At 39.2% G+C, this 72,089-nt stretch overlaps 4 protein-coding genes and 1 long non-coding RNA gene across 6 annotated transcripts in view; 3 read left to right on the top strand and 2 right to left on the bottom strand.

The window, feature by feature from the left end:
* efhd1 (EF-hand domain family, member D1) overlaps positions 1-3,130 on the top strand; it is a 16,348-nt gene extending 13,218 nt beyond the window's left edge. Inside the window, exons 3-4 of the mRNA XM_057351669.1 lie at positions 415-549; positions 1,667-3,130. Coding sequence (XP_057207652.1) covers positions 415-549; positions 1,667-1,801 — 270 coding nt within the window. The 3' untranslated portion in view covers positions 1,802-3,130. The remainder of the gene's footprint in view (positions 1-414; positions 550-1,666) is intronic.
* A 123-nt stretch (positions 3,131-3,253) lies between these two features.
* On the bottom strand, positions 3,254-12,367 carry kcnj13 (potassium inwardly rectifying channel subfamily J member 13). The gene is made up of 4 exons (XM_057351667.1): positions 12,273-12,367; positions 10,529-10,641; positions 6,734-7,241; positions 3,254-4,300 (listed from the first exon to the last, which is right to left on the bottom strand). The coding sequence occupies exons 3-4, from the start codon at positions 7,239-7,241 to the stop codon at positions 3,744-3,746; spliced, it is 1,065 nt and encodes a 354-aa protein (XP_057207650.1). The 5' UTR covers positions 10,529-10,641; positions 12,273-12,367; the 3' UTR covers positions 3,254-3,743.
* Positions 12,368-26,474: 14,107 nt separating this feature from the next.
* gal3st2 (galactose-3-O-sulfotransferase 2) lies at positions 26,475-36,723 on the top strand. 2 transcript variants are annotated; one of them, XM_057351173.1, is made up of 5 exons: positions 26,475-26,602; positions 26,717-26,933; positions 31,172-31,282; positions 31,858-32,515; positions 32,990-36,723. In XM_057351173.1, exons 2-5 carry the CDS (start codon positions 26,860-26,862, stop codon positions 34,142-34,144), a joined length of 1,998 nt encoding a protein of 665 aa, XP_057207156.1. In that variant the 5' UTR covers positions 26,475-26,602; positions 26,717-26,859; the 3' UTR covers positions 34,145-36,723. The 2 variants fall into 2 exon arrangements, with proteins under 2 accessions (XP_057207156.1, XP_057207155.1); XM_057351172.1 differs by having other exon boundaries at positions 26,475-26,633.
* A 2,672-nt stretch (positions 36,724-39,395) lies between these two features.
* On the top strand, positions 39,396-47,820 carry LOC130565105 (uncharacterized). Its single transcript, XR_008964336.1, has 3 exons — positions 39,396-39,649; positions 40,878-40,989; positions 47,106-47,820. It is a non-coding gene; the product is annotated as an uncharacterized LOC130565105 (long non-coding RNA).
* Positions 47,821-69,696: 21,876 nt separating this feature from the next.
* Positions 69,697-70,733, bottom strand: LOC130564488 (psychosine receptor-like). The gene has a single exon (XM_057350568.1). It carries the CDS (start codon positions 70,564-70,566, stop codon positions 69,697-69,699), a length of 870 nt encoding a protein of 289 aa, XP_057206551.1. The 5' UTR covers positions 70,567-70,733.
* Positions 70,734-72,089: the final 1,356 nt, after the last annotated feature.

Below are 72,089 nucleotides of genomic sequence, written 5' to 3'. Positions count from 1 at the left end.
AGAGAGCTAAACTATTTGAAATTGTCAAACAAAAAAGAATAGATGTTATTTTTGTCCAAGAAACACATAGTGATGTGAAGATTGCGGTCGACTGGATGCAAGAATGGGATGGTGTTTCTATTCTTAGTCACAACACCTCACTTAGTGGAGGTGTGGCGATTCTATTTTCTAGAAGTTTCTGCCCTATTTCTTATAGTGTTGAAGAGATCATAGGTGGAAGACTTTTGAAAGTAAAAGCAGTTTTTGAAGACTTTGTTTTTGTTTTTATTTGTGTTTATGCTCCGACTTCAGCCATTGAAAGGATTCGTTTTTTAGAGATTCTTAATTCTACGCTGAAAAATTGTTGTACGGAAGATTATTTATTTCTCTCTCTCTCTCTCTCTCTCTCTCTCTCTCTCTCTCTCTCTCTCTCAGTTCCTGCTGATCTTCCGGAAGGCCGCAGCGGGTGAGCTGCAGGAGGAGAGCGGCCTCATGGCTCTTGCTCGGCTTTCAGAGATTGACGTCTCTATTGAAGGTGTTCTTGGAGCGAGGGACTTCTTCGAGGCTAAGGTTCGTGTGATTCTACATCTTTTTCATTCAAAAAGATGAAATGAAACTCCATCATGTCTGGCTCCCACTCTCTCGTACACCGTTCAGGCTCTGTACGCGCTTCAGCGTGTTAGAGCATATTTTTGGTTCGTTTGCGACCTCTTGTGGTCATGTACCGTAACTGCACAAAGCATGTCTACGTTCTTAAAGGGTCAAGAACATTATGAAAACCATTATACAATTTTAATAAAAAAAACAATACTATATGCAAATATTAAAATTTAAAGATCAAATTGTTTTTCCCATTATCTTTCCCATATCTATAACTTCCCATATCTTTTGCTGTTGACATTAATAGTTGTTTGTCAAATCAAATTGATCTGTCTCTACATTTTCATTTTATTTGGTAGAAGTTAGTCTCCAACCATGACCTTAGTCTCTAGAGGCCGTGAACACAGTTTTCCAGTAATGTTGAGTAACATTATGAACTTCATAACATATGTTTGGAATGCATGTTTGTCGTGCTTTATACTCTCAAAGCCTAGGCTAGGCTTAACCTAAACCAAGACTATGCCTTAGTTAATTTAGGCTATTTGAGTCGCTTTTATTAAAATGCTGTAGAAAAAAACATTACTGATGTGCATCTTGAAACCAAACAATGGCACTGACATATTTTAAGATATGTAAGGGCAAGTTTTTTTTTTTTAAGACTGGGATTAGTCTTAAGCCTTCTCTGTGAAACCCAGCACAATTTATTAGACAGATTTAGCTAAATAATTCACAGATTGCACTGAGAGTAAATCCCAGTAGGAATGCAATAGGACAGTCACTTTATGTGTGTGCCCTTAAGCAACAAAAATATATATTCCTATTAACTGCCAAGATATTCACTAATTCAATCTCTATTTGAAAATATATAGCATTATACATTGTATATATATATTAGAGTATTAAAATATATTGAAATTGACACTTTTCATATATTGGTAAATATAAGCACTTGGTTCCAATATATGGAAATGTTTTATTTAATATATTGCATTTTCCAGTGTATTCCCATGTATGTTTCTTTAGTAACAATGTTTCCATATGGTAAAATGACAAATGCTGAGGCAATTTACCCTTGTTTGTGTGACAGGTTCAGGCTCTGTCCGTGCACAGTAAGTTTGAGGCGGAGATACGAGAAGAGCAGGAGGAGAGGAAAAGGATGGAACTGGAAAGGAAACAACGCAGAGCCGCTTTCAAAGAGCTGCAGTCCACATTCTGCTCATAAATACACACATACACACAATCCGACCAGTTACCTTGGTCGGTAGGCCTACATCTACACCTCTCTATTTCATCCACAGAAACACACTGATTCCTGTGTATAGCCTACACAAGCGCACAAATGCACACATGAACGTGTCCCTGTGTACCTCTTGAAACCACAAGGGAACAAATAGCAAATAGTTTTATTAATCAAAGTTATCATGTAGAATGCAAGTGAAGTGTATTTCACTGGTGCAGAGCAGTTTGAGGGGGGGTGTAATGTAGGTCAAATATCTAAAGTAAAATATTTGAATATTTTTTAGAAACAAAAAGGTTTATTGTAAAGTTATTTAGTGGTAGATGTGATTTTACACACACATATAAAGTTGGTGTTGTGGAGCAAATAGTCATTTGGACCAACAGATCAGTAACAAAGGAAAAACGTGTTCAAAACATTTTTATTTTTTTAGATTTTAATTTCGCTTTGTATCATATATTATATGGACACATTTTTATAGTTGTGTTAGTCATGTTCAATTTTTGTTACTCGTGTTTTATATTGATGTGACGTTTGTTTGCTAACTATATCACATATAAGTACATTAAATCACGTGATTTTTTTTTTAGAAAAATGTTGTATTTTGCTTTAACGTCTCCTACTCTTCACTACTAAAACAGTTACAGGTGATTCTCAGGTAATTCTTGTGTATGTCAATAGGGGGCAGCACTGGAATGGGCCAACGACATACAAATATCATTATTTCTAGCTGACACACAAACTTCTGCAAGAAAACACATCATGTAGAATTATTCATTTATTTGAATAGTCGTTGTGCTTCAAATACCAAAATGAAGGCATTTATTTTCCATCCAATTGAATGAAATCATGATTAGTGCAGAAAACTACATTCCCACATAATTCTCTCTGAGTCTTCGACAATTTCTTTTTTAATCATATATCTTTATACATAATTCAATAAAGTGAAAGCAATCAGTTTTTATTTTTCTGATTGACAGTACATGTGCGATATAATCATCAAAAGAGTAAAAATCATACAGTGTTGTGCTACAAATAAAGTTGTGCTGATTCTTTCCTTCTGTTGCATAGATTGCATATTGCACTGATAATGTTGAGATTTCTTTCCCAGTGTATTATCAAATATACCGCATATACATAACCATTATATAATCTGTTTTGTCCCTGTTGAGTATGGGATCCCCTTGAAGTCAAGGTTTTGTCATATAGGCACATATTAGGAGTGTTTATAAAGGCACAGTTAACCCAAAACTGAAAATCCTGGCAAGTGAATAATGAGAAATAATGAGTATTGTGTTGTAAAGAAAAGAAAAGCTTTTCCCAAAATTTTTTTTTGTGTTCAGATGTCAAAAACCCATTAAATAATAACAAACAGATGTTGGCGTACTTTTTTCATTTTAATGGGAACTATCCTGTTAGCATTTGTTACCTGTGTTAGCAGAGCTATAATACTTATTAGGTCAAAAATTGACCAAATGTCTAAAAACACTGTCCCGGGGTCCTGGAACTAATGGTAGTGAACAAATATAGTGCAATACAGGGTTCAAACATCATGGATCGTCTCACGCCTATTCGGGGTGAAGATGGTTTGAAGCCTGAGGTTCTCATGATTTTGAGAATGCAAATCAATGACTGCTCCCATCAGTACCGGCAAACAAAAACAAAACATGTCAACTCTGCGTGTCTCTGTTTGTGTGTCTCTGTACTGAGCAGTAGATGCAAATGTGAATCATAGTGTCCATAGCAGCAAAGACGTTGGTCTGGTCTCGTAACAGACTGTACCTAACTGACGTTGCCATTTAGGATCAATAGTCAGAGATTAGAGGTTGTCGGTGTGAAATAAAATGCCCTTATTGTGAACGGACAAGATCTGTAGTCACGGCACACCCATTCATACAAACTCCAAAACTATACATCTCTACTCAACTTAGTTCTTGTCTATCTGCACCGCAACGTGATCTTGCGTCATTGGGAACGGCTGCGTGTCAAAATAATCTATTCTTGCATTTTTGTTCCGGTCTTTTCCGTGCTGAGGCGTGGACTTCACGAAGCACCTGCCGTGCTCGATCTCATCAGGTAGGTAGGATGTCCTCTTGTTGTAGTCGCAGCCTGTGCTTTCCTTAGAGGCGGAGAGGAACACCACTAACTCGAAGCGTGATTCGCTGGATGGTTCAATGACGTTATGTAGAGGACTGGATGAGGTCAAAGGGTGAAAATAGGTCAGAGGTGACACGAATAGGGGGCAAGGTCGTGACCCCAGGTTGTCCGTGGTGAAATCCACTGCGGTTTGGTGGAGCGTGTGATCGTCACGCTCTTCGTATAGAATACCGCTCACGGATACGTCCACCAGTGACACGGGAAGCAGGTTAGTCACACGGAACATCAAGCAACGTTGACTTTTGACCTCACACACTATGGCCTGCGGGCTGAACAGGATCCCGACGCAGCGCTTCTGAGGTCGGGAAAACTTCGCCACAAATGCACCTGAGAACGAGAGAGAGAATGAGAGGTTGGCATTGACTTGGAGATGCGAAATATCTAGTATGCAGTCTTTGCTTTTTGCACGTTCAGTTTCAAAGACAACTTACAGTAAGTCTATGAAAGCAAAGACCTTGATGATCAGACCCAGATGTGTTTGAGTTCTACGCAACTACACTGTTTAGGAAGGTGAACTTCCCGGAGTTGGATTGAATACCCTTGATTATACATTTTTATATTTTCTGGTTAACAGCAATCGCACAAGACCAAAGCTCTGCCCACTACAAAGCAAGAATTGTGACGACACCCCATTTATTAGCTCATGGTTCTGAGGCACAGTACTCGTGATGAGTTGTCTTTAACCTTTGCACCGCTGCACACATTTTACTGAAATGCTTACTACATAAAAAAACTGTTGTACTGCTGTACAACCCCGGACATGTTCTTAAATCCTATACAACAAATGCACAAATTATATATGTGAACGTGTGTCAAAGAGTCTTTTATTCTAGTTTCACTCTACCCTCGTGCTTTAAGCATGTGAGATGGAAACCCATGATTTTGTACGCAAACTTAAAACCCATGACTTATACATTAGCCGAACCTCTTTGAGGTAATTTAAGATATCTCATTTATCATTTTTTACTCATTAATAATTCCTTTAGATGTTATGCATGTTGCATAAAGAAGTGGCAGTCTGGCTGACTATGCAAACATTTGCAACTACACACAGGAAAACAAAATGTGGAATTTAATGTACATATGCTGGTCTGTAAGCATTTACTTTCTTGTATTTCTGCAGGTAGTCGTAATATAAACATAAACTCAATTTCAAATTTTCAGTTAAAATATTTGAGCCCAGTCTCATGAATTGCGTATAAATAACACGCGCGTTGCATTATCGTGAAATACGTACGCCAAAGTTCGATTTTGCGTGTATATGATACGCCAATTTAGCGCACGTGCATATTAACCGGCAATTTGTCTTATTAACCTGTCCCCTCTAATGTTAGCGTGCGTGCATATTATAACCTCTACCATAACCCAAACCCTAAACCTAACAGTATTATTTTAATTATTTCAGCGTTTCCTCTTCATGTACGTTTCAAAATGGCTGCTCTCCAGCGAGGTGTACGCGAACATTGGCGTATCATATGCACGCAAAATCTACGTATTACACGATAATGCAACAGCGTGTTATTTATATGCAATTCATGAGACCGGGTTGAATATTTGTACCCAACTCTTAACTTTTAGACCGTTTTGCTATTTACAGTTATCACATCGGACAAAAAAATTCATTTGAAAAAAACGTCTGGGACACCCTTTGACGTCGGAAATCCGACCTGTCGTGTCAACTCAGTCCGATTAACTCCTGACGTTCACGAAGCTGCCAGTGAGCTTAGCGTAGAGCTACATTAGATGAAATGTAAAACATCCATGTATAATGTATCTTCATATCACGAAATGATTTTGAATAAAGTAAGTGTTATTACGAAATGTAATAATAAACATCGTACGCTTTATAGGAAGCGGGACTTCGTTTTGAACGCGCGCGGTATTAAAATAGACAAAAGAAGCGTTTGTTATGCACGTTTTAATTTTTATCTTTTGACTTTTTCAAATCAGTCAATAAAACCACATCGAGACCGTGACGTTCTGTAGGAATACGCTGAAAACGTCATACAAATGTCATACAAATTTGGAATAACATAAGGGTGAGTAAATAATTTTCATTTTCCACAAGAACCATTTCTATAATATTATTGTGCGGATATTTACCATGTCTACCAACGTTTACTGCACGTTAAAGCGGTCATATGACAGGGCTAAAAAGTATATTATCATTTGTTTTAGATGTAATGCAATGTGTATACACGATTTAAGGTCAAAAAACGATATATTTTCCACATACCCTGCATTGTATGTCCTCTTTGCCCCGCCTCTCTGAAACGCATGGATTTTGAACAAAGCTCATCGCTCTGAAAAGCGAGGTGTGCTATGATTGGCCAGTTAACCAGTGCGTAGTGATTGGTCGAATACTGCAAGCATGTGATGGAAAGTAACGCCTCTTACCATATTTGGAGGTTCCTTAAAGCAATTGTACTGACAGGTACGCCCACCTTACTTGCGTATACATTTGGGCGGTCTTAGTCACATCATACCACAAACTGATGTAGATTTGTGGGGGTGTGGTTACACGAGGCGTTTCAGGCGGGTCTGGGTGAGCATTCACTTTTAGATAGAATGCATCTTTTGTTCCGACACTTACATTTTTGCAATTTTACGTGTCTAAGACAGTACATGCACGGGCAACTTATAACACACCAAAGACACAGAAAAACATGTATTCGCTCCATATGACCCCTTTAAACTACTGCAACTGCCTTTGAATCTGCAGACTTTGTTGTAGTATTTGCAGAAAACTAAGCTATGTACCAGTGATGAAGGTTTCCAACATGAGGCCCAGCAGCATCTGCAGTGCCAGTAGTGCTATGCCAATCTGGCAGTCGGCGTTGGGATACATGGTGCCATACCCAATGGTCAACTGGGTTTCGAGGGCAAAAGAAAAAGCTGCCGTGAATCCCGTCACGTGTTTGACGCACAGCACGTGGCCGGGTGGTGGGGCGTCATGGTCGAGCACGTCCAGGTCTCCGTTGACACGGGCCAGCAGGTACCACAGCACTGCGAACAGCAACCAGTGAAGCAGGAAGGAGCTGCAAAATGCCAGCACCACCCATCGCCACCTCAACCCCAGCCACGTCCCCCACATGTCCTGCAGGGCGGCCATCCACTTGTCTCTGTGTCCTGGGGCGTGGCCTCTAATGAGACTCCGCCCATCCTTGCTGATCAATCGCTGATAGGGCGTTTTGTTCATCAGGGGAGCGGAAGCGGCCTTTTGGTCTCCGGTGGTGGTTGTCATGGTGAATTGGTTAGCACTTGGCATCTGGAAAGGTGAGATCTTGATCAAATATATTGAGAACAATATTGTGGCAGCACACATTAGAAGTTACACGTAAAATAAATAAATCTTTAACGGTGTTCACATTTATAAAAAAAAAAGATGGAAGGGAAAAGAACATCCGTTTTTTAACGACAAGAAATTAGATACTGCAAAACGTCAGTCGTGTTTTCATGGGGTCTTTAACAAATGAACTAACAGTATTAAACACACGAGTCACCTGTAATGTTCTTTAGAAAGTGAGAAAGGAAAAGATGAAGTTGCTGTGTCGTGTGTGTAGCTCGTGTGTTTTCAAGGTGATTTAATTGGTGATGTTTCTCAGTGGGGTATGTGTGTGGAAGGGACAGCAGGAATGTCAGGTTAATCCTCCGATTATTTTCTCGCCCTATCTCTCTCTCTTTCTACCAAGTAAAAAAGACACTTAAAAGGGAAACACCAAAATATGGATAGCATAAAATCCTCCTGTTACAAAACGTTCTTTGAATGTGTCATGTTGCTTAATGATATTACATGATGGAGAGCCTGTTTTACATTTTGGTTTCGCTCGTGGGTGAACATGTTTGAGCAGAAAGGTGTTTGCATGCCAGTTGCAAGTGAAACTGTAAAGAGGCGTTTCATTTTTTTTTGAACAAATGTTTGCCCTCCGGGTATTCTCTGGATGAAGTGTCCCACTTCAGGATGTTTTCTGAAAGATGATTTGGTTTAAAAGGATAAAAAAGCTAGTGTGTTGACTAGTATCGGTATCAGACCGTGACCAGACCGTGACCGTGGCCTCTGCCTATAAAGTACTCTTTTGAATAAAACATGCTGGTTAGTTGATGATGAATGTTGTCTAGACATATGTTTTATTTGGCTATTTGCTATTTTGGATTACAGATAAAATAAAATTGAAAATATGTGAGTGATTGGCTTTCAGTGAATATTTACAGTGTGTTTGCAAATTTACGTCGAAAACATGTTACCTTATTTTTAATGATATATTTTTAATGTCTTAATTCATCCAAAGTATATTTTAAATGACAAATGCTATTTTTTCTTGCTGTAATGATTTTTTTACTGTTTTGACTCATTTGGCAAAACCCTTTGGTCATTTTCTTGTCTCTAACGTGAATCCAACAAGTTAAATATTTTAAATAATATAAATATGAAATGTATATATTTGTTTCCATATGGAAAGCTTCATGAGAGAATCCATCACGATTAATGATGAAACAAGGTTAAACTGGATCTTGTACATCACAGTGCATGTTACTCATGTGACCTGGTCTGGTCCCCGAGGCGTCAGAAACACATCTCTCTTTATGCGGTCTCTTTCACAAATGAACCTTTAGCTGGTAATGTTAGCTTAGCACATACTGTGAAGAACAGATGCTGCATGTGGTTCCATATGGAAAACTGTATGTTCTGCATTCCCACAAACCCATAGCACATGGAATCACTGCCCTCAAATGACCGGTCACTATTAGCAACTAAAAGCAATCATTAAAATGTATTCATAGACATTTGGCAGACGCGACTTACATTGCATTATCCTACATTTGTTTCTAAGTATGAGCAGTCCCCTGAGATTGAACCCACAACCTTGATGTTGCAAGTGCCATGCTCGAGCTACAAGAAAGCTAGCAAATTCTTATATAAAATGAATTACATTTGCTAGTGATTGGCTTGTCACTAGTTATAGGTGATGTTTGGAATGTTATTATCAAATAGTCTTCTGTTTTCACATGTTACCATGTGAAATAGTACACAGGATCGAGAAATATTTTAAACTTTGTATTCATGTGATCATGTTGCATGTTTTGTTCAGTGGCATGCAGGAAACAAAAATTGGTTTTATTATTGGTTTGGACTAATTATTGTTGGGTTTGATGGGTTTAACATAGAGGGCAAAAAATAATATATGAAGAGGTCATTTGCAAAAACAGATAACAGATAACGCTTTTAAAAATGTTTGAAAATCATGTTTTTTATTAAGATCAGTTTTATTAAGTAAGATCAATCAAACTGCAGTTGAGTTGTTCTGATTACGTTATAATAACAAGCTAACTAAAACATAATAAAAACTTGATAACATAATAAAATACATGATTTTTGAAAATGTTTTTGCAAATAAACTCTCTCTCTCGCTCTCTCTCGCTCTATATACTGTATATACTTATATATATACTGTATATATATATATATACAGTATATACACACATATATATATTTAGTAGTTATACTTAGTAGTTTCCTCTTCTCATCATAGCCACAGGTTATAATAAGCTTTCTTTCTTTCTTTCTTTCTTTCTTTCTTTCTTTCTTTCTTTCTTTCTTTCTTTCTTTCTTTCTTTCTTTCTTTCTACATTAGTCTGCAGTATATGACAGTAGATCATTTTCTGTTTGCTGTTGTATTAACAAACAGAAGGATACTTATTTTATATAAATAAATCAAATAAATATAAATATATATTACAGACGGAATTAAATTTATTTAAGGGCATCCTTTCATTAGTATATAGACTTTGTTTTTCTATCACTTCTTTGTTGTCTTTGATAGTTACTTCCTTTCATCAGGTATATCTTTAATTGACATCTAGCCAGTCTCTACAATTATTAATCCATCTCTTTGACACATTACCTTGTGAATGCCTAATTCGACACGTGAGAAACAACAGCAAAACAATGGCCAGCTGATTCCTGGATGTAAGATTAACCTGGACCTGTGTGATGGTTGTCTTTGTAAGCTGTTACTGTAAGCAGTGTATCAGCTAAAGTGTAGCATGAAGTGTAGTGCACGATTGACTCATCTGAACGTTGAGGTGAACTAGAATGGAAAAATGTGTGTTGTTCTGGCATGTTTAGTTATGAGTTTAACCAGTGCCGGCTTGTGATTGAAACTGAGTGACTCTCCACTGCACATAGTTCAATGTGTCAGAGTGCAAATGAGTCTGGTGATGGGTAAATGATTACGTTAGTGTGTGTGTGATTGAGAGACAAGCGTGAAGGAAAGGGGGTGTAGAAAAGAAAAAATATGTGTGCTTAAGACAGTTAAAATTGGAGATGATTTCACAATACTTGTAATAAGCAATGGTTAATGACAAGATACACACAACTGTGGTGCCCTGTGGTGATGTACATAACGAAAAGAAAGAAAAGAAAGCTTTTGTTATAGTTACAGTATATTCACCCGGTAAAAAAACTATATTTTCAGTTTGACTCATTGCAAAATATATTACTGATATCTCTGTTATAAATCGTAAAACTCATATTCAGACACATGTTTTTCTTACCTAATTGCAGATTCCTCAGTTTGCTTTAGACGCAGCGTGAAGCCCTCTGAAATGTTTAAGTGGAATGATACCTGTAGCTCCTCTGGCAGAGAGTAAAACCAATCCAGATCCTTCTGTATGAGACACCAAAAGAGTTTAAGATGCACAGATGAACTTATGAGAGGTCTAATACAAACACTGAAGAGAGCCAGTCTTGCAGCTCATTGGTCACATTACTCAGCATGTGGCCAATTAGGAGTGCTTGAGAGAGAGAGAGAGAGAGAGAGAGAGAGAGAGAGAGAGAGAGAGAGAGAGAGAAAGAGAACACTTGTGTTTGAGTGTGTCTTTGTGTGTGTGATGAAAGGAAGAAATCCTAGTCTATCTGACCCTGATTGTGGAAAAGCAGGTTTGACTGCTTACTGCTCTCAGCAATCTTTCTGTTTCAGTTAAAACAGATGTTTTTGATGTTACTTTTCTGTCACTGTGCGTTTCTGCACGAGTGGTTCTGTTGATGTTTACACAGCTTTCGTTTTCAGGAAATGGTCACCCTTTCTAGACACAACTTTTATGTTATCTTTTAAAAAAATTGTTTAGGAAATAACACTAGAAACAAATGAGATAGTGTGCATTAGTAGAACTGTAAAGTTTATGTAGATGAAACAGCTTGTTATATGTTTGCGATCATTTTGACGTATTTTCTTGTGCACTACATTATATATTGACATATATAAAATGTTGGAAGTGAGTGATTTCTTCTAAAACATTAGAGAACATTAGATTACCTTGGTCTTCTATGGCAAAAAAAAATTGCTTCCAGTTTAGTCAAGTAGTAATATGTAATGAAATCTCACTTGTGACTTTTTTCACTAAATGGTAATAGATTCAATTGCTGGCAGTGATTTGTAACTGCAGAAGAAAATAGTTTGTGGGTATATATTGCAATAAGAACATAAAACATAAAAGCGACCATTAAAACCCTTATTCTTCTCTAATTTAGTTGCATTTACATCACATTTAAATACAGAATGGTTGCATCACACAGCCTCAGTTCACTGCGGTGATAAGGAATATGGTGTAGATAATAGATAACAGTTGACAACTAGATGTTGTGTCGCTAGAAAGCAAATATGGTTATTCATTTACAATCACTTTTCGGGAAGGCAAACAAGAGACGTTATACGTGTAGATGTTATGTTTCTTTGTTTTTCTTCTATTTCATTTTCTATTCGTAATTAACAGAACAATTTACGCATGAAGGAATCTGTACAAACAGAATTGTTTAACATAGTCTTAGTCATATAAAAAGTAAAACAACATATACAATGACCTCAGAAATACTTTCAGTTAGAGTAAATGTAAAGCTGTTGAACGTAAAGGCAAGTTTCTGCTTCAACCACATTCCACAGACTCATAAGAATCCGAGGACACGTTCTCAAGATTGACATGACAAAAACAACATTTTTGTGACATTACCCTACACTAAAAAATTAGAACAAAGGTAAAATACTGTAAACTTTTCAGCTGTGTTATGTTTATTAATTTTTATTTCGTATTTCCCAGAAAAAGCTATTTGGACTAACACACATTTATGCCCAAAACAATAAAAGTGGAATTGGGTAGTACAGTTTTAAACAGCAGTTTTTATGATTGCTTACCACACCACATTTAAATATATTGAAAATGAAATTATCACACCAAAGGACAATTAAAAAATGTGTTTATGTAATGTTGTTATTTTAAATAAGCTGTTTCAATGTTTTCTTACCTTTCGGTTCTTAATCTGGTGTGTCGCTTCCTCAGTCTTAAATGACTGCTCACATGCTTTTGTGACAGTTGCACACGAGTCCCTCAATTGTCCTTAGGCAAAACTGGGCCTCAACGTTATTGAGCCGCTGTGAAGAGAACTCAAACGTGCAGTGCATGCAAGGCAACCAAAGACCTTATAGAACCTGCATGGAGGCTTTTGGTCAACGATAATGTAAGTTTTAGCCGTGTCATATGACCCCTTTAAAGAGCCATCTCTTTCTCACCTTTTTATAATCTGAAGAAGCTTTTTTCATCACAAAGAACCTTTTGTGAAACAGGAAGGTTCTTTGGATGTTGAAGGTTCTTTATGGAACCATTTAGACAAAAATAGGTTCTTTTAACCACCTTTATTTTTAAGGGTGTACATATATAATATACTTCTGCCACAGTCATTTTACATTCAATTTTTTAAATTACAGTAAGTTGTCACAGTGAAAAATTCGCCATAATTTCAAAAGCTTTGTTTGGTTCCAATACAAAAGAAACAGCAGATGGCGCACTGGAGCAAAGCAACGTGCTGGGATTACTTACCTGCAACATATACACACAAGCAGAGATTCTCATATATACACTCAAAAAAAGCACTAAAAGTGGTTCTTGGCTCGTAATCATAGGGAAACCACATTTAGTGCTATATAGAACCATATTTCAATGGTTCTTCGGTGGTTCTTTGGGATGACTGAGGTGCTGTATAGAACCGCTGAAGAACCATACAGGGGCTTAACAGGTTCTTTATGCGTAAACGGTGCTATATAGCACCTCGGTCACCTCAAAGAACCTCTGAAGAACCACTGAAGCACCAAGATAAGGCGTTCCCCTATATGATTACGAGCAAAGAACCAATTTTAGTGCTATATAGCACTATTTGTTTTAGAGTGTACGGTACACGTCAGGTGCAACACAAGCACCCATTTTCATAAAGTTGTAATAAGAAAATTCTTTAACTTTTCACATTGAGATTATGGCACTGCTTTGGAATTCAGGCCATGATAACAAATAAATAAGTTGCAACATTTTTTTATAATTTTGTTGATGATGTGCTATTTGGCAGCCAGAAAAACAGAGCGGTGCAAACCGGGGTCTACATCTTTTCAGTATTGAATCAGCATCCAAGAGTTCTGCAATCAGAGACGTGACCCTTATATGCTTGTGAAATTTGGTCCACTGTGCTAACATGTGTTTGCTACAAGATGCTTCTCATACAATTTCCTCCCTCATTTTCTCATCACATTCCACATAAAAAACATGCCTCTGTATTTGTGTGTACCCGTGCATCTTTATGTTTTGAAAAAGTCCTCACAAATAGACCGTATTGTTAACTTGGAAGACACTTGTAAGTGGTCTTTACTATGAAAGGCTTACAAATTGACTATCGGGAAACATGCAGGTATTTATAGATTTGAATGGTTTAAAGAGCATTTACCTGGATCCTGGGAAAAAAATGAACTAAGTGACCATTACAAGTTCCCGAAGACAGTGAAATCAAACACTGAGACCTTTCAGATGTTAAAACACAAACACATACACAGAGGCTGGTTTTGTTAAAGCCGAGTTCTAATGTTACTGTGAAACCAGGTCACAACACAGAAGGAACACTGTCCACAGAGAGAGAGAGAGAGAGTGAGAGAGAGAGAGAGAGAGAATGGAGAAGTAAGGAAAAATGGAAAAGTTGCAGATGCATGACTGGTAATCTGTGAGCTGGAAAGAGAGACCTGGGTAGAAAACAGGAATGGAAGCCAATAGACACTTAAGAAAGAAATCTAGATTTGGGTGCTTTCCTGTGTATGTGATGCTGGAGTGTTATGGTTAGTTGCCAGGGTGTTGCTATGTGGATGCATATGGATGTAAATCTTTTTTATTTTAGTACATTGCTACAGACTTTGACAGATGGATGTTAGAATGTCAAGACAACCCATAAGGTCAGGCCATTAAGAAAATATCCAATCTCACTTTACACTTTCAGATGTTTCTGTTTACGACCTGGACAGCATCCTGACAGGTGAAATGTTTAAAACGGTTGTCTTTAAGGTGTTGGCTTGAGCTTTGGGTTGACTCACAACATGATTAAGTGGCTCTGGGATTGCTTGAGTTTGGCCTGGTCCGCTTCCACACGAGTCCAAACTCTAAAGTAGGTTCTTAAAATAGGAATCCAGACGTTATATCATTCCCAAGAGGGTCGAAACGAGAACGCCGCCTCCTTAGTGACCACTGACACTTTTTCTGCCGATAATGACTCACCTGATGAAGAGCGAGAACGGATGTGAGATAAAAGAGAGGAGAGGATGGGTAATTATAACTCTGCTGGGGTCGCCAGGTTCATTATTTTGAAATGACTAATCCTAGTATACTGAATGTTGTGGATGGAAATTAAATCATTTCTGTGAAAACACACAAATCACGTAGACATGGAAAAGGACATTATTCTTGAAGTAACTCAGTATGACTTTGTGTGTGTTTGCTGAGGCAGACAGTGCTGGCATTGCGTCATCATCATCCAATAAAAGGAGTGAATCATCGTGAAAATGTAAGAGGACACGAAGCACACAAACACACTCAAATTATCTGAGTTGGTTTTTGTTCTGCTTCACTGGATCTGTCATCACTCACATTCAAAGGAACCTTGAGTATAGAGAGATGTGTGGCTTAATATATTAACAATGTCATTGACTTTATAAATGTGAAATAAAAAAACAGTTTAACTGTCACAGTATTCATAAACTTTGAAAAAATATTTTTACTCTGAGGCCGCCATTTTTTTGCGTCAAAATCCGTGACGTCAAATGGTTGCAACCTAACCCGTTCTCTTAACGCTACAGCGAAGCACACACGTTTTCTATATATACAAGTAAAATATGAGACGTCAAACATAAGATCAGATATATAAAAACACAGGGACAGTAGGTGGTGGAATGTCCTATTGACATAAGACAGCCTGCCTGGCTCCCATAAAAGAAGAACGCGTTCAGTAAGCATCTGTTCAAGGTAAACATGCATTAAATCATAGATTTAAACTACCGTCTTCAGACAGTTAAGACTATTTAAGACATCAGCATCCACCATAATCGTATACTTTATACATTATGAGAAACACAATAATAAGATGCTTGCGGTTTGGTAATTTATTCTGTATTAGAGCACACGTGAATATTAGCCCCTGTCAGCTAATGACAGAGAGAGAGAAGACAATAGGCTTCTGATGTAAACCTCAAAAAGTCAAAATCTGGATAAAATGCATTTTATAATGGCTAAAAACATTGTATATATATATATTTTTTTTAAATCTTAGCTTCGTATAAGGTCAGCTGGAGGGGTTTGATAGCCTTTGCAGGAAGATCAGCAAGGAGAGCATTGCAGTAGTCCAACCTTGAGATTACCAGGGCCTGGACAAGGAGTTGTGCCGCATGCTCAGTGAGATAGGGTCTAGCCTTTCTAATGTTGAATAAGGCATATCGGCATGACCGCGTTGTCTTTGCAATGTGATCATTGAAGGACAGCTGTTCATCAAATATGACTCCGAGGTTCCTGGCGGTTGTGGAAGGAGAGATAGTGGTATTGCACAAGTTGGATGGTGAAATCGTGTTGCACCGTGGGGTGTGCCGGAAATACAAGTAGTTCTGTGATGGCAGGGTTCAGCTGGAGGTGATGCTCTTTCATCCAAGGTGAGATGTCTTCTAGGCAGGCTGTAATGCGAGCTGCTACAGTGGTATCATCTGGGTGAAATGAGATGTAAATCTGGGTGTCGTCAGCATAAAAGTGATAGGAGAAGCTGTGTGCATGTATGATGGGTCCCGAAGATGTCAAGTCCAATCAAAAACCTTTATTGTCACTCAACCATATACACAAGTGCAACAGTAGGTGAAAAACTTGGGTGCACTTGGTTTTCTCCATCTACATGTAGTGTAGATGGAGAAAAGGAGTGGTCCAAGCACCGATCCCTGAGGGACCCCAGTGATCATATGGTGAGCAGTGGACAGCACGCCCCTCCATGACAGGGTTGCTAGCTGTATCTGGTGATTGACAGTTTCAAACTCTGCAGATTTTATTATATGTTGTATGTAGATTTTACTACATGCAACATACATCAATAATTGATTTTAGTCTTTCCCACTTTAGTGTTCTTATCCTACAGACCCAAATATATTTCAAGCAACATGACAATTTAAGATTCTACAGTATTTTAGTCAAATAATTTCAAATATTATCATGTTGCATGGTTTAACCTTGTCCCATATTTCCCCACATATTAAAAAATAAACATGCCATAAGCTTTTTGAAAACGTCTGTTGTATTGTGTTGCTAGTGGTATCAGAAAAAATATTTTCAGTTTGTTTAGGAATGTGAAGACAAAGAAACAGAGAGCAAGACATTCCTGGGCACGAGATGCAGCAATTCATCAAATAGGGATGAAGAGCATCTGGTTCTGATGGGGAGCAGATTGATACATTACTACACTTGGGGTTTATGGGTAATAGTTCCTACTGAGTTTTTTTTAAATTATTTTTAACTACAGGCCTGGCTGTGAGGTGAAAAATGAGTAAGATGCAAATGGAAGTCATTAAATAGTTTCCGAACTTGTTGAAATAGGAACAATGGCGATGTGCCAGCTCTGTTCTGCTCCTGTAGTGGAGAAAACTGATCATTCACCGTCTTATTGCTCTTTTTTCTTATGTGTTGCTTGTTTCAAAACTAAATGTTTTTGGGTCAGTAGCCATGCATGCTTTAGTGTGAGAGAGTAACAGAGCGAGCGAGAGAGAGAGAGAGTGTGTGTTGTGTAAATCCAGATCTGGTTTCCGAGAGTTCTCCCGTCTGTATGAAACTTTAAAGTGTTTGTTGCATTATTCACAACTTTAGCCACAGGACACATACACTGAACCCCTAAAAGCCACGCCCCTCTGCTTCTGCTTCTGCTTCGTGTGTGTGTTTGGGTTCGTTGAATGTTATAGGCGATGTTTGACTTTAATGTCTGCAGTGGGAAAATAAGTGGTGATTTAACAAGTCCTGTGGGAGTACTTGGCTGAGCTTGGTCAGTCTGCTGGATATCATTATAAACTTTTGGCAGGCTGTTAAATTGAATAGCATATGACAGTGAAAAATGGCCTTTAAAAATCTGTAAGAAAATTCACACGTTCACGGCATGTGCTCACATACTGGCACATGTGTGCGCACAGACAGTTTTAAGAAAACAAATTATTTTGGTGCAATTGTTCCATGGTGATAAATCTGAGTTGACTCAAACTTTGCTTTTCAGGTCCATGTGTGACATCATCAGAAAAATAAATGTTACCTTACCAAAGGGAATAGCAATAAATAAACATTAACCAAGAGAGGTAAAAGAGTCATTTAGAGAACAAGAGAGTGAGAGATGAGTAATGTCTGGCTACTATTTGAGCTTTAACATTATCCGTCCAGCTCTACTGCCACACTGTTGTGTTAAAACACTCACACTGGTAAAAGAGTTTTAAGAGTTTGCATATGTGGCTTTGGGCTATGAATGTTCTAATTTAATGAAACACTAGACTTATATTAGGCTAATGCGATGCTTCATTGTCTTCTTTTTTGGGTTTACCTATATAAGCATAAATTTACAGTATTTTTATTACTTAAAACAACCACTGCAGCTGGGTTTTATGTGTTTTGTGGGTATGTACAGAAGAACAAAGCATACTTGTAGACATGACCTTCTCTTTCTATCCCCCGCCTCTCTCTCTCTCATTTTTAATGTGGTTGAATAATTGAATTATTGAACGCCCCCATCTCATTCTCAACTATTTTTAGATAGATGCTCAAGGCAGAATACTGGATCCTGTCATGGCTCTGCTTCCTTAGTCATGTTTTTCTTGGTCCTGTAGCAGAGCCATGACAAAGTCTTTGGTTATGTGTGGAGAGAAACATATTATTGTCCATTTGACAGTAATATACGTTCTCTCCAGTGTCTTGTCATTGGCCCCATTCCTCTTGTTTCCTCGTTATCTTTCCCTAAGTGTTTGATTACCCACACCTGCCCCGTGTCGTTATCCCTCGTTTGTCTTCCCTTTAAATACCCTCTTGTTTCTTTGTCTTGTGCTCGTGGATTGTATCGTGTGGATTATGTTTGTGCTCTCACCTATGTTCCTGGTCCTTGCCCTGTTCGTGTTTCGTGAGTTTTGTGTTTTATGATTTAAGACGTTTGGTCGTGTCATTTAGTTTAGTTTTACTGTTCTTGTTTTGCCCCCTCGTGGGAAGTCTTTTATTTCAAGTTTGTTTCTTAGTTCAGTTCCTGTTTTTTACCCCCTCGTGGGTTTTGTTTTGTGTGTTTTGTGTCAATAAATATTTGTTAACCCCTTCACTGCCTGTCTGCGCTTGGGTTCTCTCTTCAGCCACGACATTCGTGACAGAATCCACGAGCCAGAACTGAACCCAGCAGGCAGCATGTCCACCCAACGATCCCGCCAGACTCACCTCCTCTGCAGCCACCGTCAGGGAGATGACAATATCATGAACTATGTCGACCGCTTCCTAAAGGCTGCAGAGGAGGCAGTTTATACAGAGCAGGTGGTTTTTGGGGAGGCGGAACTCGCGGTCCTGTTCAACGGTGGCCTCAGGGACCCTCTGTCGCGGGCGGAGATGAGGATGCTGAGACCACTGGACTTCGAGTGCACGGTGAGATATGCCATGAACCGCCCGGAGTCCAGGGTCTCAGCCCAACCCAATCCATCTCCCCTACCCGCGATCCCAGAGGATTGCGTCATGGAGATCGGGGTCATCGGCATGGCCGCACCGTCCGCCTCTCCCCCAGCAGCTCCTCTTCCACCCATCAGCATCCGAGGCCGGCGTAGACGAAGGGAGTCGTGGGACTCCCCGTCCGACTCCTCCGGTGCGGAGCTTATCGGCCTCCCTATCGCTTCGCTCCAGCCGGCCACACGTCCTGTGGGCCGGACGAAGAAGAAGAAGAAGAGGAGGGAGATGCTGAACCCTGCCCAGCCGGGGATCCTGCCGGCGTCCAGTCCGGTGCAGCCGGCCATCCAGATCCGGTGCAGCTGGCGCAGTCCATGTCCGTCGGTGCGCCGGCCGTCCTGTGTCCAGTCCGGTGCAGCCGGATCCATCCGGTGCGGAGCCGGTGCAGCAGCCGGCGTCCATTCTTGTGTCTCAGTCTTGTGTCTAGTCCGTGTCAGTCTTGTGTCTAGTCCGTGTCCAGTCCTTGTCTAGTCCGTGTCAGTCTTGTGTCAGTCCGTGTCCAGTCTGTGTCCAGTCTTGTGTCAGTCTTGTGTCCAGCCTGTGTCCAGTCTTGTGTCCAGTCTTGTGTCCAGTGTCCAGTCGTGATCCAGCGGCGTCCAGCGGTGATCCAGCCGGCGTCCAGTCCGGTGATCCAGCCGGCGTCCCAGTCCGGTGATCCAGCCGGCGTCCAGTCCGGTGATCCAGCCGGCGTCCAGTCGGTGATCCAGCCGGCGTCCAGTCCGGTGATCCAGCATGGCGTCCAGTCCGGTGATCCAGCCGGCGTCCAGTCCGGTGCGAGCCGGCGTCCAGCCGGTGATCCAGCCGGGATCCAGGCCGGTCGGTCCCAGCCGGCGATCAGCCGGCGATCCAGCCGGCGATCAGCCGGCGATCCAGCCGGCGTTCCAGTCCGGCGTCAGCCGGCGATCCAGCCGGCGTCCAGCCGGCGTCCAGCCGGCGATCCAGCCGGCGTCCCAGCCGGCGTCAGCCGGCGTCCCAGCCGGCGTCCAGCCGGGTCCAGCCGGCGATCCAGCCGGCGTCCAGTCCGGCGGATCCAGTCCGGCGTCCAGTCCGGCAGTCCGGCGTCCAGCCGGGATCCAGTCCGGCGTTCCAGCCGGCGATCCACCGGCGTCCGTCCGGGTATCCGCCGGGTCCAGCCGGCCTTCCAGCCGGCGTCAAGCCCTGTCCAGCCGGCCTTCCAGCCGGCGTCAAGCCCTGTCCAGCCGGCCTTCCAGCCGGCGTCAAGCCCTGTCCAGCCGGCCTTCCAGCCGGCGTCAAGCCCTGTCCAGCCGGCCTTCCAGCCGGCGTCAAGCCCTGTCCAGCCGGCCTTCCAGCCGGCGTCAAGCCCTGTCCAGCCGGCCTTCCAGCCGGCGTCAAGCCCTGTCCAGCCGGCCTTCCAGCCGGCGTCAAGCCCTGTCCAGCCGGCCTTCCAGCCGGCGTCAAGCCCTGTCCAGCCGGTCCCTGGGAGACTCCCAGGGCAAAGACTGTTCCCCCCGGACTCCTCCTAAGTCCCCCAGGACTCGCGCCCTGAGCGCAGCCGGGGACTGACTGTTCCCCCAACCCTTTTGGTGCCCCCTGAACTCTTGTTTTGCCCCACCCCCCCTCCCATGTTTGTTGTTCTTGTTATCACCCAGTCCTGTAGTCTTGTTGTCCTGTCTACCCCTTGTCATGTTCACCATGTTTGTCTGGTTTTTGTCTTTGTCTCGGTCTGCCTTGTCTTGTCCGTCTACCCCTTGGTGAGCACCTGGAGGTGCTCATTAAAGGGGGGGCTTCTGTCATGGCTCTGCTTCCTTAGTCATGTTTTTCTTGGTCCTGTAGCAGAGCCATGACAAAGTCTTTGGTTATGTGTGGAGAGAAACATATTATTGTCCATTTGACAGTAATATACGTTCTCTCCAGTGTCTTGTCATTGGCCCCATTCCTCTTGTTTCCTCGTTATCTTTCCCTAAGTGTTTGATTACCCACACCTGCCCCGTGTCGTTATCCCTCGTTTGTCTTCCCTTTAAATACCCTCTTGTTTCTTTGTCTTGTGCTCGTGGATTGTATCGTGTGGATTATGTTTGTGCTCTCACCTATGTTCCTGGTCCTTGCCCTGTTCGTGTTTCGTGAGTTTTGTGTTTTATGATTTAAGACGTTTGGTCGTGTCATTTAGTTTAGTTTTACTGTTCTTGTTTTGCCCCCTCGTGGGAAGTCTTTTATTTCAAGTTTGTTTCTTAGTTCAGTTCCTGTTTTTTACCCCCTCGTGGGTTTTGTTTTGTGTGTTTTGTGTCAATAAATATTTGTTAACCCCTTCACTGCCTGTCTGCGCTTGGGTTCTCTCTTCAGCCACGACATTCGTGACAGGATCCAACTACTGTACTAAATGTAAAAGTAAAATTTAATTGAGGTTACTTGAGGCCAGGATCAATATGCAGATAAAAGGTGTTTAATATGTCCAACATGAATGTTAACCCAGACACATGAAACAAAGCACAACATAACATGAAACATCAGGTAAAGACGAACAACAAAATGATCTGGACGAAGTCTACAAATGGAAGTGACATTGTAACAGGTTACAAACAACTCCATCTAATACAACTTGAAATATACAGCGTACAGAGTTATTTTATAAAGTTTTTGTGTTGTGTCCTTTTGAAGCTTGAGAAGAGGATCCCCACTAACTCCCACTGCAACCAGAAAACCCAAAACAACACTTTAAAAGAATTCACTGCTTTGGTTCCGATGATCGAAGAAAGCCATCGAGGGTTTAAGCAACACCAGAGTGGATGAACTATCACTTTAGGCCAGTGGTTCTCAAACTGGGGGCCGTGGCCCCCTGGGGGGCCCCAAGATGGATCCAGGGGGCCACAGATTTTGTGGCATTTTATGAAATATAGAAATTTATCATAGATTTTATGCAATCAAACATCAGAAAAATGACACCACCAACCAAACGAATTGAGGTTCCAGCATTGTATAACTGAATGTTTTTGGTTTAATTAAAATTCTAAGTTTAAGATTATACGTCTTTATATGGGGGGCCGCAAAGCGATGCACTTAACACAAAGGGGGACTTACAATGAAAAAGTTTGAGAACCACTGCTTTAGGCATACCAGCAATACAACAGATAATATTACATTTTTGTGGTTCAATATGGTATTGATTTCACATCTTTTTTTAAATTACCTCTGCGACACGCATTATGATGATGCACCACACATGGCAATCAGTTATTAAGGGGATAGTCGGCTTAAAAAACGATTTGATTATCTAACTAATCAAGTCAATGATATAACAGGCAAATGCTTTTTAAGTCCAAGATGAATTATGCTGTCACACTGTTTACAGTATACTTGGAAAGGTTTTATTGAACAGATGAAAAGTGCTAAGGAATTCTATGTGGGCGTCATATGGTTTGCCGGTTGCCATGCTTCCAGTTGGAGTCGTTGCTGTGGCAGCAGAGCTTTCCCAGGCAGTTTGGCAGGCATCTCTGAGCCCGACCGATCGATTGGTGGAAAAGTGTCAGCCTGCAGGCTCTTTACTCATGATGTCATCATTATTGATCTGTCCGTGGGCTGAAATACATGTGTTTATATAACAGAGAAAGTTTATTCAGTTTATTGCATGTGTGCCAGTCTGTGTGTGTCTAACCAAACTTGTCAATATATTTTATAGTGATTGACATTTATAGCAACATTTTTTATTATTTTGACATTTATGTTTATTTATTTATAATTATTTATATACTGACATATATGTTTAAGGCTATATTCTAAGACTACATTCTCAGAATGTAATTTAAAACACTTTCTTCATGGATTTCCAATTTTTGTATCTGTAACAATATTGGTTTAAAGCAAGGCACTTTATTGTAGTGGTTCTAAAATGGTACAAATAGTTCACGGGTCTATACTGAAAAGGTCATGGACATGAGGGAAAAACATGCTGCACACATAATAAAATGCTGTTAATCACGTAACGCTGCATTGTTCAGATAGCAAAATAAATAGGCTTATCAAGGTTTAATGGGGATAATGCTTTCCATATCTTTTGTTGCTCACGTCAAAGACTGCACCTGAAATCAGGCTCTTTTGTACAGTCTGATTGTGATGCATAAAGTCTGATTGGGGTGCTTAAAAAAACTCTATGAAGTGCACAACCAACTGGACCCCCGATAACAGCTACATTAACAGCAATTTTGCATGAATGTTCACAGATCATGCGGGAGCCAAGTAGCTTTTTTTCTTTCTGTTTTGATATGTGAAAGAGTCTAGGAAATAAACCAATGCCAAATCATAGCTGCCGATAAGACCTAAGTTTCAGGTTAGGGTATATGCAGCTGTAAAGTTTAAAGGGGTCATATGGCGCGAACACGTGTTCTTCTGTGTCTTTGGTGTGTCATAAGTTGCCCATGCATGTATTAAACACGTAAAATTGCAAAAATTAAAGTGTCGGAACAAAAGATGCATTCTATCTAAAAGCGAATGCTCACCCAGACCTGCCTGAAACGCCTCGTGTAGCCACACCCCCACAAATCTACGTCAGTTCGTGGTATGATTTGACTAAGACCGCCCAAATGTATACGCAAGTAAGGTGGGCGTACCTGTCAGTACAATTGAAGAGGAACCTGATGTTCCAAATATGGTAAGAGACGTTACATTTCCGTCACACGCTTGCAGTATTCGACCAATCACTACGTACTGGTTAACTGGCCAATCATAGCACACCTCGCTTTTGAGAGCGATGATCTTTGTTAAAAATCTGAGCGTTTCAGAGAGGCGGGGCAAAGAGGAGATACAAACATGCACGGTATGTGGAAAATACAGCGTTTTTGAATGCTAAATCGCCTATACACATTGCATTACATCTAAAACAAACTATAATATTCGTTTTAGCTGTGTCATATGACCCTTTTATGAATTGTAAACCCAAATGTTCAAAGTAATTAAATAGATAAAGTAGTGTAAACTTTATTTTATAACTTAAATATTTTAAGTTCCTGTAACTAATTCCTATTTTTGCGTTTTTTAACTAAATTTAAACAAGTTAATTCAACATGATTTGTTGAGAATGATTTTCAGTTCCCAGCATGCTTTGCGTGCGACTGCATTAGGAGAGTAAATTTTGAAATTACATGTTATTTTATGCGTTTTTAGAAAGGATATAACTACAGTTAATGATGAATGTTCATTTATCTTTGATATTTAGAAGAATTTGTATTTTTGAGTTTTGGAAGCGTGAGTGGTGAGTATCGTTCAGAAGAGTGGTGCTTAGATTGTGGCAGGTGCTTGTGCTTAGACAAAGCTACGTGTATCATGTTGGTATCAAAGAACTCATAACCATTTTTAAAGCTTTTAATCTAACGCAGAATATGAATGAACCCACCCACACCCGTGGGCACATTCTGAATGTCAGTAAGGGTCTAAACATGGTCAAGGACATAGCCTCATCTGATCACTTTTGTGTTTTCATTGATGTCATTCTCTCCACTGAAATTAGATTTTCAGAAACTGTAGACTATTTACAGTATAAAGGCTATTGGACATCAATAGACGCAGATGATATCCTCCTTAATTCTTTATTTTACATGTTGTACGTTCATGAAACCATTTTTGGGAGCGTACACCACTATTCGTCTTTATGCACATATAAGGAAAATATGTAACTAAAATGTATATGAGCATATTTATTTTCTGTGAATGTCTCAGTAAATTTTCTGAACATTTACTGAGACCACCAGTATGCCCACCAAAACTTCATGCCTTCTGTAAAATATGTTTTATTTAAACATATAAACATATAATTTAAACATTTAAAGTCATAAATCGGTAAATTTACCTCAGTCAACTTATACAGTACATTGGGTTAGATGATAATGTTATGTCCTAATTTAGTCTCGCAAGTCCAGATAAAACATTATTTCCTGACGATAAATTGTTTGATTTATCCAACCATTCTTTTTGTGTTAATTTGCTATTTGCCTCTGTCCACTCACCAAATTGTATAGTCATGCTCTCCACGTTTTGCTGTGTTTTTGAAGTGCAAAAGACTAGCTATACAAATAAATAACAAAACTAATCTGCCACATCTGGGAAAAGTCAACAGGCATAGGATACTTACATTGTTTGGTTTTTGAAAAAACGAGGTGATTGTTTTTTGTCTCTTCATTGCCTTTATGTGGCAGTTATGCAGTCCATTTTTTTCAGTCCAGAAAAATCACCAGCTCAGTCATAGACGATGGCAATTTACCACTATGGTTACCGCTGCTACAGGCACAATTGAGGCAGCTAACAGCTCCTCATAGGACCCGGGGGCCTAGTCAGGAGTCGTAGCAGGCTAGCTGTAGCACACAGAGAACGTAAACGTCTGTTACTGACCCGATTCGGAATCAGTGACGGCAAAATAATTAAGGACGGCGGGCCTGTCCGCCACTACTTAGGCTAATGTACATAGCGGAAACCCTGATTAATCCTCAGTTCTACCGATGTTTGTCACCTTTCGTAGGGAAGTAAGGGGGACGGATCGGGTCATTATGAATCTGAGGGGATCATGACCCCCCGTCCCTTGTGCCATCTGCGTGCCTGTATATAGCTTGGCACGGGAGACCGGGGTTCTTATCCACCTCTTGCTGAACATGCTCTTTAAACTTTTTTCTATTACCTTACAGATCATAAAGGCATTTGTTTTCAATAAAATTGATTTAAGACTTAAAATTAATGTTTATTCATAAAGTTTAGGTTTAGGGTAAGGTTAGTAGGTGTAGGGCTTTAATATCTCAATAAGTTGCCATCATTTTAATAATTTTTATAAATATAATGATTTACACTGTTATTATTGCATAATGTTTAATGCACAACAATACTGAGGTGCAAACAGTAACGTTATTTGCCACTATTTATAAGTAAATAGCATCTATTAATCCAAAGAAAATACAGCTATTTTCGGTTAGTGTAAACAGAACCTACTACTATTTAAACTTAGTGTAAATAGCATCTGTCGCTATTTTCACTTATTGTAAATAGCATCTATTGCTATTTACATGCCAAGATATTAAACATATACTGATATTCTCTTTGCATTCATTGTAATCTTATTTACACTTCTGTCTCCCCTTACCTTCTGTTCCCCTGTACAGTATCTTTATTGGGACACAAAGATATCTTTGTGCTCTGTGCATCACAAAGTGCCCAGCGTTTCGGCATCAAGTTCCCTCATCAGCAAAGAACAACAACGGTACAGAAGGGATTATCAGTCCCTCTCTCCCTATTAGAGCTAAAGAGAGAGAGAGAGAGAGAGAGAGAGAGAGAGAGAGAGAGAGAGAGAGAGAGAGAGAGAGAGAGAGAGAGAGAGAGAGAGAGAGAGANAGAGAGAGAGAGAGAGAGAGAGAGAGAGAGAGAGAGAGAGAGAGAGAGAGAGAGAGAGAGAGAGAGAGAGAGAGAACAGGTGTGTTCAGTGTGTAAGAAACTCAGTATTAACGGATCACAGTAAGACTGGCATGGATTACGTCTGCTGTCATTAGAATTGACATAATTGCAGTGAGTTTGTGTCTCAAATAAGCTCGAGACTTAAGGGGAGGTTTTGAAACTGCTCCTTAAACTAAAGGACTTCGTACAGCTGTAACGACTTGCTAAAAGCTACATTTTTAAAGTACGTTTTCTTTAATATAGTGCTTGTGAATACCACAGACGGAATAAACATTTCGTTTCTCTCTCTCTCTCTCTCTCTCTCAGAATCGATGTGTCGTTAGCGGGAGGAGTCCCGACAGTGGACCCGAGGGACGGACAGCAGTCTTTGCGAGTTCGGCGGAGGAGCCCGAAGGTCTAAGGTCCGTTGGGTGGATATCGGGGGTGTCGTCCCCGATTAAGAGAGCGACATGCTCCCATCTCATAGGACAGCTGGCCGCGAGAGGAGAGCATTTCAGTGGCGGACCGCGTCACCGTGGACCACGTAAGTGAACTCTTTTAGATGCCTTATAAGTTTTTCCTCAAAAGGCTTTTTACTTACCTTTCTTGTCGTGAAAATATGCGAGTTTAGCTGACATTGAAATTATCTTGTCGTGAGGGAGCAACAGCAACGAGCAAAGTGTTTTGCGCGAGCTGCGCTGAAGAAATAACGGTCGCTGCTCTCCATCTCGCACGCGCCTAGGACATTATTCCAGTGTGAGAGCGCGCGCGCGCGCTATAGTTCGTCAGTGTTTCACAGAACCGAGACGAGTTTCAGTCCGATCGCTTATTCAAGTCTACTTGAGAAAACTATTTTACTTAAGAAAATTAAACATTGTTTAACTATACTAGCCGTGGTTGTATAGTTTTATTTGTAGTAGAACCACAGTAACCAGTTTTTTAACTATACGTGTTTGTAATAAAAGTATGATGACTAATGCAAATTGCCTTTTAGGTATGCTAAGCCAAAAAATATGGAGGTTGATTGGTTAAAAGAGTCCGTTAGATACAGGGTCTGGTTCCGTTATACATTAACAATTTATGTCCGATGTAAAGAAATCAGTCCAGTGTACATCAAAGTAGTCGTGTTACTTACATTAACAAGCACATTATGATAATTAAATGCGTACTTGGATCATAATTACACTAGGTCACTATAATTACATCAGTTTCCATACATGTTAGGCTACTTGAAAGTGTTACTCCTTTATTTATGAATGTTATGTTAATACTTACTCATGTGTGGCCTACTCAAATGCCATCGTTTAGGCATAATAGCAAAATTAATGACTGTACAGTAGAAGTTAAAGTATCCAATGTTAGAGGGAAGCATGCAAAAGCACTTTTATGTCTTCTCACGTGGACATTTGTTTGCCTTTTATTCACGCTTCGATAAATCCTATTTTGGAAAGCTAGCAAGCGTGTGTGGGAGAAGTGCCACAAGTGATGAGGGTCCAGATGTTTCTGTGACCGGAGGGAATGCGAGAAGTTTTGCTAAAAAGTTTTAATTCCTTTCTGATGCATGTGTGGCATGAAACTGACAGGAACAGAACCCATGTGCAGACAGCTCTTCAACAAAAGACATTTATTTAACATGCACAAAACAGAACTCAAAATCCCTCCAGGTGAAAACAAGAACAAAATAGTATAACATAACAAAACTCAAGACTTAAACCATAACTTAACAAAACCAGGGGCATCATGACAAGACAGGGATAAAGACAAATGAACCAGCACAGGATAGCAAACACAAGGGCATTAAATAGGAGAGGAACAAAAGAGGCATAACAGGGCAACAGGTGAAGGGCATAAACTGATAACAGGATAATGAATAAGGAAACAAGGGGGCGGGGCTAAGACAAAAGACATGGGGATGTCATGATCCTGTCAGCCTGAACTAGAAAAACAACTACAAAGAGGACAGGATCATGACAGTGTGTGTGCGTCTGATATCCTCACAAAATAATTGCTATTATTCAAGTTAGTTAAAACACCATGTGTAGTTTTCTCTATATGTGTAAAGCACGTACAGTAATATATTCTGCGTATTCTGTACAATAAACAGAAACATATTTAACAACACTAAGCCTTCATGGGTCTTTGTTTATACAATTTATATGAACAAACACATATGGGGCGGTTTCCCGGACAGGGTTTATCTTATATGATTATATTAAACCGGGACTAGGCCTTAGTTAAATTAGGTGACTGATTACTTGTGCACATTTTGAGACAACACAATGGCACTGATGTATTTTAAGATATGTCAGTCCAAGTTGTTTTCAGTTTGGACAGGTCTAACAGTTATTTTAGTCTAGGACTTGTCTTAAGCCCTGTCCGGGAACCCGCCCCATAGGGTTTACACAGTCATGGTCTTTTAAAGAGATGCTTTTCATTAGAAAGGTTCAGGCATGCCAAAAGTTTGAAGAGTGAGGTAAACAGCTGGCGATATTTTATGGATTGTGATTAGTAAAATTACATTCATATGCTCATGGCGGACTTTCTTTTGGAACTCCGTTTAGAAAGCATCTTTGTTGTTGTTGTATGGAATACATTTAGTTTCATAGTCTTGACTGCATTCTCCACTTGTTGTGGTTCCCGGAACAGGCATCTCATTTAAATGTCCTAATTTAATTTACTCCACACCTTATACTGCATCTCGTGTGCTATACGCGTTGATCAAATTCAATTCGGCAACCCAGACAATGAGATGATTATTTGCCATAGAGCATGCGATGTCAGCTAATCATATTTTAGCAAGTGTTGACTAGCAGTCAATGTCTATTATTTGAGCACACTATGAGCCGAGCATTCTTACGTCTGACTGTGATTTCCAGCAGACAGTCATTATGTGTTTTAGAACTGCCTTTTGTGAATTCATTTGGAAGAGTTTTGCTGGGGTTTTAAGCTCCAGACTGCCAGTTCAGCATTGTGGTTTTCTCGGTCTGGAGCAAGACAGTCTCTAATTTTAACCCAGCGAACGGCCGTCTGTAATTCATTTACGCTGATGTGATCTGTAACATGAGACAAACCAAGCAATTTATAATATGGCCAAATCAAAACACAGAAGAGAGGGAGAGATAGAAATGAGGCATTGAGCAATGTAATTCTGTTTTGTTCTTCACTCATTATTCACATTTTTTCCATTATGCAACCAACCACTAAGAATTGTAATGGGAATATAATACAAACTCTCTTACCTGCAATGTGAAACCCTTGCAAATGCAAACCTCTCCGTGTGGTTTGGAATGTGTTCAGGTCTATTTCTGATGTAAATGGGCAACCGGTGAGACACAAACATCCAGTTGAAAGTGACCGGCGGCACAGTTTAGAGATGTTTTGAGATATGCGCTATATATTGCATAACATACACTAAAGTATTTAACCAAAATAAAAACACTTTGACGTTTGAGATTCAAAATGAGCAAGAAGAGACGGGTCACAACACTGCAAAAATGACATTCTTCCTAAGCATTTTTGTCTTGTTTTCTAGTAAAAATATTTAAAACTTCTTAAATTACGATACATTTACATAACAAGAAAAGTGACCTAAGATATTTAGTCTTGTTTCATTAAAGAAAATATTACAAATAGGCAAATTTATGTTTAAAACAAAATTGTAAATCAAATCTACAGTAATTTACTGGCAAACCTTATGCAAAACTACAGCAACGTTTTATAGTGTACATACACTGCGGGTGTCCTTGCGTAGAACTCACCATGTAGCCTACAGTAAATTGACAAACTGCTCTACAGAGCGCGTCTCGTAAATACAGTATGTTATCTCCTTTCGGCAAAGAAGCGAAAACGTGACGAAAACGAAAGCCCTGTGTCAGCCACCGTAATGCTTCGAAAGGGAGGGGTGGAGTGAGCCGTTGGTTGCAATTCGCAACTTCGCCATTAGATGTCGCTGCATTTCATACACTGAACCTTTAATATTGTTTTGCCATTTTTTAACCATTATCATTACAAAAAAGTTTCCTGAAGCTCCCTAGAAACGTAACACGCAGGCACAGGATATTACTCTCAGTAGGGGAATGAAGTTTCTTTTGGGTTTGAAAATACCACAGACTGAAATGATTAGATAAGTCAGCTTTTTGAAATCTACATTCTATTTTTCTTTGTTCTGTCACTTTTGATTCCTTTCAGATTTTCAGAAGTTGAATTAGTGCAGTGTTCAATATTTTGCATCACTTTTTAATTAAATATTCTTTTAAATTTATCGAAGAATCTTCCATCTGCATCTACACTTTTTCATATTTTTGTTTAATTCATTTAAATCTCCCAGTTTTAAAGTAATACCAGAGCTTTTTTTGGCATTTAATCACAAGCCATTGTGAAATTACTATATTGCTGTTTTTGCTTTCAGTACTACGGCGTTGCATTGCAATGTATAATTTTTGCACTTTCCTTTAGATCATGATTGTTTTAGACAAACTAGACAATGAGTCTTTATTAACTCATCATTTAGGATATTCTTTACCCATAATGCCACACTCAAAGGCACAGTTGTTATACGCTTTGAATAAGTCAAAAATTCCTTGAGCTTCTACCCAGTTTCAAACTTATGATGTTACCAACCACAGTAAACCCTACTTCTATTTTTAAGGGAGCTCGCTGCTCAGATCCTCGCATATTAGATTAGACTTTATCAAAACAACCTATTTAAGTCTGTAGTAGAGTACATAATGAATGTAGGCTGTGAATATCCAGTGATCTTTCTGATCTTTGTGTGTTAAACAGGTGCGTGAGGGTCGCATGTTTCAGTCGCCTGCGCTTTATGTGGTTCACTCTTATGGTCCTGACACTCGTCTGTGTAGCGCTGCAGATGTTGGGTGTGGTCCGACAGGCCAGGTGAGCAGGTTTTGGGTTTTTTTGGCTTTTGGAACTTGAAAAAACAAACTCTCACTAGTTTAATTTTGTACATTAACAGTGTGTGTAATATGCAAACCAAGTGTATTCTGTCATTTTTAAAGAGGTCACCACATTTATGTATTATGTCTCGTGTGTTGTGTTTCATGGCATTTAGTGGTGGAAATGATGATTGTGAAAATGACGTTTTAAGTATTTCTGGAAAAACATGGAAGACATAAATTAATGTCTCACAATATATTTGAAAAAACTTTTTGCTCTGTTATATTTTCATATTTTTTCTTAATATGTACACAAACAAGAATTAAAATATTATAATATTAATGTCTAAGAATTGTTGATAAAAGGCATTTGAAAAGTAGCAATAAAATGCTTACAGTTTTAATGTGACCTTCATGTAACAGGCAGAATAATAAAGATATCTTTTTATAAAAATCAACTCCATCATCTTGCATTTATGAAATGCAAAGTAAGCTCTCAAATAGTACTTATCTGTGTAGGTTTCAGAAAGGTCAAAATTTAAATTTATTGAACCTGTTCTCTCTTTCCCTTCTCAGGACCTCTAAGGTCTTGAATTTTGTGAGTGAGCAGTTGGTCCGAATGCCCGCAGAGATCCAGGGGCCCATGAAGCGCAAAGGCTGGGAAGACCTTTGGTCTGTCTCAGCAACTGTTGTTGAAGACCCAACAGACCAGCATGCTTTAAACGAGGATCTCACCTCTTTTCATATCCCTGTATCAGAGGACGAAAGGGGACAAGCAAGCAAAAAGCAGGACACATCTTCTCCCGAGCGCCTCGAAGACACTACCAATAATATAGCAGAAGCAAACAAATATCCCCAAACCACCAAAGCATCAGTACAGAATCAACTCTGGCTTCACCAAGAAGTACCTAAACAAATTTCAAACCTCAAGCAGCTGAAACGACCAGCTAACCTCAACGGTACAGCTAAAAGACCTGGACCAACAGGAGCCGAGTGTCAACCCAAAAAACACATCGTCTTTCTCAAGACGCACAAGACTGCCAGCAGCACCATACTGAACATTCTCTATCGATATGGGGACAGTCACAATTTGACATTTGCTTTACCACTGAACATGCAGAGTCAGTTATTCTACCCAGCATTCTTTGCAACACACTTTGTGGAGGGCGTTAGGACACGCGGCGTGAAAGAATTCCACATCCTCTGCAATCATATGAGGTTCAATTCACAAGAGGTGAGTCCAAGAGTAAATCACTCCTAACGTACTGAAGGGGAAAATACAAATAAAGCGAAAAAAGTATTTATTCACTTTCATGTCATTTCAAACTTGTATGACTTTCTTTCTTCTGCAGAACACAAAAGAAGATATTTTGAAGAATGTCGATAATTAAACAACAATGAACCCCATTGACTTAACATTTGACATTATATGAACACAAAACCACTGAGACATTTCTCAAAACATCTTCTTTCATATACAGGTTTCGAATCACATGAGAAATGATGACAGAATTTTTATTTTTTGGTGAACTTCCCTCTTAAAATATAACCTTGTGTTACTTTTATGGAGACGCAATATGATGATGAATTATGGATATTGAAAGAGTTTCTTTTTAAAGTTGCTAAACCCCTTGCTGGCTTATTGTCATACAATTCTATGATACCATGAAAAAAAGAATGATATTCATATTATCTCTCCTTTTCTCAGGTGAGAAAGTTGATGCCTGAGGACACTTTCTACTTCTCCATTCTCCGGGATCCTACGGCAATGATGGAATCTCTCTTTGTTTATTACAAAGCAATCCCAGCATTCCGTTTGGTCAAAAGTTTAGAGGAGTTTCTGAACCAGGGTGTGCGGTACTTCAACGCTTCTGTGCCTAACAACCACTACGCACGTAACATTCTCACCTTTGATTTTGGTCTGAACAACACGGCACCTGAAAAAGAAACGGAGCTGGACCGACGTAGCGCCGAGGTCATTGCTGCCGTGGAACGAGACTTTTCGCTCATCCTCATTTCGGAATACTTCGATGAATCGATGGTACTTCTACAACATGCCCTCTGCTGGACGCTGGACGACGTTTTGTCTTTCCGCCTGAATAGTCGCAGCGAACGCTCCCGACGCCCTTTGAACCCAGAAACCCCAGAGCGTGTAAAACGGTGGAATTCGTTAGACTGGAGATTGTACCAGCACTTTAATGCCACTTTTTGGAAACACATAGACTCTAAACTTGGGAGGACGAAGTTACAACAGGAGGTGGAACTTTTGAGAGAAAGGAGAAGGAAGCTCGAGGAAACGTGTCTCAGAGATGGAGGGGCGGTAGATCCTGCGCAGGTCCAGGATTCGTCTCTGAAGCCATTTCAGTACGGCGCAGCGGTTATTCAAGGATATAACCTTCGTCTGGGGCTGAGTAACGAAACCAGTCAGCTTTGTCAGAAGCTGATCACTCCTGAACTACAATACACATCAGTGCTGTACACAAAACAGTTCCCTCAGCTAGCAGCTGCACGTGCCGCCTTAGCAAAAAAGATCGCAGGCCTTAGAAACGCCGCTAGCACGCGCAGAGCTGTTAAACGCAATGTCGATAAATTAACCGAGATGAATGTGCACGCTGTGTTTACAAACAATACCTCACGTGTGAACACACATATAGACGTAGGAGATAAACACAGCTTTCACTTAATACCACAGAACTCTAATGTACACAGTGTTGCAAAACAGAAAATAAGTAAAGACATTTTAGGAAAGTCGCATAAACAAATCACAGAAAAACCTTCAGACACAAGCGTACGTAAGGAAGCGAAAGATCAAGCTTTATTAAGACCTTTAATAAAACAGAACTCAGAACAGTCACAGCTGTGACTCCAAACTGTAGTGCTATGAAGAACGCATTAACAATATTAAGATTAAGTTACAATGCCTTAGGTCAAAAATAATAATTGTCACAAAGCAACTTTACTATTTTGTTTTTTAAAAGACATTCATTTACGTTTTTATCCTTGAAAACCAATGATACCTGATATTTGGGTAATTCAAAGAGTCGTATAAATATATTTCTATTTCGTCTCTTAAAACAAAAGAGTGTGATTATATTGTGTTGACATGGTGTGAGACAAAAATAATCAGGTGTGAATGTGTCATAGAATACAAATAACTCGTCTTGTCTGTTTGGTTTACTTTCCAGAAAACACACTGTACTGTGCCTGATTTTTATGTTTTGAAAGATGAAAATGTTTATGTTAATGTTTTACACGATTTAATGTTAAACTTGTATCTCCTCTTTGCCCCGCCTCTCTGAAATGCACAGATTTTTTACAAAGCTCATGGCTCTGAAAAGCGAGGTGTCCTATGATTGGCCAGTTAACCAGTGCGTAGTGATTGGTCGAATACTGCAAGCGTGTGACGGAAATGTAACGTCTCTTACCATATTTGGAACATCAGGTTCCTCTTCAATTGTACTGACAGGTACGCCCACCTTTCTTGCGTATACATTTGGGCGTTCTTAGTCAAAACATACCACGAACTGACGTAGATTTGTGGGGGTGTGGTTACACGAGGCGTTTCAGGCAGGTCTGGGTGAGCATTCGCTTTTAGATAGAATGCATCTTTTGTTCCGACAATTTAATTTTTGCAATTTTACGTGTCTAATACATACATGGGCAACTTATTACACACCAAAGGCACAGAAAAACATGTATTTGCGCCATATGACCCCTTTAAGTTATTGATATAGCAATACGCCCTTTTCACATGACGTCACGCATATTCCGTTCTGCCGCGAAGCAGTGTATGCTTACTTCCACATAGGGTGGCGGTAATGCACCTATAAGCTGGACTCAAGAATAAGAAGAAGTTACTTCCGCTAGCGCCTCAGAAATGGAGTTTACCAAGTCCCTTGCACATCTGCCACAAACACGGCTAGATGATGTACAACGTCTTGCAGACAAATTTTCGCTAACGACAAGATCAAAGCTAGAGAAAGGACACTGTTCCTGTACCAGTACCTGTTTGATTATGAAGGTAAGTGTTTTGTTTTCTTTTTGTGTTAGTGAAGCTGCTAGGATAAGTACTTGAATATGTGTTCTGTCAGTTTTTTTTCACTGTTGTTAAATTCCAGCACGACGGCAAAACGGAAGTTCTTGTTCTTCTAGTTTGCTGCAAGACGGATGTTATGATACACTACTTTGCGAAAAGGCAGAAGTTAAGTGACGTCATTGTGAAAAGGGCCTATTGGTTACCTGGCATGTTACTGAATTTAGGGTTAAACTGTAGTTTAAAATGTCAAGATTTCAGAGTGTTGTATTGGAATTATCAATAACCCATAACAAAAACCTTCTGCTGTTTTATTTTTATATGGTAAGTCATATAATTAACAACAGTTTTACCTGGTGAAAAACACATTGGAGGAAGAATAAAATGGATTGCCACCTCAGCAAATGTAGGCCGAGCTGAACACATTAAATACATCAATTGATCTCTCAGTTAATTTTTAACGTTAACATTTATGCATTCTGCAAACAGTTTTATTCAAAACAACTCACAAACTGATAGTAAAATGTGTATCTTGAATGTACTGGGAATCAAACACCTGATATAAGAACATTTCGTGTCTTTATGTCTCAGATATATCATGTTAACTGAAACCTTAATAATGTAAATATGTTCACAGAATGTCTTTTACATTCATGTAGGTGACATAATATGTTTTTAAAAGAATCCTGATGTCTGAGATCAGTTGACCACACCGTGTCCAGCTCGACAAAGAAAATATTATGGCTACTTTCCAGCTTTCCTGAAGAATCATCTGAACCAAAGTCTAAAGCTTTAATGTTACATTGAAGTACAAGTGTGTGACAACTGATTTGAAATATTTAAGAAACATATTTGCAACTGTTAAGGATTTATTAATAAAGATGATTATATGTCACTGCATTACTTGTTTTTCTTTGTATCAGTCTAGTATCATTTAATTCAATTGCATCCCTAAAGTGGTTTGTTATGGTGAGCAAAGTATGAAATCTGTACAGTAACATTCAATTTTCTTCTCACCCAAATGAAACCACTTCGCGCCCCTAAGGTCATAGACTTTATCATTGAAGGAGTTATACCGTAGACAAACATTAAACCCACAACATTGTGTAACAGATTGTAACGCTTTATTAGTCACCCATAAGCACAGAAGGAGAGCAGCTGAGTTTGAATGGAAACTTCCAATGTTTTCTGCTTTCTATCAATCTTATCAAAACAAGTGCATTTGGACAGACATGAAGGGTATGTGACCAGTAACTGAACATATTTTACTTCCTTTAAAGAGAAGGATTTGGTCCAGATGTCAGGTGAAACATGAAAGGTTTGACACAACACAAACTGTACATAGCCTACAACGAAAGTCGTAGATGCTATATGAGTCGTGACTAATAAATTCACTTAGACAAGCTTAAATATCCAATTATAATCAAATATCACTTGTTCAAAAATAAAATAATTTATAGTTTTATGCATGTTTAGCATAACTTATAAAAGTACACTCCTTGTAAATATAGTCTGTGCTGACGATCGTCGCCCTCTTGTGGCGATATTTAAAAGTACAAGTTTCTTGATACACCGATCTGAATATCAGAAGTTGTTAATGTTTTTGCACAAATGAATTCTCTTCTGACCGTAAAAGTGAAAGTGCTTTATGACAAAAATCTGTGGAAACAATTTCTACTAAGGATGCACAATAAATTATTGTCCATATCGGTATCGGCCGTATTGGCCGTATCGGTAAATAATAAAATTTAGGCCGATAAATTATGAATAATTTTCTCTGGTTAAACCACTTCAGCTACATGCGGCTCACAGTTAAAACCCAGTACAAAACTGTTGTTCTGTCATGATCATTCACTTACTTATTAGCAAAACATTGTTAATGTAGGTACAGTATGTAGATATTTATGAATGTGTAAATTATTGGAACAAATCCATATTTTTTTAAAGCCGATTGCTGTCTGAATGCTTTCTGTCTTGACACATGTTAGACATGTGGCTATTAAAAACACTTTTCTGGGTTGCTCTGGAAGAACATCTATAATTTGTTTATTAAATAAACATATCAGAAAAGTTTAAAAGTTAAAGAATCTTTATTTAGTGTAAAGTAGGCTTGGTACATGATTTTCTGTGAAAAAGAGAACTAATGGTTACCTTGTTTTCTGCAGTGAATGTTTTCAAATAAAAGCAGCTGTCCACTTTTTGCCTTTTGTTTCAGTCTCAGAAGATGTAATATTAATATTTAGATGCTGTCTATCGGCCAATACATCAATTATCGGCTTCCAGTGTTAAATGATTATTGGTTATCGTTATCGGTCAAAATTTACAAATCGGTGCATCCCTAATTTCTACACTTATTTAGTAAATCATAATGAATGAATATATGACTGAGTCGCTACCTGTATATTTTATTACTAAAGGGGTCATATGGCGTGAACACGTGTTTTTCTGTGTCTTTGGTGTGTTATAAGTTGCCCATGCATGTATTAGACACGTAAAATTGCAAAAATTAACAAAAAGTGTCGTAACAAAAGATGCATTCTATCTAAAAGCGAATACTCAACAGACCTGCCTGAAACGCCTCGTGTAACCACACCCCCACATACGTCAGTTCGTGGTCTGATTTGACTGAGACCGCCCAAATGTATACGCAAGTAAGGTGGGCGTACCTTTCAGTGCAATTGCTTTGGAACCTGATGTTCCAAATATGGTAAGAGGCGTTACATTTCCATCACACGCTTGCAGTATTCCACCAATCACTACGCACTGGTTAACTGGCTTAACTGGTTTCAGAGAGGCGGGGCAAAGAGGAGATACAAACATGCACGGTATGTGGAAAATACAGCGTTTTTGAACCTTAAATAGTGTATACACATTGCTTTGCATCTAAAACAATCGATTGTATTTGTTTTAGCCGTGTCATATGACTTCTTTAACCGTGCTGGCAAAGTCAGTTTTATTGTTAGCAACTAATACGTTTAGTTACTGTGATATTTTATCAGACAATGTGGATATTGGGGTTTTGGAATTGTTATCAAATATTACAATATTAAATAAAACTCTCAGGCTCCTGAGCTGTACTTTTTACATTTTTTAATTGCCTCTTGCTTCAAGTTTAAAAATCTGACATAGTGGGAATTCAAGTTCTGCTTTCCAATCCTTCCATAAGACTGGCAGAGAAAACTGTGAGTAGGATTGCTGATTGTGCATATTTAAAGAGTTCGATGGTAGATGATGTTGAAAACAGTTCTCCTAGCTGTCTTGTTTCTGTGTTGGCAGACAGGTGCAGTATTGAAAACATCTTGGTCATGTCATTGCTGTTGCTATGGATACTGTCAGGTGCCTGCTGTGTGTCATTTAAGGTTTGAATCTTTCAGGTAGTAGCATTTACGAACATACCCTACATTTAACTTCTGTCAATGTGAAGCTGATATTTCAGTGTGGAGGCATTTGTGGTGTGCTGAGGGAGAATTACATGAGAGAAATACTAAGAGAGACTATTTTCATGAACTACCACCTCACAAATATAGCCACAGTTAATAGCAGCTCAAGATTCTGATTCAACCTCATACAATGCCTTTAGAAGCAACAACGGTTATGAAATACCCACATGATCTTTTCATGAGTTTCATGAGATCTCAGAGTGAATCACAGGTTTTTTTCAGTAATGGTGTGCAGTGAGGTGGTGGATGAACGCAGGGTTTGTTGAGGCCATAGGATTAGGAACATGTGAAGTGGTGATGACGGTTGACTGTAGCAATTAATCCTTAATGGTTCTGGTACAGCTATAGGCTGGAATAAATGGAAAAACATTCTGTGAATTGACTTTAGACGAGACTGCCCTCTTCTGAATTATTGGTGTATATCAGATTCACAGTCCCAGAGCAAAATGGACTGCACTCCTACCTCTGACCACTAGGCGGCCCCACTAGCAAATAGATGAGGGTTTCCCCTCAACTGTTCACAACATTCTCAATCTGAACTCATATAGACAGACAACTGTCACTCAAAGTGTAGCCTACCGTATTTTAAGAGTGTTTGTTATATTATCAAGTGTAGGAAAGAACGAAAATGTTTTTAAAACAACAGTTGTGTTTATTGTAGCATGGAGAACCTTGATGATTCATGCAAGATCCCCTGACAAAATCCCCTACTTAATTTACTGCAATTCAGTAGCCACGCACTGTCACAGTTCTCGGTTTCGTAAGGAGGAGGGCGTGCCTCCTCAAATCAAGTGGATTGATTGACAGCGGCGTGTGAACGCGCGTGCACGCCGTCCGTTCTTCGGCGTTGTGAGCGGCATTGGGTGGATTTCTTTCGCTCAAATGAAAAAATACGGTAAGAATCTCTCACTGTAGAAACCGCAGATGATGTGACAGAAAACGAAAAGCGAATTCAGTTATTAGTAAAAGCTGAACACTACGCTTATTGAACTGCATGTATATATAACGTTATAAGGGTTTCAGTGAATGAATTATGGGATCGATAGATAAATGAACCGAATCAATTCTTTGTCGTCATATTTTGTATTTTTTGTAAATATGCATTCTTGTAACTTGTTTCTTCTGACGTTCATACAAATGGCCATTCAAGGGTCTGTGTATTAAATACGGGCGTTGTTTGCACAAGTTTAGCATGTTTTGTCATTCGGGAGTTTATTGTGTTTTGTTTACCTGACTCTGCTCATAAATATGAATAGACTTAACGGTTAACTTACCTGTAATGGCGCGTGAGGTCACGTGACTATTACTATTCATTTACTTTTGCAGCGAAAGTGAGAAGTATACCAAAGAATTGTATTTGTTAACTAACAAGGGCTGGGCGATATATCGTGCGATATATCGTGCGATTTTTATACTCTCAGTTTCTCAATGAATTACGGTTAAATGCCGCCACATCCGACCGCCAGAGGACGCTCTTCCTTAGAAACTCCTAATATGGGAAACAGAAGAAGAACCTTTCAGGTATTTTCTTGATGAGTGTTGCTTTTTCAAAGGCACGTCATAAACGACTCAATCTCGTAGTGATTTCAGATCGAGCAGAACTTCCTACTGATCAAAGAGCAGTAGTTCATGGAAGAGCTAAAACACAGAACCGATTTAGACATGTATAATTAGCGTGAATCTCGATATATATCGCCCAGCCCTTACCATGCTTTGGTTAGTAATCACAATTCCTCCCTATTATAACCATAGTTTAACCATTATATTTAGCAGCAAGACTATGGTAATACAAATTGTAATCAATCTGCCAAAAAACGTGGTTACTTCACTTTCACTACAGTAAAACCGCTGTTAATTTTGCGGTACGCCATGTATTTATTGTAAATGTCTTTTCTTCAGGTTTTGTGTATTTCTGTGTCGTAGTCACTCCTTCAGTCTGAGCTAAACACCACAGAATTGATCTTTGCTTGTGTTGTCTTCACTTTAATTGCTTGAAGGCCACTATTAAAGGACTGTGGTGTCTGGTAATTGCCTAATTGATTGTGGTCAGTAACGGAATGGTCCTCCTCAATTAAAGCCCCGAACAGATGCTACAAAACAAGCTCTTTCTGCTTTGTTGACAGGACTCTGTGCACTGGTTTCATACATCATGATGCTGACACATGGCTGTGACCTTTTCAATAAGGACGACAAGACGTGACACAACTGAATGCTGCTGGAAGAAATGCTTGGGAGGTCAGAACTGTGTTTTAATGTGTTGCCAGGAGTTGCTAAGGTGTTGCTTGGTGGCTACTTACTAGCCCAGTTCAAATGATTTTGATGAATCTTTATTCTTTTATGCTGGACCCTCCTTCGATGTAAAGTTATAGGTTGTGTATCCAATGTTTAAATTTTTTTTTTTGGATATTTTTTTAACCTTTTTGTTAGAGGTCTTTACAAATCTCTGAGCACGAGCAACACTAATGCTTTCATTAGTAATGCAAATGAATAATTTACACATTTGGGGTTAAATTTATCTCAACACTAGGTGGAGCTGTGGATAAGGCCAGGGTTTATTCCCACATGCAAGACTTTAACTGGGGCACAGCTATTCTCTCATATACTGTACACTGAGTTTTATGTGCAGTTATATTATCTTAAACCTATAACCATAAGTTTAATGTTAATTCTCAATGTTCTACAATTAAAATGATTAAGTGCGTACTTGGATGTCTCAGCAGGCTTAATGTATTCTGTTATTCACCGCACTCGCTCGTGTATTTGGTGTGATTTTTTTTCCCCTCTGATCACTGATACATGTTGAGTGTAAGTGTATATGTCTTCAAAGAGAAAAGGGACGCTTGTATAGATCTTATGAATAACTTCATACTGCGTGTTTGGGATTATCGCTGCAAGACATTATTAATTTATCAAAGGCAAGATGGTACTGCACCAAACATCTCCGAATCACCTAACACAACCCACACAAACATGCTCGGACCCTCACACAGATAGCATGTCAACAGCAAATCAAATCAAAAATAAAATGAACTAAGTCAGTTAATAAGTCAGTTAGGTCTATAACATTGCTTTACTAAGATGTTTTATAGCACAATAAATCATTTTAAATTGTATAATTATATGTAAGATATTACATGTTAAATGACATATTAAATATGCATTCATTATAAAATTTCTATTTGACTTGAGGATTCATTTGAAAGGAATTCACGCTTAAATGAAAGGTCGGGTTTAAATTTACATGAGGGTTAATGATGAGATTTCATTTTTGGGTGAACTATTCCTTGGATACATCATCACATATGTTTATTAATGTGAAATGGTGTAATTAAGGAAATAGTTCACTTAAAAGTAAACATGCTGAAAGGACGTTAGTAACCAAACAACGCTGGCCCCCATTGACTTCTATTGTATGGACACAAAACCACCGAGACATTTCTCAAAATATCTTTTGTGTTTCACAGAAGAAAGAGTCACATACAGGTTTTTTATTTTTGGGTGAACTATCCAAAAAACACTAGACAGTAATGTACTGCCTAGGAGGAGTTTTAGTTTGTGTTATACACTAGGAAGTGCGCTCTGATTGTAATGTAGATGGGTAATGAAAGAGACCGTGACCGAGACAGGTGGTCGCAGTTGTTTAATAGTGTAATTAATGCTACCCAACAAACACAAACACCTGGATAGTGGAACACTGCGTGCGTTTATGGTTTCGCGAGCAAAGTGAGAGGAATAATTTTTTTCGCTCCTGAAAAAATACAGTCAGACTGTCGTGCATGTTTTCCCTCATGCATACACGCATGCGCGCTCAAACACACACAGATCTCGAGGGACAGTGCTGCATTCGGGCTTTACAAAATGCTCACAGTGAGTCTGTTCCACACCTTCACAGATTTATACTGCCATCTGGACCCATCTGGAGGATTTGGCCACCACACGCACAGAGCATCTCACACGCGGTTACATGTTTTGCACGTACAAACACATTCATGCACGCATGTAACAACACGCAACGATACACCACTAAATCTGACAAATAAAACTTGGAGCTATAATGAATTTTATGCATATGTGAAAGTATGTCACAAGTCATCCAGATCACTCTGAGGACAAACACAACATCAGTCTTCCAATATGGTCTCAAAGCTGGCAGATGGCCAGCGGGCGAACACCGACACACACTTGTATGGCAGTGAATGGGGCGTGATAATGAGAGAAGGCGGGAAAAGAGGTTCTTGATTACAGGTGTGATTCCATAACCATGCAGCCGCCCGTACAGTAAGATGCGGATGTGATTCAGCCGTGTGCGTGCGTGTTTACAATGGAGATATCCACAGAATTGAACTTAATCTGACACAACATGCCTTTGGGGATTTTAAAAATGATTCATGAATAAGAAAATACATGTTTTTCTCACCCTTCGCACACCTAGCCAGTTGTGTGTAGGACTCTGTCGATGTGATGAGATGAATAGCTTGCAAACGTTCAGTTTAATAGCAGCGTGTGGGTCTAAGACCCGTGGGGATAAAAGCAAACACAAAGCAAAGATCTTAAATGTTTAAAGGTTTTCATGAGCTCTTCTTTTCTATACTACCACAACTTCTGTATTGTGTTAAAGACAGGGATTTATAATGAATGTGTTAAACTTAAAAACTGATGCGGCCAAACACTCAATGCCAGATTTGGGTTTGCGTTTTGTGCCGTTTTTGTCTGAATTGTACATTTAATGCATTTGGCAGATGCTTTTATTCAACGTGACCTACGGTGCATTCAAGGGATAGTTCACCCGAATATTTTGTCATCACTTACTCCTCATTTCCAACCTGTGTGAGATTATTTCTTCTGCAGAACACAAAAGAAGATATTTTGAAGAATGTCGATAGCCGAACAACAACAGTACCCATGGACTTGCATTGGTTTTTTGTCCATACATTAGAAGTGAATGGGCAGCGCCGTTGTTCGGTTACCAACATTCTTCAAAATATCTTCTTTTGTCTTCTGCAGAGGAAAGAAAGTTATGTTTGAAATGACCATGATGAATAAATGATGACAGAATTTTCATCACTTTCAAGATATTCATTTATCAGTATATATCCCTGGGTTCCAAACCCACAACCGTTGTGCTTTTAATACAACGCTCAACCAATCGAGCTGCCAACAAACCAAGTCAAAACTGAAAGCGTTCAGTCTTGATGTAAATTTGCAAAAGTGTTTGCCTCAGGTTCCGGAGCTTCCTGGGAAAATGTTTTTAGCTCTGTTGTAAAAAAAGCGGCGAGTTCCTTCTGTGCTAGAAAAACAATCTGCTGAGTTCTGAGTGTAGATTTTGTGTGGCCTTGGTGATGTGTATGAGTGTGTAGATGTCTCTTTGAGTTGAAGGGCATGAACAGAAAGAGACAATCAACCTTCTCTTGTCTTTCCATCTCATGCATACGCGTGCACACAGCAGACTTTGTGTGGCTGGTTTGTGTCGTCTCAGGCCTGACAGATGAGGTCATGTACCTGTCTACAAATGAGAGAGTAGCACACAAACACCAAAGCTTGTATACACAAGTTTTATGTTGCCAGGCTTTTGACTGTTCTGTCATTGTTTACCTATGAGCTTGTTTAAATCAATATGACTTGATTTCCTTCCGTTGAACACAAAAGCGATATTCGGCTCAAAGCTTACAGACTGATGACAGCCTCACTCACCATTTACTTTCATTTTCTTAAATTAATTCTTGAACATTAACCCTCTTGGGTTCCATGGAAGAAAAGGTCATACAGGTTTGATATGGAGATGAGTAAAACGACAAACTATTTTTATAAACGCTGTAAACTGTTTGATGTCAGTAACCTGACAAACAAAATTCAATGATTAGTTACATTAAGTGTAAGCAGGACGTTCTTTCCAAGCAAATCTCTCTTGCATCCTGACATCTTGAAACATAATCATAAAGATTAGAGACTGAAGTTGGACAGAATGTTCTGTGTTCATATGCAATATCAAAGTCGGTAATGAGAACGAATGTTTGTACTGCAGACATTAAAATGTAATATTTGAAGCCTTCATTGAGTTTTAGGCCTCAATAATTATCCTAAAAAGAGACAAATGATCTAAGAAAGGCATTAAGGAATGCTTGCTTTGGTTTAAGAAATTGCAGGCGTTTCTTTTTTCAGTTAATGTTGTATTAGCTGTAAACGTCATCTGCAGTCATTTAGAACTCCACAGGGTCTAAAGAGAACGTCACTTTAATCGCACTTGAATAAAAAGTTCTGTCACGCTAGTTGTTCAACATTTTCAAACATTTCTCTCAGCTGGGGCACCCTGTGTGTTTTCAATCTTTCTGCTAAAATGCATATGATCAACTTTTTCGTGAGATTTCTTTGATTTCTTTCATCTTTCTGATTGCTTTCCAGCAAGACGTCGTGCCATCTGTTCGGTTAAACTTGGTTAAAATAAACCCTGAGTTTTCACGTCTGTGCGTGACTCTGTTAATGACTGCAGCGTCGCAGCTAGAGGTGCATGCGCGTGAGACCGCACACGTGTACCTGCTGCTAATGATGGACGGGATGCTGAGGTGCAGTGCTGCGTGGGATTCGACATGACGGAACATCCAACTAAATTTGGCACATGCTGCAAGCACACTTTTGCCCCGCAGATAAATCGTTCTCAGTGCAAACAGACTGCCGGATTGCTCAGCGTCCCCTCTTTTCACGTCACACAGCAGCTTACCTCAGAGAACCCCTTTGGTTTTGTCTCGTATCACTCTGTCATTTTCCTCCACCTCCGGTTGTATTCTCTTTCTTTCATTTCCTTATGATCTGTCATGCTGCGTAACCTCCGCTGCGTTGTGAGTTACATTTCAAATGTGTCTTGTGTGTCTGCTTGTGTGAAAGTGATTTGCTTTGTTCGCTGTTGACCTCAGCCGTGTGGAAGAGATACAGGTTGCGTTTGGATTCGCATACTAACATGCTAGTTAGTTGCTACACTGTGTAGTATGCATGCTGTGAACAGCGTGCATGTGTTGTGTAGGCATAAAATACTTTCGACAGAGTCTGATGTTGCGTCCCAATTCGCTTACTTATACTAGGCATTAAAAGTATGTGCTGTTTTTGTTATGGAAAAGTATATACATTTTAGTGTGTAGCAAAACAGTATATGCACGCACTGGGACATACTAACAGGAAACGGAAGTGGCCATTGTTGCCTAGACAACATTGTGGCCATTAACTGTCACACACATCAAAATACAGCTCTTCTTTCCATTTAAGTATTTATTCATTCATCGTTTCATATGTGCTTATATTTATTAATTTAGTGACGCATCAGTTATTTAATTTTATTAATGCAGTGGAGCGTCACTTAACTCCGCCTACTCGCGGTGAGTTGTGGGTAATATCAGCCGTTAGAGTGTGCATCATTCTGCACTTTGAATTTCTACCGGAAGTAATAGACCATCCGGGAACCTTTGGAATACTCTTTTCAACATACTACGATTTGGGACATACTAATTCTATTTTCGAATACTATTTAGGATGGATAGTCGGCCTCATTTATCAATGTAACGTAGAAACGAGCGCAGATCCGTGCGCAGAAATCGTCTTATGACAGGGTTTACGTGTGATTCATTAAACATTCGTATGCCGCCAATCTCATCGTACGAATGATCGTACCTTGATAAATGTGGCGGCTGAAATCGGTCGTAATTTACATGTAACGCCCCTATAAATTCAGGGTGTAGACGCCTCGCCCCTATATTTTGCGACATGGAGAAACGTAATCCGGCCATAACGAGGAACTTTTCCGATTTAGAAATTAAAGTTTAACCTTGGAAAGCGGAATCAATGGAAGTAAAAAACAGTTTTGGAAAGATCGCTGTGATCAACAGCGTTGGTGTAGTGAACCAATCTCCAGCTGAAGTTTGTATTTTTATTGGATATTTATGTTTTGTAAATATGACCGCAAATATTTTATTTTATTATAGTGTTTCACTATTATAAATTTACACGGAAAGTATTGTTGTTGCTTTACATTACTTTGGTTGTATAATGCATTTAAATTTAAACAAAATTAATCTGACTTCAGTCTTGAAAAACTTTGTTACATTAATGTGTTAATGTAAAAACAAGATATAAATTACTGATCATTTTTAAGGCGCAATTATACTGTAGAATAATGTTTATACGTAGGCTAAATGTTTTTATACAGTTTTCTTCATTTAGGTGAAGAAAAAATGGTCTGTTGCGGAGGAGACAGATGCATGTTTCTAAGCAGGATAAAGGTTTAAAATCTAATGCTGCTAATCTCGCATTTCAGGCTGCCTAAATCAAGCTTACACAGTTTGCTTCATTTATTTTTGCTCTTTCAGATCTGTGAGAGGCAGGACCAGCGGTCTTCAGCCCCCACAAACCGGCCTGGAACCTGCCACACAAAGCAAGGCAACCTGTGACCCAGTGCGCATCTTCCATCCCATCGAACATCGCAGAAATAAAAAAACATTAAATCATGCGTTTTGTCTGTTTTCATTAGAATGCATATTTGTCCATCAAAGAAGCTATCATCTTGCAAATAGGTAAACTAACCCATTGCATATAAATATTTTATGTATCATAACAAGTAATGAGTAAATGTCTAAAATAATATTATGTTAGACTTAACCACCCGTCCTGCTTTGCGTTACACCGCACAGCATTTTCACCCCTCGTCGCATGGACAATGCGGGAGAAAATCTCCCGCATTTTCATCAGTCTGTTGTTTTTAGTTGTCACATTAAGAAACACGTTCTTTAACCCGAAACGCACATGAGACGCTTGTTTGCGCCATTGTTTATTTACCTATTTAGCGCTGTATCAAAAGCAGCAACCCGGTGCACTCCAGTGCACACCACACTCATACAAACTATTTTTTAAAGCCTGACTTTTACTCAATATATGAGAAGTAGGCAGTGATTTCAGTCATCTAGAGGGTGCGACGTCTGTCAGTAGATCGGGTGGCGATCCTCCCATGTCAACTTGCCGAATAAAAACTCACTAAAACATCGTAAACTGTGTGGCTTTGAAACTGTGTTTAGCCTATAGGTTGTGGTTAGCATATTAAAATAAAAATTATTTGCAAATCAATAAATGCATAATTAAAAACACTTTTTCATTATTTGTTTGTTCTTTATTCCTTTAGTATTGTCTTTTTGAGAAGATCTTCAAAGTTTACAAAATGATAACTCCAAGTCTGTTCTGTGCTCAAAATTTAAAGAGACAGTGAACCTTAAATTGAAATCGCCATTACATTTTTTATGTTATAGAACATTTTATCTATGCCTTAATTATGTTGAAGTTGGAATGGACTAAATAACAAATTATTTTTACAAGCTAAAAATGATATAAAAATGTTTTCATTCCGTTATTATATCACAGTTTCGCGCTACCTTTCAATAGTGTCCCACATTGTCCCACACAAGCGGATTACCTGTCCCACATTTGGTTTGTTGAGTGGTGGTCAGTCACCCTAGTTAGACTGTGCTCTTTTGTGTTGTCATTATGCGCGTTTGGGTTGAATAGGTGCATGTGCGCATTTGCGTGGAACGTTTGTATACTTTAACCACCTCTGAGGATAGTGGGGGTCTCGAGTCACTGGCACTGTTATCTTGGGGGTCGCGGGCTGAAAAGTTTGGGAACCCCTGCTCTAGGAGAGCTGGACACGGCCGTAGAAGGTCCTTAACCCACCAGTATCTGCTCCTTTGTGCAAGGAGGAACAGGATTAGCAGTGCCAGAGCCCTACAAAATAACCTCCAGTAGGCCACTGGTGTGAATGTCTCTGACCAAACAATCCGAAACAGACTTCATGAGGGTGGCCTGAGTGCCCGACGTCCTGGGCCCTGTGCTCACTCTCCGGCACCGCAGAGCTCGATTTTCATTTGCCATAGAACACCAAAATTGGCAGGTCTGCCACTGGTGCCCTGTGCTTTTCACAGAGGAGAGCAGGTTCACCCTGAGCACATGTGACAGACGTGAAAGGGTCTGGAGACGCCGTGGAGAACTTTATGCTGCCTGTAACATTGTTCAGCATGACCAATGCGGTGGTGGGTCAGTTATGGTCTGGGGAGGCATATCCATGGAGGGATGCACAGACCTTTACAGGGAAGACAATGGCACCCTGACTGCCATTAGGTTTCGGGATGAAATCCTTGGACCCATTGTCAGACCCTACACTGGTGCAGTGGGTCCTGGGTTCCTCCTGATGCACGACAATGCCCGGCCTCATGTGGCGAGAGAATGCAGGCAGTTCCTGGAGGATGAAGGAATTGACACCATTGAATGTTCCCCATGCTCGCCAGACCTAAATCCAATAGAACACCTCTGGGACATTGTGTTTCGGTCCATTCGACGCCGCCAGGTTGCACCTCGGACTGTCCAGGAGCTCAGTGCTGTCTTGGTCCAGATCTGGGAGGAAATACCCCAGGACACCATCCGTCGTCTCATAAGGAGCATGCCCCGACGTTGTCAGGCATGCAAACAAGCCCGGTGGGGCCATACAAACTACTGAGTACCATTTTGGGGGGCCAAAAGTAAGTGGAAGCGAGCATGGCGAAAAATATAAGAACGCTTCGAGGTCTCAGAGCAGATGTGTGGGTGTGCTTTGGTTTTCAAAATAAGTAATGGAGTAATGAGTTATATAAAATAATGCTGTTTGTAGGCTTCGCAAGTCATGACACAAGTCACTTGGCTACTGCAGTGCATTAGACAAAAAGTTTATTAAGAAAAGTAACAATGACATTTATTGTGCTTTCACGGATGTGACACCAGCGCATTTACAGCACGGATGAACCAGGGCTTTTATACTGCCCATGTTCAGTGTTTTAACTGTAATGCACCACAACAGCCAAGTGACTTGTGTGAGCCACCTTATCCCCTGTGCTACCCACTTGAGGGGCGCAATCCACAGTTTGAGAACCCAAACCTCTGATCTAAAGGTCCATGCATCGCACATCATGGCCACTCTGCAGAGGTAAGGGATGTTTTTACACTTATCCTTACAGAAAACCCCCGGTGGTGTACAGCATGTTGTATTTCTAGCTCTACTTTTTACATTTTCTATTTAAAGTATTGCAATATATCGCAAATGTGTATCGTATCGAAATACATAGCAATATATTGTATCGTGACCCATACATCGTGGTATGTATCGTATCGGGAGGCCAATACACAGCCCTAATTAATAGTAATATAAATTGTCATATAATAAACAAACACAGACTGGAAGTTAACTTCAGGGCAGGCGCGCATGCGTCCGTCCGATGAAACGTCTATAAAAACCTTTAAGTCCTTTTGGACAATATAATTACTTTTATTAATTTAATTCGCTTTGGTATCAACTTTTTTAGACTTTGATAAAATATATTTGATACAATATTTTTAGATTTTTGATAAGACTGTTAAATGTTATATATTTGTATCAGTTACGTGAAATGTGGTGCGTCTGGTTAAATTATGAACCATAAAATCTAATTAATGAGGACATGTGTAACACATTTAGACAGCAGTCACTGTACACAATTTGGCTACAAAAGCCTATTTTTCCATTAAGCTGCACGTTTTACAATATTTCATGGTATATTATTAAGTGCACATGAGAAAAGATGTCTGTTTTTATATGCGAGTGTATACGCCAGGAGGGACCTGCCGCCAGCAGAGGAGCAACTGCTTTGGGAATGTAAGCAGATAGCTCTCTCCAGGTATTGTTGTCTTTGCTAGTGTACTGTTGTTAGAAATGTTTACCTTGTAATAATGTCTGCTGTTCCACTTGACGGTACCGTGTAAAAACAGAAAGTCGCATAGTGTACAGTTTTCTGTATTCAGCGAGTAATTTAGTTTTCTATTTGAACTGTATCTACAGTGACACAGAACAGTTCCTGTCTTTCTCTGTGTATTTTGTATTTTAGTCTCGGTCTGTTGAGAAAGTGAAGATCTCAGTGGTCTGTTTCTACTTCCCAGAAACTCTTACTGTTACTCTGCAGCTCCGAGCTGAACCGCCATCAAAGCATATCAGGCTTTTGCAAGCGTCACTCGCAGTGTGAGGGAGAGAAATTGCTTGGACTGCCAAACAGAGATTTGAGCTGGAACTTATAATACTACACATACATGAAGTTAGTTATTTTATCCCTGTAGGGAAAGTGAGTTTGCAGTTTTGTTTGTGTATAATATTATTGTATGATTATTTTCTAGGTTATTTTACCCAGTGGCTGGGATGGAATATAATCCAGCACTTTTAAGTGTCTACACTTGATGGGTCATTTAAGTGTCTAAAATGATGGGTCATTTTCAACCCAGCATTGGGTCAAAAATGAACAAACCCAAGTTTTAGGTTGCAAATGAACCTATGCTGGGTTGTTTAAATCCAAAATGCTGGGTTGTTTCAACCAATTGATGGGTAAAATCAAAGAATTTTTTGAATTAATTTAACCAAGCGTTTGGGTCCGTCCCTTTTTGACCCAACGCTGGGTTGAAAATAACCCAGCGTTTTTTTTTTGTGTATTATACCCAACATATACATTTATGAATAAATATATGAATTATTGAATACCAAAATTAAGAATAAATGAAAGAACAAAAACCAGTTGCACATTACAATGTGAACAATAGGACAGTAATTAGATTAGTTTTAAGAGAGAGAAATAACTTGCCCATGCAGGAAAATTGTGAAAAATGCCCATTTAAAATCTGAAAAATTATCCACATGTTGTTCTAAACCCGCATATTTGCCAAGGAACAAACAAGGAGCAATGATAGAGCTTTTAAAGGTTGTAAAAGATTGTTAATAAAACATCATTTATGGAGCTTTTACAAAGTTCGGGAGGAGCACGTGCCGATAACTAACCCGGCTGGCTTGCTATGACCAATCTCACAATCAGTTAACTAACCCGGCTGGCTTCCTATAACCAATCTCACCAATCATCTTTTAGCCCGGGAGAAAACCCCTACAAATAGACAAAGACGCCTTACCCTCATTCTCTCTAGATTTTTGCAGCATCCCTCCTCCACCCCAACTTCTCACCATCAGCCTATTTTTACCGCAGCATAACGGGGGGGGAACGACCTGAGTCCAGACACACACCGGACCCGGGGCCCTCTCCCCGGGACAGTACGCCAAATACGCATAATATCCGTCCCCAATCTTTAGTTATTATACGCGAGGCGAACTCATGAAAAGTATCATAAGAGCATTTCAACAACAAACCCATATTTGTTCTTGTTCACTTCTTGGGTGCGTTCTTAAAGCACCAGTGCCTGATTTCTTATTTCCATTTAATTTGATTGATTTTCTTATGGTGTCAATGTATAATGTACATAGCACCCATTAACTCTGATCACTTAAATTTCTCTCTTTTTAAAAATAACTCTTTTTCATAAAGTGAACGGCATCCAGGAAATGTTGTGCGTTTGTGAGAGAAGCAGGCAAAGATAATGAGAGAGAGGTGTTGATCTGCGTTGACCGAGAGCAGACGAAACTCACGCTCCACAATTCTCACATTATCCTTATGATTCTCCTCACATGCGCGTTCTGCTATCTGCTGCTGTTTCACATTTAAATTAGAATGGTAATGACCTCATATTCCTTCTGGTGAAAGAGACACAGACAGAGCGCCAGATCGTCTCTCATTTGCGGCGATAGCGCTTCAGCAGGTTTAATACAGAATTTGGCTTTGTTAAATCGCCGTCTGTGTCGCTGGGAAGAGTTCACGTGTGTGCGTGAGCTCATGCAGACATGCTACATTGAACATACTACATTGATGCTGTTTAAGGGAATTGCTACATCGCACATATTACGTTGACTGTGTTTAAGGGGTAGTATCATTTTAACGCTATGTGTAATAGAGACAGTTTAAGCGAGTATGTCTGATAATGCAGCCCACATGCTATTTTATGAAGTTACACACCGCTATTCAAGTAGCTACTGTTAAACCATAGTAGGAAGGACTGAAGATGCAGTTTAGTAGCATCGCACGCCCATTTACCATTTTGCACAACACGCCTCATTTTTGCCGTCTCTGGTGAGTCCAAATGAAATCATTATAAATATCGCATCCTCCTACGCGGACGCATTTTAATGCACCTGAGAGGGGCTCGGATGCAAGAAGGCAGAGAGAGCGGTATAAAATGTGTTTCCATTAGGCATAGAGTGGAGAGAGAGCTTATCTGTGTTTTTTTTCTCACTCATTTTCTGCCTCCCGCATTTCACACCCAGGTGTTAGAACATGGTTTTCCAGCCCTCCTTTGGAAAGTGTCCAAGGTGCTTTCCGCACAGAGCTGCACGCTAGCGCGTTCACAAGCACACATGCTCGGTCTGGCTCGTGGCCATATAGTCTTGCCATCGGGTTCCTTTATAGGGGGTAGTTTAATTTTCAGCCAACCTGTCTGGCTTCACTGGCATTCAACAGTCGGACTGGTCTATGCCGCGCACAGTGTAACCTCATGCATTATAACGGCATCACAAACTGGGCCCAGATCTATGGCCGAGGACGACTGCTTTTATTGTTTTTCACAGTTGGTAGGAAGAGCATTGGCCCTCATGTTACCTGGCACTCGTAGCTTTTTATGCTATAGCCAGCGCTGTAGGCATCTATAACGTGCTGTGAGGTAAAACGTTCAGGTTGCTGGATAAGTGCTGGGCAGCATATGTTATAAGACAAAGCTGTCGTGGAGTGTTAGCTTCGCTGTTTTCCCTCCCTTTCAAGGTTTAATTGGTGAATCAATCTACACAAGCTGCGATGCCGAACCGTGGGCCTCATTTATCAACAGTGCATTCGCACAGATATGTGCGTAGTGTTTGCGTAAGAACAGATTCACGCAAAGTGTGGGATTTACCAATTTGTATTTAAACGTAGAATTGGACCAGCAGATCACTCCACTTTTTTTGGAAATAGGCTCATTCTCCAACTCCCCCAGAGTTAATAAGTTGAGTTTTACCGTTTTGGAATCTATTCGACCGATCTTCGGGACTGGCGGTAGCACTTTTAGCATAGCTTAGCATAGATCATTGAATCCAATTAGACCAGTAGCATCGCGTTCAAAAATGACCAAAGAGTTTCGATATTTTTCCTATTTAAAACTGGACTCTTCTGTAGTTATATCGTGTGCTAAGACCGGCGGAAAATGAAAAGTTGTGATTTCTATGCCGATATGATTAGGAAATACAGTATACTCCCATTCCAGCGTAATAATCAAGGAAATCTACTGCCGTGCCTGCTGCGGCCATGTTACGGCAGCAAACTTCCTTGATTATTGAAAATGAAAAGATTAATGCAGAACTTAAAAACATACAACTGCTTAATGAAGAGAAGGAGAGATGCGCTTGCAAAACTGAACACTGATCAGGCACAATATATTTGTCTATTCATTTTCCTATTAGCCTACTTTCGGGGATCGACAGGTGACATCTCAAAGATTGATCGCGATCGACGGGTTGGCGACCACTGACTTAAGTCAAAGATACTCAACCCCGCTGTAGAGTATCTGACGCTGTCTACAGATGCGCGCTCGCAAGTAATTCCAAGTGCGCAGTCCACAAAATCAGTTCATACACCATAAAACACCTTTTATACAGACACGCAGTTTACAGAGTTATATATATATATATATATATTTAAAGTATATATTACATTAAAGTATAACTATTATCTACATTTCTCATAGAGGTCAAGCCAAGTAACCATTCATTGCATTGATAACGGCTGCTTGGAGAAAACAAACATACATTTAGTCATTTTGTCTTAGAGAGAGAGAGAGAGAAAGAAAGAGACTGGTGATATTTGCGTACGTGTGCTTTCAGCTGTTCCTATCTTTTTTCTTATATTTAGAATAAATTTTAGTTTGAAAGTTTTAGTGAATAATGATTTATGCGTGAAAACGTCCGTATGCAGGTTTCACGCACAAATTTGTGCGTACGCATGCTTAGTGAATGAGACCCAGTGACATTAGCTGGGTTTTCACAGACTGGGTCACATATTGGCTTTTATTGTCTCCTCAAGTTAGACTAAACCATCAAAGTATGAGGATGTGGTTTTAACAACACAATCTCAAGGTGAAAAGGTAACTATACGATGTGGCTAATTTCGGCTAATTCGTATGAATTCGTACTTTCTCATTCGTACATTTTAGCACGATTTGCTAGCGCCAGTGACGTTTGCATTAGGGATGGGGCTTCAGTAATGCTTTTTTCTAGTAATCGCACGCTTTTGTTCGATTCACAACGTATGAATTCATACAAATAAACCACCTCGTACAATATTTACAAATTCCCTTGAGATCAGGTTGGGTTTTTAACACTAAAATTTATTTGACAAAAAGGCAAGCTTAAAGGGATAGTTCACACAAAAATAAAACGTCTGTCATTATTTACTCACCTTCGAGTTGTTCCAAATCTGTATACATTTCTAGTTCTAATGAACACAGAGAAAGATATTTGGAAGAATGCTTATAACCAAACAGATCTCAACACCCATTGACTACCATAGTAGGAAAAATTACACTGTGTTTAACAGAACAAAAAATTATAAAGTAATTTTTCCTACTATGGTAGTCAGTGGGGTCCAATAACTTTTTGGTTATAAGCATTCGTCCAAATATCTTACTCTATGTTCAACTAAACAAAGAAATTTAAACAGATTTGAAACAACTAGAGAGTGAGTCATTCATGACAGAATTTTCATTTTTGGGTGAACTATCCCTTTAAATGTATGGGTTTTAGACTAAGATACAGTACAAAAACTCATAAAAAAATAAGCTTGGAGAAGATAGCATACATTGAATTTACATTTATCTATTAATAATATTTTGTTAATTCTCTCATTTTAAATAGGCATTGAGTCATGAGCTTTACATAGTTTTTGGCAAACATCCATTCTTCTCAAAGCTGAGCAAAACTACGCAACAATGCATACAAAATGTTTAATACATCTTTACCAATATTTGAATAAAGGACGAAGGTGGACATCACTTTTGGCCACTACTGTTTATGACACATTTTTATATTAAATTCAGTCAGTATTTGATCTTATATCGAAAATGATAAATTATGAAACATCCATCACAAATGTAATGCCGACTCATTAGTAAATGTGAAAACCATTTATATGTTGAGTTTATTTGGCATCAAAAACTATAGAAATGTCAATTCTAACTTCAAGACAAGCAGTGAGATTATACGGGGAGCAGAAGGGTTTATTTCAGCACACAAGTTAGACGTTTTTATTTATGTGTGAACCTTTAAGAAATGAAAGTTGAAATGCTTCACACTACAGTAACCTAAGGGATAAAATCTGTCTGTTGGGTTCACACAGGCGTCCTGCGGTGAGGTGCAGATGTCATTAGCACTCTGAGAACTTTGGTAAAGACCCTATAAAAAGAGAACGCTGCTCTGCTAATGGAAGAGATGAGGTAGCCGGTCATCAAGAACACAAGCACATATACATTCATCTTCATAACCGCGAGCGCATCCATCAGTCCATCATTATCCATTAACACTAACTGCTGAGAACCAGTGAAGAGAGAGTCGGAAAATCAACAGGGTTGTGCTTTGCTGTGCGAGGCCGTGAGATGAGAAAGGGTTTTAATGATAGATAAATGTTGGGCAAATGGCCTAGAATTCTCAATACGTGAATATATTCGATTAGGTTTGATTTATATTGTGCATTTTTCAATGCATTTTGTTCATTGGCAGCTTTACAGAATAATACTTTGTGACCCTGGATCACAAAACCAGTCTTAAGTAGCACGGGAACATTTTTAGTAAAAGACAAAAATACATTGTGTGGGTCAAAATTATCGATTTTTCTTTTATGCCAAAAATCATTAGGATATTAAATAAAGATCATGTTCCATGAAGATATTTTGTAAATTTCCTACCTTAAATATATAAAAACTTTATTTTTGTGAGTGGATGGTCTGCCACAGTGCCCCTGATTAACAACTTCAAAGGCAATTTTCTCAATATTTAGATTTTTTTGCGCTCTCAGATTCCAGAGTTGTATCTCAGCCAGATATTGTCCTATTTTAACAACTCATATATCTATAGAAAGTTTATTTATTCAGCTTTCAGATTATGTAAAAATCTCAATTTCGAAAAATTGACCCATAAGACTGGTTTTGTTGTCCAGGGTCACATTTGGTTTCAATTAAGGAGTCGTCCGTACTTAGATTCAGGAATATAAAGGCGTAATATATTTATCTGTGAGCAAACTGAAGCAACGAAAGAAAAACGCACAACTGTCCTTTATGTCTGTAGCAAAAAGCTTTAAACCGACAGGAGGTTTTAGGTTGGAGGTTTGTTGATGAGCAATAAGGTTTATTAAGTCTGCTATCTGTGTCAGTGATGTATTACTTGAACAGATGGTGTTTGCTGAGGTTAATTCAAGAGGAATGGATTGATCTGTTTTAAGAGAGAACAGAGAAAAGACAGATTTTTTAACTGAGAGAGAGAGAGAGCAGAGAGAGAGAATTTAAGAGTGTGTTTGAACAGCGAGTCTGTGGATCGCTGATATGGATTCACCGTTTGATTGGCGGGTGTGTCGCCGGCTTGACCTAATGCCACATCTCAAAACCACTGGCAAGAGCAGTGTGACAATCTCTCAAACCCGCCGCATGTGTGTGCGTGTGAAGTATAAAGACAGAGAAAATGAATGCGTCTGCATTCTGGCAATGGCGAACAATAATTATCCACAGTGTGACAGACAATGAGATGCCGTTGCGACTTTTTCTCTTCCTGACAGCAGAACTGTGACGATATCTCTCCCGCCACACGCTCGTTTCCCGCAAAGCCGACGGGGAAATAATGCAATCGTTCAAATCACCCCAAATCACTCCGGTGTCACCAAAACAACCGAGCGGGTTTGGCCGACATCATTTTCTTTGTATTTAATATACGCAATGTATCAGGTGTTAGAGGACATGAACTCTACAAATAGAACACGTTGTTTCCCTTCCATAAACCATTTGGTGTTTCTACCGTGATGTAGTTCATGCATCAAGACGACTTTGTTTTTTGTTTCAGTGGGAAACAAATGATGCCAGCAGAACGACTACATCCAGTGAAATACACAGAAATGTGTTTATCGTATCTTGGAGAGGCTTTGTGTGTTTGCAATGACTTGTTGGCATCCTGATAAATGTTGAGAGATTTTGTATAACATTTTAAATGCACGGCCAGGGGAATTTGTCTTTGTGACTGTTCATATGCCACCATGTACCAGCTCTTTGACCTTTATTATGCATCGCTGTGGCTTTTCAGCAGTCTGAGTCACTCCGCTTGTCCATGTTGACTGCGTTCCTGACTGGAGTGTATAATTTGAGCTTTACGGTGTGAAGTCGGTTGACTGGTGGAGTTCCTGGGTTGACTGGTCATCGGATTTATTTTCTGCTGCCCATCAAGGATAAGAGCCATAACAGACACACTTGCACTTTATGGCCTCTCTTTCTCACATGCACACGTGGCCTTGTGCCTACGGGTAAATCACAGCCATGCTGCTGAAGCATCTAATAGTGTGTGTGCGAGTGTGATGTTGCTGTAGTATATAAGCGGCGAATGCGGAGAAGCCCATGGTCAAGTGTCCTCCTCAAGGGCGCAATGGGGACCGTGTGACAAAGTACACAGCGCAGGCATCGTTTAGGACATTTGGACATGTTGCTTTCTGTTTGGAATTGTCATCATTATAAAACGTCACCCATGTCCTGTTTTGTCAGATCATTTGTGCAGAATTTGAATCAGCCGTTCATCTGGTTCCTCTAAAACGTTTGATCTCCTTCATGACTTCATCTGTAGGCCCGTGGATGGATGGATATGTGACGGGCAGGAAGACTTAACTAAGTTAGTTATTGTAATTTAGGAAGTGCTTTTGGGTAGTTCACAAATATACCGTGCATGTGTCTTGTGATGTGACAGCAAAAATGTAGAAAACAAACTGGCTTGAGCAGATCATTACCAAATAGCGCGTCCTGCGCGAGTGCGTGATCGCATTAGAGATAATGAGCTGAGACAGGAGACAAAAGGTATACTTGATTTTATTTCATGCTTATTACAATATCACAGAATATTTGTTTTCGATTTTAATCGGATCATTTGAAGTAGACACTTCAAGCTTTCTAAAGACCTCTCTCTTGTGTCTGTGTGGCAAGTGTTCGCTGAGTTTACGTACATTTTTGTGACGCGAGAGGTATTTGCGGAGACAGAGACGGCTGAAAGCCTGTTTAGTTTCTTTATTTTACAAATGCACAAAGTTTTGTTATTATGAGTATAGACGAATAAACGTAGATCTTTCACAGTTTCGAATGATGTATTAGTCTTATTTGTATGACCAAAATTGGTAATTTTTACCAAATTATTTACCAAACTTTATTTGGTTAATTTATACCAAATTATTTGGTATTTTACCAAAAAAAAATAGAGTATTTTTATTCTCTTTTCACAGTGATGAGAAGTGTCGACCCCTGAGTGTTAATAATATAGCCTATTTTATATATTATTTATATTTATAATATAAAATAACAATGAAGATAAAGTAAATCTCTCTTGTGCTTTTTTTTCTAAATTTACACATTTATTTGTAACTCTGTTTCAACAAAGCAAAAACTCAAAATCAATGACATTTCGGGAGCCTAAAAACACCAAGTTTTGAAAACAGGATTCAGAGTGCAAGGTTTTGGAAGCCATGTTATTGTCTCTGTTTAAGCTACAAAGGTGTGAATTTGTGCAAATGATCACGTGAGATGTTGACAGCTTTACGCAAAGGAAAAACGTTTTGTGCATTGTTGTTGTGTGAACATATCTACAGTAAATTGTTTTTCGCCTGTTTATGTTTCCTTAGAGTACAATCTTAAAAATGAAGGTGCTAAACATTGCCTAAAACCATTTTTTCGTTCCATTAAAAACAAGAAAATGTTCTTTAGACTACCGAAAAAATTACTTGTTTTTTAAAAGAAAAGTTCACCCCCCAAAAAAGTGTTTTTTTATTTACTCGCCCTCATGTCATTATAAACCTGTACGACGTACGTTCTTCTGCAGAACACAAAACAAGATATTTTGAAGAACGTAGGTAACCAAACAACACTGGCCCCCTTGACATCCTGGACACAACACCACTGAGACATTTCTCAAAATATCTTCTTTTATTCCACTGAAGAAAAAGCTTATACAGGTTTTGAACCGCATGAGAGTGAATAAATGAAGACTTTATGTTTTATGTAGCTTTGACTGAAAAAGTTATTGAAATGAAGAACCTGAAATGATTACTGAAATGGAGTAGCTGTCCATCACAAGTCTACATCAACAATCTTCTTAAAACTTTTTACCATGGTTACACAGAGACAAACAGCCTTTATTGAAATGTAGCCCACTTCATCATCCCGCCACCATTAGTTAGAGTACTACAGTCGTGACCAAGCTGTTGTATTGTCTTCTCCAAGCAGCCGTTATCAATGCAATGAATGGTTACTGGCTTGACCTCTATGAGAAATGCAGTCTTACTAAAAGTGCAGACAGTAAATAGCATTAACTTTAGCTCGAGTAGCCAAATCACCCATTTAAAAAGTTGGCAAATGAGTAATGGACAAGCATGCTAGGTTTAACATTAGCAGAGCGCTAACACAAGTAGTCGCCGCTGTGACGGATCGGCCCATTAAAGCAGGGCTCAAAAGAGTAATGGACCCCATGCCTCGGGCTAGCACCAGGTTTAGCTCCACTGGCTATTATGCTTCCCCCGGGAAGGAGTGTGTGGATAGAAGTCTTTCTTGCACATACAGTGTATACGCATGTGTGTGTGCATATAAGCATGCACCGGACCGCCTCCGTGAGAAACGGATGTATCCGTCTCTGGCTGAAAACCCTTGCTGACCACACACAGCATGTGTAATGATGCCCAGTTGTGTGCTTAAATCTGCATCTCCAGTGATGGTTTTTTGAAAGCATGCAGTGAAATAAATTTGGAGGTAGAGCATCCAGACTTTTTTTCATTAAATATCCTTAATGTACTTCTAGCCATCTGCCATCATTTGTAAAGAAGCGGAGCTGTTTCTTTGGCATTGCAAATAGTGTTTTTTTATTATTCTTTAACGTCTTTGAGAAGATACGTTTGCAATGTTATGTATTCTGACTACAAGCGAGCTCCTGAAGTTTGAATGCTCAAATGAAAATGCCTTTTCAATGATGAGATGAAAGATATCTTTTACAAAAAATAAAGTGACTGAAGTGTTCGGTTGTCACTGTTTGTTTTCTGTCGCCCGCAGAAGTAAATCTGACACTGCAGGTCACATTCAAGTTAGGAAATCATTTTTGACTTTGATCGTGGAAATATATCATTTTAAAGCTTTTAATATCTTGAACATTTTGTATTTTAAGAAATCAGTCTTTATAGTTATCTTTGTTGTTATGTTTATATTTGTTATAGTTATGTTTAACGTTTTTTACACATATTAAAAAGGCTTTTTCTGGCAAGGTCTTGGATTTTTATATGTTTACTTTTTATGTTGATATAAAATATACATATATTTTATTTTAGTTTTTGTTTATTATTATAATTTTAGAGTCTTAAACTTATTTCAGTTCATTTCTGATGCAACATTTACCTTTTTTGTTTAGTTTAAGCTTTTCCAAAAAAAATTTGGCCCATAGTTTATTTGATTCAATAAACAGAAACGTTTTCAGAGTTTTAATATTAGTAAACTAAAATATATAACCTTGGAAAAATATAATGCTAAAAAGTGATGGGGCCTATAATATTAATTTTTTCAAAATAAATTTCATATGCATATGAATATACTTTGACTCATATACTTTGACTGCTTTTAATAATTTACCAACATGAGAAGAAAAATGCTTGTGGCATTTTGGCAGGTTTCGCATGATAGGAATGGTCAGGCTGGGGTAATTTAACATTAACATTTAATTGCTTGATTGAGGTCTTTAATTAGACAGGAAATTGCATCATTCGGTTGTTGAGAGACGCAACGAAAATAACCTTCTCCTACAGAGAAGTCAAATGTATCACACAGATTTTCTCTTTCATGCACGCCTCCGACCGCGAAACACACATGGACAACTACTTCCTGCAGTGCAACTTCAACAAGTTCACTTCACTTCTCTTTTTTAGCTTTGAGAGGGGCCAGCTAGACAAATCGGCAGGAGATCTAAAATAGATGGTGTGTTTACACATGCATGCTCCCTCTTGTGCAGAAAAGCAATAATTTCTTATTCATCGGATATAGCCCACTCCTCTGATGGGTTCAGCGAGCATTTTGTCAGACTGATTCAAACTGTTAACTTGTATGTTTGTGAATCTTTTAAACCGTTTCAATATAAAAGCGGAGGCGTTATTTTGTTTGTTGCACCAGTGTTTTTTTTTAATTACATTTATTGCTTTTTATGGCATTTATTTCGTTCTATTGCATTGCTTCAGTCTTTTTATTGCAATGTGAGGTCGACCAAGTAGCCCATTTCATTTTACTTTAAATGTAACCAAGATATAGCAATTGATACATTATTTGGCATAAGGCTTTGAAAAGCCTTTCAAAACGAATCCGTGAAGAAAAATCTGATGTCGGATGAAGGTCACACGACTGACCTTGTTGTTTAATCGTAATGTAACCTGAAAGACAAGCATGTAAAATGTAAAATTTTCTATCATTTCATAGCAATACACTAGAGTGCCTTGGAAAAGAAAATGATAATAAAGAAACCGTCTGAGAAAAAGTAGACTCGGGCAATAGTCTTCATTTGCTCTTGTGATCTCACAATCATTTGATTTTGTCCCCTATGGGGTATTTCAAAGTTTGTTGTATATGCTTGTCATTTAGCCATTTCATAAGGTTTGTGGTGTATACATACAAGTATAACATCAAACATATCCAGTGTGTGACCCTTATGTTGTTATATTGCTGCCTGTGTTGTTTCAGCTAGTGACAAAGAGAGAAATATGAAATTACCCGTAGCATCCATTTTGGTAATGCATCATAATTAAGTAAAATTATAATAAAAAAAAACTCCCAACAGAACTTGAGGTTGGCATATATGGCAATTTGATGAGACTGAGGGAGAGATGCTGTACTAAGGTTTGAGTGAAATTTTCCCCACACAAATACTCAAGTGCACTCTATATATACGCCTCTTAAATTAAAAGCGTTTAGGTTATGTCATCATTAGTGAGGGAATGACTGTCATAATGTGCTAAAGATCATTGAAAAGTTGGCTTGGATCACATTTTACACATTTCTGTGAGAAGACCATTGCTGGAGTGTGTGTGCGGCTTTTTGCTGCGTGTGTATGCATGCGCTGTGTTGTTTGTGTATGTGTGCTGCTGTATTGTAAGAGTATGTGCGGTGAGTTTTATATTTGTGCAGTGTGTTTGTGCAGTGTTGTGTGTATTTTGTTCTATATGTGCGTCTGTGTGTGTGCAAGCTGTGTTGTGTGTCTGTCTGCGGTGTACACATTGTGTTGTATGTGTGGGACTGTGCTGTGTGTGTGCGTGCGGGCATGTGTTGTGTGTTTGCTTGCTGTGCTGTGTGTGTGCACTGTGTTGTGTGTGTTTCCATGTTTTGTTTTGTGTGCGGGCCTGTTGTGTGTGCTTGCTGTGTTCTCTGTTTGTGTGCACTGTGTTGTGTGTGTGTGTGTGTGTGTGTGCGCGCTGTGTGTGTTCTCTGCTGTGGTGTTTATGTTTGTGTTCTCTGCTGTGGTGTCTGTGCTTTGTGTGTTCATATGGCGTTTGCTGTGATGTGTTGTGTGTGCGCTGTGTGTGTTCTCTGCTGTGGTGTTTATGTGTGCTGTGTGTGTTCTCTGCTGTGGTGTTTGTGTGTTCTCTGCTATGGTGTGTGTGTGCTTTGTGTGTTCTCTGCTATGGTGTGTGTGTGTGCTTTGTGTGTTCTCTGCTGTGGTGTTTGTGTGTTCTCTGCTATGGTGTGTGTGTGCTTTGTGTGTTCTCTTCTATGGTGTGTGTGTGCTTTGTGTGTTCTCTGCTGTGGTGTTTGTGTGTGTGCTGTGTTTGTTCTTTGCTGTGGTGTGTGAGTGTGCTTTGTGTGTTCTCTGCTGTGGTGTGTGTGCTTTGCGTGTTCTTATGGTGTTTGCTTTGATGTGTTTATGTGTGTGCTGTGTGTGTTCTCTGCTGTGGTGTTTGTTTGTGTGCTGTGTGTGTTCTCTGCTGTGGTGTTTGTTTGTGTGCTGTGTGTGTTCTCTGCTGTGGTGTGTGAGTGTGCTTTGTGTGTTCTCTGCTGTGGTGTGTGTTGTGTGTGTGTTTTCTACTGTAGAGTGTGTTTAGTTGTGTGTGTGTGGCCGCAGGTTCTCTTGTCCATAATCAGACTTTGAGTGCACAAAACTGTGATATTGATTAGACATGGTGAGAGCATTTTCAATTAGCACGCAGAGAAAGAGGCTAATGAAATTTAGCCATGCGCTAATCACCTGGAGTTTAGAGAGCTGGCGAATGAAACCACTGAAGACTCGCACACCTGATTCAGCGTTCTGTTTTCTACACATCCCTCCCCTTAATCTTATTCAAATGAGCATAATAAATATGTTTCCTGAGAGAAATGACAGCCAAATGTTGATGCTCGATGGGAAGCAAATTTTCTTTGATAAAATATTTAGATGTACAAACAGATCTGTATGTAATATTAAACACTTTTCAAAAGTCGTACTGTTTTTCTCACCTTTGGATTCAGATTATGCATGTGACAGAGGTTTATCCCAGTCTCATAGAATTGTTTTATTATGTTTTGGATGTACAGTAGCCCCAAAAACTTTTGTCATTGCTATATAAGTGGCATTTTTTGTTTAAGAAATATTACATAAATACTTTTAGATTTAGTGAATAATTTTCTAAATCAAGTGTTTGAAACTTGATGGTTGTCTTTGTAGGATGTTGATGAACATGTCTATAGTTAATGTAATGCACCTGTTCACACATCTACTAAAAATTGCCTCGTCACCAGAAGTTGGTTTGATGTTTTCTTGTTTTGACATTTTTATTGTCAGTTGTGTCCAAATAAAGTGTAACAATAAATTAGTCTGTCTTTTTATATGAAGCACATGCAGCAATATGTAAAATACTGTAATGCCTCTGACACTCGTGTCGACTGATGCGTTTGTATGTGCAGCACCACATTACAGACATGAACATAGCCGAGCAGATCCTCACTTTCCACAATGACTCCTACTTTCATTGGTCTCTGAACGTCATGGTGATGACACTTAGTTTGTTACTATGAATACCTATGTAGATGCACCGTATATGGTTGTCTTAACAACCATATGCAGTTTCATCACTTAAAATGAGGAAAGTGCAGGCAGTCGGTCTATTGGGATAAAAGCGTCTGCAAAATAACCAACACGAAAAAGTGTAGAGTAGTATGAAGAACATCCTTTTAGTCGTAGAATGTAACACTATAAAACACAATAAGTCATGTTTAGGCATGAAATGAACATAACTGAACGTGAAGTGTTGAAGCAGCTAACGCTGATGCGTTCAGGACCATGGACAGCTCTGCAAGCTCTGCGATGACATCACAGGATGATGCAACGAATAACTCGCAAATATTTCAGTGCTGTACAATTGATGTTTTTTCAGAGAGTGTTTTTAAAAGCATAAAATTGACTCATGTGATTCACCGGAAAGGATATTCACTGTTGAGTTACCGAGTCGGTACGCATTCTTGTAGTGCCATCAGCCAATCACTGTTGTCATGTTGTCTTCATCTGCAGCTCTTGAGTGATCCATCACATGGTGTTTACGGCACAGGTGACTTGCTACCAAAAACTGCCAAGAACTGAGCGCCAATAAGAAAGCAGGTCGTGTCAAGTTCACGCTCCAGTCGGCTTTTAAGATGAATGGGGGAACCGAACAGATCGCGCTCTTCGGGTACTGTAGGCCGCCTTGGGTTGTGCATATGTGTCGGAATATCATTTGTCTTTTAATGAAGATGTGAATATGCTTTTGGCTTGTGATGAATGCTAGAAGATCAATCCTTGTTTAGTACACAGACAGATAAAGCATTATGCTGTCTGCTCTGTGTGATGAATGGACTCTTTTATGCAATGAGCGTCTGTGATGAAAAGACTCGCAGTGAGAACTTTTGCATAAGTGCTTCGTTTGGTATCTGTGGTGTAGCGCATCTCGACCGGGGATCTCTGCCAGACACACACACACACACACACACACACACTCACGCACACGCACACGCACACACAGATGGACAGGTAAAAGTTTGATTAATGCTCTTTTTGCATTATAGGACCATTAAATGCCCTCCTCACCAATAAATCAATCACCAATTCATGCCTATCTTGCTCTCTCTCTCTCTTTCCCATTGCTGCTCTCTCTCTCTCTCTTTCTATTCCCTCTCTGTGTTCCCTCCCTCTCTCTGTATTTTCTCTGTCTGTTCTTTCTTTCTGCGCATTCTGCTGTTTAACTCTCTGATCACACAGTTCCTGGCTGAACTCTGAAAATGAGAACAGATTTACAACCCTGCTTGGAATCCACTATTGCGAGGATTAAATGAAAGAGAGAGAGAGAGAGTTTAATGAAAGAATTTAGAAAGGAAGTGTTGTGGAGGAATCAATAAGTAGAGAAACAGGAAGTGGGCAGCAGGAAGTGCAAAAAAGGGGAAATAAAAACCACAGATAAATGTAGGCAATTGGATGGAAGGCAATAGATTAAAAGAACAGCCGATGTGTTTCTGATGATTGACCAGAAGCCAATAGATTTGTGTTTGCTCATTGGACAACAGTCAATAGATCCCTGACTGATGATTGGCTGGTGGCCAGTAGCTCTGCGACTCTTGTAACCCGTGTCTGTCACGAAACGCTTGCATACCTGTTTTTTTCATGTGTTACATGATTCCTATTACGCAAGTCTATATATGTATTGCGAGAAGCTTTATACAAATAAATTTGTCTTAAATTGACCAACAAACACAATGACTCCAGTGCCGATAAAGCATAGTGAGGTGCTACTTTGCATGATTATTTTTGTCGCAGTGCATTCTGGGAAACAGAGTCCTGCATTCAGTCCTAGTGGGGGGTGGTTAAGTCTGACCCTTGCTTTAGCGTGTACTTGCTCTCAACTGTTGCGTGTGGAAGTGTGTTTGACACGTTATTTTACCTCACTGACTGAGAATCTTCGGGTTTTGAACATTCAAGACAAACATGAAACACGTTACCTTTTACTTTCCACAACAGGGAAGACGATTTCACAATTATCTTTCCTCTGTCATCTCTTCTTCTGCTTCCTCACTTCACCGGTAAACCGCTAAATGCTTAATAAATCATGTTTGCATTCATAATTGATGAGCAACACCCCCCTTCTCAAACACACACACAAATGCACATGGAATATTAAACCTCTCTGAAAGTACTGTGTCAGGCATGTATTATCGTAATTGTTTATTGACTGTCTGCAGTTGGATTTTGGATTTTCACTTTGTTACGACTGCGAGTGTGTAATTTACATTTACGTAATGCTGTTTTGTTAATGTCACACACACTGTTTTTTCTATGTCAGTATAAGTCACACATCCAGATTGGTTATTGACACTTAATATTTCATTTATTAATTTATTTATTCATAGATTCATTCATTGATCAAAGTACTGTATGGTTTAGTACCCCAATACTAGCAGATTGTTTTAAAGGACCCATTGCATGAAAGTCACATTTTTTTCTGTGTTTAAGTGCTATAATCGGGTCCACGGTGCATCTAGCAACCCAGAAAAAGTGAAAAACAAGACCCCAGTAAGTTTGTTTTGGTAAGCCTTTCTCTGCAAGCATGTGAGAAATCGAGCCGTTCAGATTTCGCTCCTGATGTGACCTAGATGCAGGCTCTTATTATAATGTTACCGCCCCTTAATCTACACAATTCCACCCACGGTGCTGCCACCATTGTTGTTTTCACAAGCGACAGCGGTGTACGTGACACCATGGCTCGTGGACAACATGCAATGTAGTCGCTGCACAGAGTCCAAACCTCGGAAGAGACAGGAGTGGATTTATTTATTTTTAGTGGAAATCCGTCAGAAACCATAAGTAAAAACCTGCTTGTTTGCGCAAATCACTTCAAGCCGGAGTGCTTTATCAACCTGGGACAGTACAAGCAGGATTAGCTTCAAAGTTGTTCCTCAAGAAGCACGATATCACCAGAGGTGGACGAAGCACACAACTTCCTTACTTGAGTGAAAGTACAGATACTACTGGTCAAATATTACTCCACTACAAGTAAAAGTTGTAAAGACAGATTCTTACTTAAGTAAAAGCACAGAAGTACGTGCTTTTAAAAGTACTCAAGTATTAAAAGTAAATTTCCTTTACGTCAGTTGTGCATATTTTATTGTCGTATACCACAGTATCAGTTGTATTAAAGGAGTAGTTCACTTCAAAATTTGCCCCCATTGACTTTCCATAGTCATTTTTATTCCTACTATGGAAAGTCAATGGGGGCAAATTTTGCAGTGAGCAACTCCTTTAAGAGCTTTATATGTTTAGCACATATATGTTTAGTTTAGATATAATCCATTTAGCCTAATTATCCTCATTAGCCCCCTAGGCCTATATGTATTAATGAGCAGTGTTCTTTTATTTTGTATATTCCCTTTACAAGTTTTAGCAGCAATTTACCAGTAAGTAGTAAGGTTCTTGTAAATAATAAAGTGTAGAAGCCATGTGTTTGTTGGATTTATTACCATTTGTATTACCATAATTTAACTACAAACATAAACTATAGCTAGTATAATGAAACTATGGTATCTTTAGTTGCTGTGGTTTTACTAAAAGATTATTAATTGGAGTATGGTTCCTATATATAGAAAATGGTAAATTTGTGGATACTGTGGTTTTACTGCAAATACAATCCCTGCTGAAAAAAAACAATGAATTTTTTAACTAGAATGAGATTTTTAAATTAAATTCCTCTTTGTAGTGTGTTTTGGGTTTTATTCCAATAGGATTTACCATCCCACCAATAGAATCCATCACATGCAAGTAGACAACAAGTATCCATAGTACAATTCCCATTATAACCATTAAATCCATTACATTTTCTGTTGTATTTTGGGCAGGGTTCTATTGTTTTTATACAGATATACAGGAACACTTCAACTATAGTTACTTCAGTAAAAACATCATTCATTTTCCAATTCGCTTTAAGTTATATAGCAGCAGATCAGAAGTTAACAAGCACGCGTAGCTCAAGGTGTATGTGATGCTTATTTACCGTTATGCCGATCATTTTCATGACAATGTTTCTACGATCTTTGACTGATCGTAACTCACAGATGATTACACCACACTTTAACATGTGCCTTTTTCGTCTATTATTGCTCTATTTGCCTTTTTAGAGCACTATGAACGGTGTAGCAGCGCCTATACGTTTACATTAGTTTAGCGGGGAAGATCCCAGAGTTGCCAGATTTGCGTAAAAAAATCCGCCAAATGGCCATTCAAAGCTTGCCGGAAAACCGAGAGCTTAGAAAAGCTGAAATACTTGGCAACAGTAAAAGGTCCTGGCAGTTCGCAAGCCAGATAAATTGCGCACACAGGAAACCCCACTCCATAGAAACCATTTTCTACTTTTGGACCTTTTTATAAATGTAGTGGAGTAAAAAGTATGGTATTTGTCTTTCAAATGTAGTGAAGTTAAAGTACAAGTACTCCGAAAAAATAATACTCAAGTAAAGTACAGATACTCAGAAAGTGTACTTAAGTACAGTACTCAGGTAAATTTACTTCGTTACTGTCCACCTCTGGATATCACAGTAAACACAATTGAAGTGTCACTGTACAAAATGCATCAGCTGAATGATTAGAATCACAGCATAAGATGCCCACTAATATATGTGAGAGCTGTTACATGTTACACGCAACCGTAAGGATATGTATTATGTTCTTATGAAATCACTGTACGTTGAGTAAAGTACAAGCAGTAGTCTGGTGTAAATCTCTCACACGGGATGGCGCTGTACATTGGTTAGGTTTGTGAGCGGAATTTCTCTCTGAATTCTTCTCTGTCTGGGAGAGCGGTGAGGCGTCCTAAAGGCATTCCCAACATCATTCCGCATGAACACGTACAACACACAGTCCGCAATCGGGTTTAACATATTAAGAATAACAGCAAGTTTGTAAATATAATAAGTTAAATTATAAGTGATCAAAGACAGCAGAAATGAAATACTTAAAGTAAGGGTTGAAAAGGTGTAACTGAGCAGAACAAAGAACAAACTAGCCATAACTAACTGCCTCTTTATAGAAGTTACAGATTGTGAATGAGAGAGAGCTCTGTATGCACCCGCAAAACAAAAAATGATCACTATGTAATAAATCAAGGGTATGATAATCACCAGGTAAACGGTGAAAAGCCAAGAATGCGCAAAAATAAGCGATAGAAACCAGCCAATCAGAGAAGTGCACAAGAGACTTTTAACCGGGCGATGAGATCTGTACCAAATAGGATGAGCGATCAGAAGATATCTCTCTACGGCTACACACGTCATGAAATACGGACCAGAGAAGTAAGTCACAAGGAAAGGTAATATGAAATACAATTCATTTCTTTCGAAGACGAATAAAGGTGAAGCGCAAGCAATCTGTACGAGGTCTGTAATGAGTAGATTTATGACAAATACCGGAGCGCCTTGACCAGATTTGGTGAGAAAGAAAACGACGTAAATGGCCGCACAGATCAAGGGAATTTCAATGCTTAAGATGATCGATATATAAACAACAGCTGCTATATATTTTATGTTTAAGGAACTATTGTACTTTAAATCGTAACTGCTATTGTAAAGAGTGCTGTTAAAGACACTGGTTTCCATCCCAGGTGAGACGTTGAAATGTAGAACGGATGAAGATGTGTCGTTATCTGAAAATCTTACTTTCGGAAGTACATGCCAGACCTAGGATTTGAATTATTTTAGACACTTTGACAAACACATTGGCTGTCATTTAAAGCACATTGAATCAGTATTATCAGATAGTATAAAAATGCCTCTTGTTTTTTCATCTTCGTGCACTTCTTATTCTCACATGCTCGTCTTCATCCTTCTACATAAAAGAGAAAAAAACACTGTAAGTTGTGAGTAACTATGTGTAACTTAAAAAATTATATATATATATATATATATATTAAAGGTATTTCTACAAATTAGCATGCATTTTGGGTTTTTATTGTTTTGCAAATTACACTCCTTGTTTTGTATTTTCAGTTTTTTAGTTGAACCTTACACTGAACTTTCTGAAGAATAATGTAGGCCAGCTAGAAAACTTCTGGTGAACCGTCAGTCATATAAGTATATCTTCAATTTTCTGATGTATAGCTTTAACAGCACCAATAGTGTAATACTTAGTTTGTTTAAACAAAACAATATGACGAAATTAAAATGTGCCGTGATTAATGAACGGGTGAGCATCTTCAGCAGATTTCAATTCGACCGTCAGTTTTCACTCTTTTTGTACGCGAGTTGGCTTATCAAAAAACAGAAAGTATTTGTGCAGATAGTTACTTTATTATCTGGAAAAATGTACCTTAGTTTTTATTTTGTGTCCAAGTATTAATTTTCCTTTGTCCATCCTTTTCAATCCACCTCAGACTGTTCCATCTGCAACAACACTATTCCACAATGTTGTTGTTTTACTGTACATGCCAATTAAACACAGATGAGATCAGAATCGGAAGATTCATTTAAATCAGATCAACCAACTTTTCATTAATTGAGCTTTTTAGAGTGTGTTGGTCATTTTATAATTGCGGATACATCTCATGTCCATGCTATGTATCTTTAATACGTAGTCATCAATATTAATCATCAGTATCTATTTTTCAAGTAAAAAATGACCTTTTCCCAAAACACACCATTACATGGTTTTCATTATGTGTGACTGTCAACTAAGTGACCCATGTAGGTAAACCTCTCTCAAAAGGAATGGATTATCTCAAATAATTTGCATACTGTGATGTCATAGAAGTGTGTGAATGAAAGACTAGAAAGTATATCCTGTCTCTTTTCCCGAATATTGATTCAAATTGCAAACATGTGTCAAGGGTGGAGTAATTAACTGTATTACTCAAATGAACAATGTTACTCAAATATTATTGTTGCAAATTTAAATTTTGAGTTAAATTTATGAAAATGTAAATATACATGTTCTTTGCTTCTGTGTTGAGTATAGGCCCAAAAATGTCAACTCTGTTACTGTCCGCTCTGTTACGTAGTAAGGTCAAAATATAAAGTAAATGTAAAAAATCCACAGCCCTGAGATTGTGTAACGGAATTATTTGAGTTGAGATTGAGAAGAATTTGAGTTTTATGTAAGGACATGCTTGTTCTTTATAGAAAAC

Source organism: Triplophysa rosa, linkage group LG14, assembly GCF_024868665.1.
Source record: "Triplophysa rosa linkage group LG14, Trosa_1v2, whole genome shotgun sequence".
Lineage (NCBI taxonomy): Eukaryota > Metazoa > Chordata > Actinopteri > Cypriniformes > Nemacheilidae > Triplophysa > Triplophysa rosa.
Note: the sequence above shows the minus strand (reverse complement) of the source record. Positions and strands in the feature narration are given on the sequence as shown.

Excerpts from the sequence above, each read along its gene's own strand:
- gal3st2 (XM_057351173.1), top strand. The coding sequence starts at position 26,860 with ATGCTCCCATCTCATAGGACAGCTGGCCGCGAGAGGAGAGCATTTCAG. Across the intron at positions 26,934-31,171 it reads ACCGCGTCACCGTGGACCAC|GTGCGTGAGGGTCGCATGTT; the intron begins GTAAGTGAACTC and ends TGTGTTAAACAG. Across the intron at positions 32,516-32,989 it reads TGAGGTTCAATTCACAAGAG|GTGAGAAAGTTGATGCCTGA; the intron begins GTGAGTCCAAGA and ends TCCTTTTCTCAG.
- kcnj13 (XM_057351667.1), bottom strand. The coding sequence starts at position 7,241 with ATGCCAAGTGCTAACCAATTCACCATGACAACCACCACCGGAGACCAA. Across the intron at positions 4,301-6,733 it reads GTTGGAAACCTTCATCACTG|GTGCATTTGTGGCGAAGTTT; the intron begins GTACATAGCTTA and ends TCTCGTTCTCAG.
- LOC130564488 (XM_057350568.1), bottom strand. The coding sequence starts at position 70,566 with ATGGAAACCAGTGTCTTTAACAGCACTCTTTACAATAGCAGTTACGAT.